Source organism: Anopheles moucheti, chromosome 2 (genome assembly GCF_943734755.1).
Source record: "Anopheles moucheti chromosome 2, idAnoMoucSN_F20_07, whole genome shotgun sequence".
In the NCBI taxonomy this organism is placed as follows: Eukaryota; Metazoa; Arthropoda; class Insecta; order Diptera; family Culicidae; genus Anopheles; species Anopheles moucheti.
Genome location: NC_069140.1, coordinates 65,687,584 through 65,759,672, shown reverse-complemented (window position 1 = coordinate 65,759,672; position 72,089 = coordinate 65,687,584). Strand labels below are relative to the sequence as shown.

At 40.7% G+C, this 72,089-nt stretch overlaps 3 protein-coding genes across 3 annotated transcripts; 2 read left to right on the top strand and 1 right to left on the bottom strand.

The window, feature by feature from the left end:
• Positions 1-22,650: 22,650 nt before the first annotated feature.
• LOC128297599 (uncharacterized) lies at positions 22,651-23,541 on the bottom strand. Its single transcript, XM_053033277.1, has one exon. It carries the CDS (start codon positions 23,539-23,541, stop codon positions 22,651-22,653), a length of 891 nt encoding a protein of 296 aa, XP_052889237.1.
• Positions 23,542-34,007: 10,466 nt separating this feature from the next.
• Positions 34,008-46,124, top strand: LOC128297590 (uncharacterized). The gene is made up of 4 exons (XM_053033265.1): positions 34,008-34,056; positions 37,825-38,474; positions 45,267-45,557; positions 46,107-46,124. The coding sequence occupies exons 1-4, from the start codon at positions 34,008-34,010 to the stop codon at positions 46,122-46,124; spliced, it is 1,008 nt and encodes a 335-aa protein (XP_052889225.1).
• Positions 46,125-52,992: 6,868 nt separating this feature from the next.
• On the top strand, positions 52,993-58,922 carry LOC128297579 (putative nuclease HARBI1). Its single transcript, XM_053033254.1, has 7 exons — positions 52,993-53,140; positions 54,993-55,175; positions 55,246-55,608; positions 57,796-57,871; positions 57,946-58,378; positions 58,440-58,584; positions 58,654-58,922. The coding sequence occupies exons 1-7, from the start codon at positions 52,993-52,995 to the stop codon at positions 58,920-58,922; spliced, it is 1,617 nt and encodes a 538-aa protein (XP_052889214.1).
• Positions 58,923-72,089: the final 13,167 nt, after the last annotated feature.

The following is a 72,089-nucleotide window of genomic DNA, read 5'->3' as shown; positions in this document are numbered from 1 at the left end:
GTGATAAGGAGACTCGCTCAAAGCGTGTCACTTTCGAGGGAACCGTACTACCGGGCTATATCGTGTATGAGGGGCTTCGCGTCCCTATTGCAAGACCCTTTGTCTCCAAGGTACCCACCTGCGAGAAATATAGCCAGATCGGTCACTCAAAAGAGTTTTGCAGCAACAGAGTCAAGTGTGTCAAGTGCCAAGGACAGCACTTGTCCTCCGAATGCACCGCAGCGCCACTCAAATGCGCTCAGTGCAATCAGCACTGGCACGAACTAAAATCGTACCCGGTGTACAAGAGGACACAAGCTGAGCTTAAAAAAGCTCAATATCAGCTGGCACGTGGCTCCTACGCTTCAGTTCTGGTGGGTGGCCCTTCAAGCGAAAACGCTTTCCGTTTCCTGGAGGAGGAGACAGTCCCCTCCAGTACGAAGACTCTGCGCCCAACTGTCTCGGAGGTGGTTGTGAGAGTGAAGAGGAAAGTGACTCGTCGTCGCAGGAAGGCCCCAAAGAAGGCTACACCTCCTACGGAGAAAAAATCTGCCTTTGCAAAAGGCAAGAAAAAATCGTATTCCTCGGCAACCCCTCGTCAACCTATCCCGGTAAAACCCCGGCAAGACGAGACACTTCCCTTCAGTCCCATCCTATCCCCAGCATCCAACTCCCGACGTAAGCTACAGCAAAAGCTGAGGCCTCGTCGTCAAGCCCTGCAAGAATCGGTCCCATTGTCAGGTCTGATCGATTCACTGATTTCAGTACTGGGTATCCCAGAACCACTGAAAAGCATTATTACCATGGCGCGTCCTCTAATATAAGGCGCCCTAAAACAGTGGCTTGGGCAATGGCCCGCACTGAGTACGTTAGTTCAATTGGACAACTAAGGTTCCAATGGCTAACATACTCCAATGGAATTGTAGAAGTTTTCTTGGAAAAATAGATCTAGAACATAGCTTGACAATATTAAGCTCTGGTGAAGCTACTAGGGTTTCAGGGCCTTCGGCGCGTAAAAGTGCAATAGACCAGTCTCTATGTTCAGTGTCGTTTGCTCTGGATACTTCGTGGAAGGTTATCCAGGACCCCAATGGCAGCGATCACTTACCGATTGAAATGGTCTTCACTGGCAGGAATCGTCAGGTTGATAATGCTCCTGTCAAATGCGACCTGACAAGGAATATCAACTGGACAAGATACAGCGAACTAATGTCAGCTTCGCTGCCATCTATAAACTCCAGTTTTGATCCACTCGTGGAATATAAAAAAACTCGTGGAATGTATAAACGAGTGTGCCCTTGCTGCCCAAACAAGGGAACCCCACCAAGCAAGGTCCTTTAGCAAACCTCCTACTCCTTGGTGGGACAGAGACTGTCAAGCTGCATTTGTAGCGAAGAGAAAGGCATTTGGCCAATATAGACGCCATGGTTCCAATGTTCTATACGAACAGTATAATGCATTGGAACGGACATGCAGGAATCTGCTAAAAGCAAAAAAAGGGACTTTTGACGGAAATACGTCGAAAGCCTCCCGTCTTCCACTTCGCTCCGTTCGTTGTGGAACATGGGTAAAAGGATGCGTAATAGCAAATTCACCAACGAGAGCGAGAAATTTTCGGGAGATTGGCTCTATCAATTTTCAGATAGAGTATGTCCAGATTTCGTTCCTGCGTAAAAATTTGAACAACATGCGCCTTGCAGCGATCCTATCATGGACTCGCCCTTCAGTATGGTCGAGCTCTCCCTAGCTCTACTTTCTTGCAAAAAATCTTCTCCAGGACTGGACAATGTTGCTAGCAAATTGCTTAAGAATATTTCAGACTTGGCGAAGAAACGATTATTGAGCATCTTCAACAAGATGTTGGAACTCAAAGTCGATACCTAGGTGTTTGGTTTGATAGTAAAAATGTGTGGAGGTCACATGTAGATCAACTGGCAATTAAGTGTGCCAAAAGAATCAACTTCCTCCGAACAGTCACAGGCTCCTGGTGGGGTGCACACCCATCAGATCTCCTGCGACTGTACAAGACAACGATCTTATCCGTCTTGGAATACGGATGCACCTGCTTCCATTGGGCAGCCAAGTCGCATATCTTAAAACTAGAACGTATTCAATATCGTTGTCTTAGAATTGCGCTAGGCAGTATGAAGTCCACTCATACAATGTCCTTAGAAGTGATGTTTGAGATTTTTGCAGCTATCGCTTCGCCTTTTACTACGTTCCACAGTATTTAATCCTCTAGTGATTGATAATTTCAAATCGCTACAAGAAGCAGGTTCTAAATGCAAAATCATGGATGTATATCGTGATTTTGTATCTTTACAGGCAAACCCTAGCGCCACAAGAGCAATTAACTGCGCCAGTTTACCGGAGTCCTACAATTCCCTTCTAGTAATCGACACCTCGATGAGGGAGGAAACGAAGAACATTCCAAATGAACTTCGCTGGAGGACAATTCCCAGCATTTTTGTGGATAAGTATGGCCAACCCTATAAGTAGGCCAACCTATAGGTATGTCCGACTCCAAGGTTTGTAGCTGTAGTGTTGGATTCCATGACATCGACCATATCCTCTGGTCATGTGGTGAATTCGACGCCGCAAGACCCGGTCTTCTAGCAGCCGTTCTGGCAACAGGAAGATCCGCTGCTGTGCCAATTTGCGACATTCTGGGTCAGAAGGACTACGAGTACGCACGGATTTTGTTTGACTTCGCCAAGAGATCGGAATCACCCTATGATCCCCTCCCCTTCCCCATCCTGTAGATAGTACGCACTATCGTTTGTTCTTATTTGTTCTTCCTTTTGTTTAGTCCTTGTTACAGATGTTTGTCCCTCGTTTCTGTTGTCAATACTGTTATATGTTCTATTGCTGTTGTCGAGGATACATTGGGGAGGTTTGGACAGTCGCACCTATATAGGTTGGGACAGACGCTACCATGACGCAGTCTGGTATACCAAAAACAAATACAAATAGTATTTGTCCAAGAAGTCAGCTCACACGGACGACAACGAATGAAAGGCTCCAAAGTTGCTGACTGGCAAGCTGGTCGCGACGCCGATCGTAAAACTCACCTCCGACCAAAGGACGCCGCAGACGGCCTGTCTGCATGTCGGAATAATCTGAAAGCCCACCGAAAAAGGAGGACAAGAGGGACTCCAAAATGATGCAGCTATTCCTACGGAGTTCACCCGGGATAAGGTGCATCGCAATGGTGAGAGAAGGAAATGTCCCACCCCGTATTGGTTAACTACTAGATATTAAGCATAGTTTATAAGATATACGGCCTGGCCGTTCTAACGATAATAAAAAAAAGAACTTACCTTTATTTTATCGATCGAACCGTGGTACCCTGTGTTTAGTGATCCAGTTTCATCTACGTTTGGCCAAGCGCATAAAATTTGCGGACTGCAACAGTGAGGTGTGTGTGTGCGTAGGAGGTGGTTCAGCTCCTTTGATATTTTTTTCAATTTTATTTCCATTTTAGTAAAAATGGATTCACATGAGGCTAAACGTCAACGCCATACCGCAGAAGTTTCATTTATTGATGATTTTGTGGATGAATTGGTCCTTTGCCACGACGATCCAGGGACGATGCAGGGCCAGCATGAGGGTGTCAACGACATGATGGCAATGTTAAAACAAATTTTGGTTAACCAAAATATTATTATTTATGAGTTGCGGCGGCAAAAGTTGGACATTATGGAAGTAAAAGAAACTCATAAATCTTTGAATGAAAATTTTAACAAACATTCAAAAAAAATATTCCAACTACAAGCGTTTGTGGAGAAGATAAGTGGGGTTGTATGTGCAGGAAAAGCTTTGAAAAAAAAATCCCCCAGAGGGATTTAGACAATTAAAATCTAAACAGGATTTGGATAATTTCCATGAAACGTTAGGTTCAAATGAGGAATTTAAAAATAATATTGTTGAGTGGTTAGATGGAAATATTACCAAAGGTGGTACAGGATGAATGAGGCACGTGATTAGAAAGGAGGTCCGGTTTATAACCCAAAGATTCCCAACGCTACTTATGCACACCTAGTGATGGGTCAAGTCGCACTTTTCACTGTGCGGTGTGTGGTACCACGCACAATTCGTTGTGTTGTGCTATTGTGGTACCACAGTAAAATGTCACATCACTTGCATGCAACACGCTCTCCGTGTGTGGCATACAATTTTTGTGGTGCCACAATCCCAGTGGGGAAACTTGTATGCGATCCCACCGTTTCCCCTGGTTTCACTCCCGCGAAAACCCACAAGCGCGTACTTCCCTCCAAGATTTGTGTACGCTGATTCATGCTGTCTTTTTCACACGTACCGCGCTGATCGTGCCTCTTCTTTCTGACACCACAGCATACCGCTTTTCTTTGCGCTTCTTTGCTTCTCACATAGCCATCCGCTATACGTGTGTGTGTGTGACGAGTTGGCACACGGCAAAGGATTCCATTAAGCAGAGTGTCATTTGCTGAAATGTTGTCATGTGATGTGTTGCATATTTATTCCCGGATCTATCACGGTGAGTGCTATTATAGTTATACACGATCAATCGTAGCTAATATATTTCAAGGTATCTTCATCTTTTAATTAAACAGCAAATCATCGGACCGTGTAAACGTCGGCGTTGGATTGATACACCAAATGTGCAGTTTTCTTTTCCATCCCAACAAACTTGAAGATTGAGACATGTTTAGTGTAAACAGGATGGTGACAACATTCATCATTCACCATCTGTGAAATGAGCAGCATTATCATCGGTTGATTATTAAAGTGTGCAGCGGTAATGAAGTTAACAAGTGCGCGGAAGGATCTGTCGTTGTCATCAAACCAAACGAGAGGATTGAAAAGTTCCTTGTGAAGCAGTATGGGAACAACATTCATCTTCAGTTTGCGACGGTCCGGTGATCAATTCACCTATGCAATATGCAGCTTAATTAAAGGTAATAATAGTTAAAAACATTAAATGCTATCATTTAAAAAATAATCAATAAAATTTGCGATTAATTATGCATTAAACCGATATTTTCTTGCGAGTCACTTTTCAATCCATCCGAAAGCACGGCTAGGGTAATGCGCATGTAGCAGTGAGAAGCACGGCAGCAGCGGCGCAACACACGCACACTATGACAGCGCTTGGACGCAAATGGGTCATTTAAAACTCTTATAATTGTCCCCAAGTAGACCCTTAATTGACCCTGTTGTTTTTGTATGGGATTGCATACAATTTTGCCCACTGGGATGTCACAAAGCGCACAGTTTTTGTGGTACCACAATTTTAGTGTTGCGCACAATTTTTGTGCTACCACACATGTATTGTGCTGCGCACAGTTTTTGTGGTACCATAATTTTTGTGGTACTACACAGTTATTGTGCTTATTTAATATTACCTACGTTAATTCTTTTACATGTTGTGTTCAGCAGATTAAATGAGGTGCTTTTATTAATTTGCTTTTATAAAACAAAAATGCAGTAGCGAAACCATGGATTTTTTTAAAATAATATCATACCGTTTTGCATATGTTTGCTTTCGTTCAATTTGTACGTTTGGATTGTAACCTTGTGCCCTAAAACCTAAACAAATCTAAAAGTAATATTAATACAACTTCGTTTTGTTTAAGCAGAAATACAGTAGGTTATAACTAGTTGGGTTTCTTTTTAATAGGCAGTTCAACAGTTGCGTTGAATGCCAAAAAACGTGGTGTATTTGACTTAAGTTAGAAAGCATGGAGTGTTGCTAAAGAATTAAAAAGTATGGTATATGATTAATTCTATGATTCAACCAAAAACTGTTTTAATAAATATAGTTCTGTTTTATTATTTTTCTTCTTATATCTTGTCTTTTCAAAAACCCAATTATTTAGTTCGCTCTCACTACCTAAAACATATTAGTATCCCAACCAATAAGGTCTGACTTAATTCACTCTTCGAATTCTAAATATTATTATTCAATTGTATTGAATTTATTGAATTATTCAATCTACATTATCAAGAAAGAAAAGATAAACCATATAAACGCCTTTACTCCTATTGGCTTGTGAGAAGTCATATCACAATCGAAAGTGATATGAACATTATTGCAAAAGTACTTGAAAAGTATTGAAAGTAGGAGTTTTTTTATTCAGTTTCAGACTAATGTAACTATTTCAGTATTACGCATTTTTTGCAACGTGCTTTAACTCTATCTCCAAGAAGCGAACAGTTTTAAATTTGACTGTTAATGGATAAGACGATAGTTAACATAATGCTTAATCACTCATTTTGCAATAATCAGATATGCAGTCAAGGTTTTGTTTTGTACATATAAAAAATTGTGTGAAGAGGGTGGCCCGGAGGTTGATGGTAGCTGCACCGATCTTCACACGAACGGACCGGACCAAATTCCCATCCATGCCATTTAAGATAGCAAAAAAATTAAAAGCTTTCTTTTGAAAAAAACAGACATAAATTAAAAACCCGTCTCTCCTTTTATAAATTTTGCATTGAAAGTTGTTACATTGTCCAGTTTTAACTTTGAACCAGGTCTATCGATTTATTAATCTCACTGCACAGTTGACGTAGAATATATACATCCTAAATTAAAATAGTAGCGTCAACTGTTCTGTCACAACTTCAAACTGGGAAAGCATTTTTCTTCGATAGGCCTGAAGCCCCAAGGTCTTCCTCGATGAGGCTGAGAGAGCAGGATGATGAGACTGAGAGAGCCGTATGCGAGGCTCAGAGAGCCGACGTGGTGAGGCTGCGAGAGCCGACTTGAACTATCCTTAGTCCTTGCGAGTTTGCTAATGACTAACTGAAAAACGCGAAGGATCCCTTTTTATACCCTTTTTTTCGGGTGCGAGCAGATCACACGCGGGCAGTATCTTACGCTCTGGTAACAAAGATGTTGCGCTTGCTACCGTAAGCCGTGCGCTAGGCGGAATTCTAAGAATTTTTGGTTTCTGATACAACAAGTACTAAATGTCTAACCATCGCTAATACAGCAACACCATGGGTGGTGTCTATCCATAGTGTTTGAATAAACCAGTTAGTCAACAGCAAGATTTAGGAGTTTATCCTTTGACAACCTAGCAGTCAGCTCTATTGCGAGTCCTGGTAACGGGTAGCGGACAATAGATACCTGGCAGTGCTCTCCGGTTTGTTAAAGATCAAGTCTGTTGTTTTTGGCCCCTATGAGAATTCATTTCTCGAAATCTCAGTTCAATCAGTGCAGGGCGCAATCCTTCACAGTATTCACACATTTTAAATTGTGCATTCAGTCGCCATTAAAAGATCGCAGTAAGTATTTCAGACCTAGATAGTTTTATTGTATTCGTCAAACTTACATCTTTATTGTATTTATATTTTATTAGGAAGATGTCTACAGAGCGCAAAAACAGTGATGTTTGGGGATATTTTGTGCAACAAAGTTCTGAAACTTCATACAAATGCCGAATATGCCAAAGAATTTTGTCAGTAAAGCAGAAATCAACATATAGCTTAAAACGACATCTCGAAACGAAACACCCGACGTGGGCATCGCCTTCATCAACTGATTCATCGCCTAACACTAACGATAAGAACGTAAGTGAGGATACAGGAGAGCATAGCAAAAGTTCTGTGACACGGAAAGTTGTACAAGGAACGCTAGCAGGTTTTGTAAACGTGCACAAACCGCTAAAAACAATCGCAAAAGCAAACATTGACAAAAAACTGCTCAAAGTATTTTGCAACCATGCATTGCCATTTCAGCTGGTTGAGGCCCCTGACTTCCAAGATTTTGTCAAAACATTATGTCCTAATTACAACCTGCCAGCACGTAAAACGTTAAGTAATGATATGCTTGACGCAAGCTTTCAGGATTTATTAGAGGAAGTGAAAACCAACCTTGTTTCTGTGAAGGCGGTTGCTTTGACATCAGATGGTTGGACGGATATAAACAATGTGAGTTTCTTGGCCGCTACTGTTCATTACGTCCATGAAGAAAGTGGACAACTCAAATCTCATCTGTTGGAATGTGGGAAATTTATAGAACGACACACCTCTCAAAACATTGCAGATTGGCTAATAACTGTCCAGGAAGCATTCAACTTAGCAAGCAAAGTAGTGTGTATAGTAACGGATAATGCTTCTAATATGAAGAACGCAGTTGCTTCATTGGGTATTGAACATATGCCGTGTTTTGCTCACTCGTTGAATCTTGCCGTTAAAGATTTTATTAAGGAATCAATATCTCAAACGGTGGATAGAGTTAAACAAATCGTTTTGTTTTACAAAAGAAGCTCGGCTGCTACTTTGAAACTATGCGAGCTACAACGAAACCTGAACTACAAAGAACTTAAACTTATTTTGGATGTTCCTACCAGATGGAATTCAACATTTTTTATGTTGGAAAGGTTTCATGCAAACAAGGAACCAATTATTTCTTCTCTTGCCTTGTTGAGAGCTTCTAACACAATAGAAGACAACGATTGGCAAATAATGAAAGAAGCAGTAAATATACTAAGAGTATTCGACACTATTACTCAAGAAATTTCAGCTGAAAAAAATATTACCTTATCAAAAATGAGTGTAATTATACGGGTACTATCTACTAAACTAGAAAGCTACGACCTTGTGAATTATACCAAAGAGATGAAAACAATGATAAAAAGTTTGTTAGAAAACATAAGAAAAAGATATATGTACTTAAGCAAAGATGTTGTAGCATATGCGTCCATTTTAGATCCAAGATTTAAGAAAAAAGGATTTGCAAACGACTGCGATTTTAACAAGAAATGTGCTAGTTTAATATTGCTCATGGATAAGTTAACAGATGAAACTGAAGATCATGTTGAAAATACGCAAAATAATGAATCGGTTAGGGAAGAGATCAAAACTTTGGATTCCAATAATTTTTGGGATGAATTTGATGTAGGTTCAACCCCTCAAGTGGTGCTTCATGCGCGTTCGTCCAGCAAAAAAGAGTTGGACAACTATTTAGCGGAACCTCTTATACATCGGAAAGACGACCCACTCGAATGGTGGAACTTAGAAAAGTACAAATATCCCAGACTGTATCAATTAATGTTACGCACCCTCTGTATACCAGCATCTTCGGTACCTTGCGAGCGTGTTTTTTCAAAAGCTGGAGATGTGGAAACAAGCAAGAGAAACCGACTAACAGCAAGCAAAATGAGCAAAATTTTGTTTATTAAACATAATCAGCAGTGAATTATGAATTATCAATGAATTATCCAACGGAATTATTTAGTTTAGTAAGATTGTTAACACTAAAAATGAACAAAGTTCAAATACATTATATTATGAAGCAACAGCTTTATTAGGTAAATAAAACTGAACTCTTTAGAAAAAATCAATTATATCGGAATGAGTGATAAAAAGACTAAACCCTTTTACGCTTTACACAACTTTACATATACTTAAAGGATAAATAAAATTAGCGATATCGGTAACGATTTATCTAAATAACCATGAATTTCTATGTCTTAACAATTATTTTATTTGCTATCATTTTCCGAAGGATATTTTTCCGGAAAATCCGAGAAAGATATTTTTGTGATAAAAGTGGTTTTAAACTGATTATTCAATTAACATTATTACACAGCTGTACAATTGGCCCGAAACAACGCGCAGCACACGAAATCTGTGCGCAGCACAATAACTGTGTGGTACCGTTGAAATTGTGCGGAACACTAAAATTGTGGTACCACAAAAACTGTGCGCAGCACAATAACTGTGTGGTACCGTTGAAATTGTGCGGAACACTAAAATTGTGGTACCACAAAAACTGTGCGCAGCACAATAACTGTGTGGTACCACAAAAATTGTGCGATACACAAAAATTGTGCGATACACAAAAATTGTGGTACCACAAAAACTGTGCGCAGCACAATACATGTGTAGTACCACAAAAATTGTGCGCAACACTAAAATTGTGGTACCACAAAAACTGTGCGCTTTGTGACATTGTGGCACCACAAAAATTGTATGCCACATACGGAGAGCGTGTTGCATGCAAGCCATGTGACATTTTACTGTGGTACCACAATTATATTTTGTGTGTAGTGTGCTCGCACACTTTACTGTGCTGTGTGTGCGTGGTACCACAGTGTCACACGACCCATCACTATGCACACCTATTACAATTAATTGGCAGTAATTCGTATAGTCAGACCACTGAAAAAGACGTGGAAGACTTTTTTAAACTAAAACTGCGTTATGGAAAAGATCAGCTAAATTTGAAAAACCCGAAAATAAATCCTGCATAGGTTTGTATCGGTAGCTGAATAGGTGAAAATAATGAGTAACAAAACGAATCATTATTCTTGTTGTGATCTGCAACGCTATGGGCTTTTTCGAATCAAATCACCTTCTTCAATCGTTCTGTTATTTCTTCATTTGTAACTTATTGCTAATTTTACTTTGACTACTGTTATCTTTAATATGTATTATCTATTATTGTGTTATTTTGTTAAAAAAATTATAAATGAATTACTAGTTAGTTTAGTATGATATTAGGTATATTTTTTGTTACATTGCTATGGTCGTTATAGATTAACATGCAGGAATTGTTTAATTATATTGAATTTCATGATAAATACATATGTTTAAAATATTGTTACAACCTATGTCCCTAATATGTTTTCCAATAAAAAGTCCGTATTGCTTACCATTTATATTATCCATTAAAACCAAAGGACCATTTATATTTATTTAAATACCATTGGATCCATTGAAAACCAAAGGCTCACATATTCATATACATATACATATCTATCTTACATGCTACGCCACAATTTATAATAACCTTATAACTAAATTGAGGCAGAGTATTTAGTTCTGCCTCTGGAATACCGACCGTATACCGGGTGTACTCAGTTGCTTACAATCTATACTTATCCTACTTAACCTATCTTTTATTCTGTTAAAGTGTGAATTAATGGAGTTGTTTGCGATCGATCCCTACGTTGTGTTTAAAAAGTTTCTTTCAACCAGTGAAGTGAGTTTAAGCCCATTAACGGGGTGGTCGTTCGGCGTGCGTGTCGTTCTATTCGCGGTTTAGTTTAAAATGGTGGAAAAATTACAAATCCGAAACTGCCCTAGCACTAAAACAGTTACAAATAACGGTAACGCTGTCCCAGTGAAAATATTCACGGTATCAGTTGAGACGCGAGCGGATATAAAAACTGTCAACAATGATTAGCCACAGGGAGTGCCAGGGAAAGTGTAAACAGGAGTAAAGTGCATTTTAGGTTCGTTCCGAGTTTTCTTAAATGCTATCATTTTACATTTTATGTCATTTATAGATATAACCCAAATGACAATTTGACAGCATGAAAAAAAGGGCAAAATTGACAGGATCGGATTTTGGTTCGGATTGAATCAAAATCCGATCTTCTACCAGTGAGACGCGAGAGCAATATCATGAGATGAGAAGAGTGAGAGCTTGAAAATGTGAGATCAAGAGCAAGTGAGAAAAATTAGGAGAATGAGAAACAATTCGAAAAAAAATTAAAAAAATCGAATAACGGTAACGAAAAACAATCGATCTTGAGAGATCTTGCCTATTGGGAGCATTGTGCATTAGTGGTGGGTCATACGATTCATTTTGTGACCCGACCCGGAGTCGGGTGCGAACTCATCGGAATCGATTCCGACCCGTGGGTGCTTCGGGTTCGGGTCGGAATCGGGCCAAGTAGGTTCAGTAGGTGCAACGATTCCGGTAGGTGCAAGCGCCCATAAGCGACTCCGACCCGTGGGTGCAGCGAGTTCGGGTCGGAATCGGATCCAAGTAGGTTCAGTAGGTGCAACGATTTCGGTAGGTGCAAGCGCCCATAAGCAACTCCGACCCGTGGGTGCAGCGAGTTCGGGTCGGAATCACCTAGAATGCTTGCACCTACCGGAATCGTTGCACCTACTTGTACCTACGGGTCGACCCGAACGGGTTCGGGTCGCTTATGGAGCGCTCCGACCCGGTAGGTTCGGGTCGACCCGCACATCACTATTGTGCATGTGTGTTATCAATTGAGTATTTTCATATCAGCGTGAGAGTTTTCAATGGTGAACGTATCGTGTTGCATTTAGAAGAAGAGCTGTAAGTAGAGAAGAAGAGAAGAATTATATTTTTGTTCAATGGGACTTACCTTTATTTTATCGATTGAACCGTGTTGCGCTGTGTTTAGTGATCCAGTATCATCTACGTTTGGCCAATTTGGAGCGTTGATAGCAGGTTGCACAGAACCGTATAAAAGCTACGATTATCAGCAAGCGCATAAAATTTGCGGACGCGTAACAGTGAGGTGTGTGTAAGTGTTTGTACGTAGGCGGTATTTCAGCAACTTTTGTTTCAATTTTAGTTAAATAATGGCTAAACGTCAATGCAAAACCGAGGAAGTTTCATCCATTGATGATTTTGTGGATGAATTCATGTTTTGTAACGACGATCTAGGAACGACCCCGGACGAGCATGAAGGTAACAACATTATGGCAATGCTAAAGAAAATTTTGACTAATCAAAACATAATCATAAATGAATTGCGGCTTCAAAAGATCGGTCATCGTTGATGAGAAGTGACAGTTGGCGAACTGTCAGTTAAGGGCGAAATGTCGCAACGCGACGAAAACGGGAGTAAAGCGAAACAGGATCAGTGGCAAAGGAGAAGCGGAGATGAGAACACTGATCGATTTTATGCCTGCGCTACGCTCAGTGTAATAAAGAAGAAAAAAGTTAGAACTAATAACTCGAGTTTATTTTCACCGAAACGAGTGGCTCGGGATCAAGATCGCAGGCGGAAACCTCCGATTTGCCACAGAAACTGTGAACAAACGTCAAAAAAAATTCTGCAACTAAAGGTGTTTGTGGAGCAAATTAGTAGTGTTGTTTGTGTAGGGAATGCGGCGAAAAAAAATCCCCCCGAGGGTTTTAGCAAATTAAGATCGAAACAGGACTTGGATGATGTAGAAACAAACTTAGGATCAAATGAAGAATTTAAAGATAGTGTAATCAAGTTGATGGATGGAAATATGACGAAAGCGGACATGGAAAATAGGATGAATGAGGCACGTGACATGATTTTCACATCAGAATTTTTTGCAGGTTGCAGTTGGAAAGGTGGTCCGTCTTGCAACCCAAAAATCCCTATAGCTAATTATTCAAACCTGTTAGAGCTATTCCGTATGATTGGAAGCAATTCGTTTTGTCTGGCCCCCTGAAAAAGACGTGAAAGACTTTTTCAATTTAAAATTACGGTATGGAAAGATCGGTTATCTTTAAAAAAATCCTAAATAGGACAGCACACGGCATAGCGCAAATAGTTAAAATAGGGTGTCCCAGAAAGTATAAGCACGATTTAAAAGTTAGATAAAAAAAACCTGTTCCCGAAACTTAATGTTTATTTGATAAACAGAATTTGTGGAGTGTTTTGTACTTTTTCTAAAAAAAAAAATTAAAAAAATGTAATCGTATGCTAATCGTATTGCACTTTTGATCTGACGCCTCCCATCAGGCTCAGCACAGACTTGTCCCGAACGATTTTCGACACTTTCTTCTAGTCTTTTTAAAAACCGTCGATGTTCTCAGCAGCTTTAAAATGCTTTCTCAATTGTGCCATGGTTTACGCCCAAAATAACTCAATCGGTCTGGCTTCAGGGCAGTTCGGGGGATTTATTTGCTTCGCCAAGTACCTTACCTCATGTTCTTCATACTATGCGATTGTGTCTTTGGCATAGTGGACAGAGGCCAAATCAGCTCAAAACAACACTAGACCAGCATGTTTTCGTATCATGAGCTGCAAACGTTGATTCAAACACTCCCGGATGTCGGGATCGGTCCTCATCGTCTCCGTTGTCACAAACGGTTCGGACATCATACCGCATTCACAAATGGTTTGCCACAACATCGCCTTTTTTCCGATTTTTTGGGGAAAAATAGATTTGTCGGCTTCTTCGATGTCCTGGCTTTCAGGCACGGTGTAATATTGACTCCCAGGAACAGTTATGTTGTCAAAATTTACGCACGACTCATCTTCCATCACGATGCATGAGGATTGGCGACACAGCAGCTTGTCGTACAGCTTCCGAGCCCGATATTTAACGCATGCGGCCTGTTTTGTACTCCGTTTCGGTTTCTTTGGTTTTTTTTACGTTTTTAAATTCAATCTTGCCTTAGCACGTTGGATGTTACTGTTCGATATTCCCAGTTTTTGAGCCACATCGCGAATGGAAATTTCCTTTCTTTGCTTAAACGCTTTTGCTATGTCCCGGTCCAACCGCTGATCAACAGGACCAGGATTCGGCCACTTTTAGGCGCATCCTAAAAGCTGGACTCCTCCCGAAACTTTTGGATAGCGGTTCGAACGGATCCGATACTCACACCTTCCGATTTCGCTAATTGACTTAGCGAAATGTTAGGTGTCGAGCACCATTTGTGCAGAATGCTTTTGCGCTTTTCGATGGTAATGCCTCGCATTTCATCAGACGCTATTGAAAAAAATAGTTTTAATGCACTAGCTTGTAGCTCTGCATGTAAACAATCAAGCATATCAACAATCATCTGTTTTACGCCCTCCGTTTACTAGATACGTCATTTAGAAATCGTGCTTATACTTTCGGGGACACCCTTTAGTAGGAAATTTTGAAATCACTAGTTAATCGGCCCGGTTATAGGGTTATGCAACAGAATTCCGTTGTATGCGTAAACTCAAAGATGTTTAAAAAGAGGATTTCATCCCAATTGGTGGACGTTGATTTTATTTTATTTAGTTTAATAATTTGTCTAAACTATTCCACAAAGCATATACCTAGTCACATAGAGCTATTGTTGTTATTTTAGGTTTCTACAGACATTGAACCTTAGCGGCTTCGTCTCTTACTCTGAGATAGCCCGTTTATTAGTCCCGAACCTTGGTCAGTTATCACGAATGCAATGTATCGTAAAAATATACAACACGTCCTGTGAGGCTCATATGCGACATATCATTTTAACATGAGTACTCCAAATTACACTTAAGCAGTTCTTAAGAATTTTGCGTCAGATTAAAACCCTATCCCTTATGCTGCTTTTCGTACGCACTGCACATAATTTCGTCGAAAGCCGACGGCTTTCACAATTGGAAAACTGCAACTGATTGGTTTTCATATGTCTAAGGTCAAGTAGGTATTCCCAACCAGGTACCACTGGTTACACCGATCTTCATATCTGTCTTCTACCGATACAGTATATATGAGTCACACCTTTCCGTTAACAGACACATGCATGTTTAGATTTCATACGGTGCCATTTTATCAGATGTGCCTGGTAATATATTTGGAAGCGGCACCAGTCTTCATTCGACAGGACTGGTACAAATTTACATCCGAACCAATCCCTCGTTGCCAGGCACAACTATCCAGGTTACGGGTAAATCAAGTTAAAGAAAGCGCTCAGCTTGTGTAATGGATTATTGAAGTACAGGCGATCTGCAATAAAAAAAATGCCCTACTAAAAATGTTCTCGTCCTACAAAAACTCCACACATGGACTGCAATCGCAAACCCGAAATATTCGGTGAAGTACAATGATCTAGAAGATGATGGCAGCCAGTTTTCTTGGCTGGTATGATTTGAACCGACGATTGTTGACTATGATTTTACCGAGCCTTTCATTCAAAAGATGTTTTCCTTAAGTTTATGGCAATATTACGTATTTTGCCTATTAGCATTTGATGGCATCGTGGCCATTGGGACTATGCTGCACAAAATTCTGCGTCTCCAGACTCATGGTTGTTTGGTTTGATAAAATTTGCTCTATATAAACAGAGAAGTAAACAATAGAGCACAACAACAACTCCTCATGAAACAGTAGTATCTGATGGTACAAGTATAAAGAATTGCAGCGAATCAAGCAGTAAAACAGCATCTTAAATACCTATGTAATATAAGATACTGTAAAACATGGTATTCTTTTCTGTGCTGCTACCTTTGTGGATTCAATGGTTATTTTGTAGTCTTCCTTGATTTGTATTAATCAGGATAATGAGTCCTGCGCTCACTTGACACTTGGAAGCTTTGGGGCGGCCCGGTGGCACATGATGGGGAAACTGTATCACCGGCCAAAATTAAAATCTTTTTGAATATCTTGTGAAGAATCCTGCTAGAAAACGCGCGACTACCCAAGGACATCAATTAAAAACATTCTCAAATTGCGCGTCTGTGGACGTCCATACTTGTAAAAAATTTCCATTTGGTAAAATCATAGTATACATGGAAAAATAAATTGTTGGCGAGGGGATCATAGAAGGCATAGCGAAAGAAAGGAGTTAAAGAAGAGATGTGCAATTAAAAATGCTTCACACCAAAAAAATTAGGCTAGAACCTGAATAACGATCCTCCCTCCCTTGAGCCCTCATTTTGTGCGGTTTGAGTGACCTAGGGAGCCTTCTCTCTGCTCAAATTTCGGGGGATAATTCACGGAGGCTGCGTACGTATTTTAGGCGGTTGCGTTTTGCTTTTTTTATTCCCCTTCGAAATGGCGGTTGCGGTCAAGCGATCGGTGCACGGTTCGGATTGCATTATTTGAATAAACCATTTCTCGCGTTGCGCATGCACCGATGCTGATGCGTGTGCGTTTTTTTTTATTAATTAATAACATTAAATACACAGTCGGGAAAGAGTTGCGCACTGTAAAAATAGCATTTTTGTTTGATTTTAAATATATTTCTGGCATGTTTGCCGTCATAAACGATGGTTTAAAAATTATTTTTCTTCCGTTATTCCGTCAACACATTCCATGCAGGTATGTTTGCATGCGTTTTAACTTGCGACACTGGTTGTTTTCTCTCTTTTATGTGTTTCCCTAATGGGTTTCATGAATTCTATCAGGTAAGTTACGTTCAAAACCGTCTTACCGTGGATTAACGTAGTGCATATAATGTTGCACAGGCATGTTTCATGAATTATTTAAAGTTTGCAGTAATTTATTGTCCGGCTTTATCACCATTTCGGTCACATGTAGGTTCATAATGGAGGATTACACATTGATTCTTCGTCTGGTGTCGCGATATGGTTTGGGAGGACGGCTGTCTCGCTTCCGATCCAACTTGGATGTTCTCTACTTGTATTGTATCATGTAGTCGAATAGTCTGTTCCTGCTGTTCTGGGGGACAAGAGTCTGGATGGGATGGTGTATCGATAGTTCGCAACCATAGCATTAGTTCGTTGGAGGTCCTGTGCGGATTTAAAAGCCCTGGGGATGCGGAAGGTTACTATGGGAGATAATGGAATACATAAAATCATTATGCAATAGAAGAGAACGCGGAGTATTTCGTGGCGTGGTTTTTCGTGGTAATTGTCTTAAAAGGTTTTGTCTTGCGCTTCAGAGTGTTCAGAGTGTTCATTCCAAAAGAATGTGTGCCCCTGAATATGCTGGTATGATACTGCTAGTTCGACGTAAAGGATTTCAGAGTATATTTTATAAAATTATTTCTTACTTGTTTGGACCATTGCTTCACCATACAGGGAGAACGAAACGGCCTCGATCTTCATCTTTGGATTCTGTTGCAATTTACGGCCACAGCTGTTGCCGGGTAACCAATGCAAGGCTTCTGTTTGACACTAGATAAAAAGAAAAAGATAATCTAGATGCCTGGTCAGCTTTTTCTGACGAATCCGAAATGTCCAACCATGTGAAGCTTCTTCATTTCGGTAAGATGCCTGTCGTTCGAGCAAAACCTTTGAGTTGGACCGCCTGTTTACGAAGGACCTGATACAATTCGACTGATGTCGTCTAATGTTGAATGTACATAATATGATAGCTATGATGGATTGTCCACTAGGCAGCAGGGAGCTCTGGGAATGGAAAATCATTAAAATGTAAAGTTCTGTGGCTAATCCATGACAATGTACATCCATAGCGTAAATTCTCCCACGTTTCGTTAGCTCGCTTAGGGGAGAAAGTCAAGATTTTGCTCAAGGCCACCCGCCACCGTTTAGTCTATCTACCGATGAATTGATCACTGCTTTCACGATGTTTTACCATCGCCTAGCAATGGCAACGTCCTTCATTGTCTACGTTGTGCTGCCTTTATGTTTAATGTCTGGATTGTCCGTACATTATTTTTAACGGTAGCTAATATTAAGATTCACAAAAATGCACGGCACTATATAGCCACGACACTATTGGTAACGTCCACTTGCTCGCGCGTTGACTTAAGGACTGTTAGGTCTATCCTCTCCTTCCTTACATCCCCTCATCATCAATGATGATAACTTGTTGATGATGATGTTTTACTCATTTGAACACATTACACAGGAGGGATATATAAAAACAGCCCATGTACGTCCAAATCCAGCTACATTATGCGCATCTCTAACTCCTCGTGGTAGCTTGTAGTACAATTTCATTTTTTTAAGTGCAACCAATTTCTTGATAATTTTGTTTAAAAGTTTTGAGTTTTGGTGCTCGTGCATGGCTGTTTCTTTCTTCGAACAAGTGTTCTAACACGTTTCAGGGTAAAGCATGTGGTTGACTTACTAGACTTAATTTTGCCACGTAAAAGGAGAGTGCTTGCTCCTTGCTACTATGTTTCCTTTGTAGGAATCATTATGGACAATTTATTAAATCAGGCTTGCAATGGTTTGGTTTAGAAAGTAAAGAATAAAACTATACCGTATTACACGAATGAAAATAACTCAGGTTTTGGCTTCGTGCTGGTGTATCCTTCTGTACACGAAGCTTTGCATAGTGAAGAGTATCTAATCGTTCATTTAAAAAATTAAAATAAAATCTCAATCATTCCTTTTCTCAAAAACACAAACACATGTGCTAAAGCTAAGGCACATAAAGCACCGAAAGCTTGATCAATAACATTGTCATTAACATTGATGCAGACTGGTAAAGGGCGAGGTTACTTCCAATTGTAAAACCAAACGATACAAGAAGCATTGATTCAAAAAAGCTTCTAATGACAGTCTACAGAAGCTACTAGGTGCAACAATACCTTATTATTAAACTTAACTTGTAGGTTTATTCTGTAGGAAGGTGTTATCGGTGATATCATAGCATGAGTTGCTGAGGTCGGCTTAAACAAATAAACCCTGAGGAATATCATTCAATGGCTGCGAATGATCAGGAAGGATGCCTGCCCCACGTGCCACACGTGGTTTGTAATGTCCAAAGGCTAGATCAAATGAAGCAGGACTTTTGGCAGCTCGGATTATAATGAGCGTGAGAAAATATAGCCAAAGATCAAATGATTTTCGTTCGATCGATCTTAACTAATACACCAATGTCGTATGGGTAGCAACCGTTACGGTTAATGAATATATACATAATAGAGTCTAATTATCTGATGGACACTGATGGACGCATACGTAGACGCTAACGAAACGCAGATTAAGACATACCGAATTCGTATCGAAGTTATAATATTTGTCAAAGACAGTGCACACTACTTATATGGGATCAGCTTGACCAAAAATAGTCCTGTAGCGAGTAGTCCGGATTATTTCCCGCTGTCTTAGCCTTAGTCGTCTAGGGCGCAAAACATTGATAGAACTAAGAAAACTTTATTGCGTCATTTTCGTTACCGATCAGACCAGCAACAAACATACACTGAGCCGTCGTACTTCCAGTGGCTGGAGTCCCAAATACAGGCATCGTGAGGCATAAGTTGGGCGTGAATCGTTGGCTCTCTAGGGAAGAAGTCTGATGGCAAATCACGTAGCCTTAAGTTGAATTGTTTCGATGCCCTGGCTTCAGATATGTGTTGAAGGGTACCAAACAATGCTTGCGTACTCTAAGATAGAAGGAAGATAAAGGATTGATCGACTAGCCAGATAGTTATGGTGTCGTATCGAAACAATCAGTCTTGTTGCTCGCAATAATTATGGATTCAATTATCAATTACTCAATAATTATAATTATTAACGATACACATGCAACAGATGTGAGTACTAGGTTCGAATAATTTATTGTAATATTTTACCGCGAGCCTGCGAGGCTGCTCTTATATATTTAACTTAAAAAACACACTTTGCAAAATTGCAACGCAATTAAATGGCACATTGCGCAGGTTTAACGGTGCTTTCATGAACGGTTTCACAAAGTGACACATCGACGAAAAGAGAGGTTCGTGAGTTCCATCATGCTATCCTCTTTATTCAGGCTGCGAACAGAATCAAAACAATATCAGCATGCAGCCTAAATCAAAGCAAATCATTTCAAACTTAACAATGTATTGTAATTTCTTGCCATTATCAAAAGTAGTTCTACAAGTAGTGAAACTATTCCAAAATCGGACCAGTGTTTCAGTGTACATCTGATCACAACTCTTCTCCATACGAGCGTTTATTCATTTATCGCGAGCCAGTGAGTAAACGTCTACAAACCCGTTGGGTACAAGGTATGTTTGTACGGACCACAACACAACAACCCGACTCGTCCTTTTATACCCGGCTGTATTTATGCTTCTTTTTAGCGTTGCAGCTTAAATCGGCAATCCTGTATCTGATCTGAAAGTGTATCTAGGGCAGCGGGCGTCACAGCTGCAATCATTGGGCCGGCAGTTTGCTTAATTTTGGACACAAACTTCAAGCAGGCATTCTTCAGCTCTGCGACGCTGTATCATTTCTTCCGTAATGTATTGGAACATTTCCAACATACCACAATGCAACTACAGTCAGCCGTACCATCGATCAGTATAGTGTATGTTTCAATATTTCGATACAGTAAAATGTACCCGACTAAAGATTGAGTTATACCTCTTGCAGATCACATGATCCAATCCCTTTTCCGGACACAAACAGGCGATCAATGAACCAGCGCCTACAGAGTGACTACAGGATTATTATTTGGCGTAGTGTTTAGTGTATCCGGTTGGCAGACGACGACGGCGCTTGGTAGGAAGCGGCTACGAGGAATCCTACACCAGGTCAAGACCGCGAAGCGCCTAAAGAAGGAAGCAAATGTTTAGTGCTCGTGCTCGTTTACGTAACGCTGCGTCGATTATTATATATAGACGATAGAAAGACTAAATTAAAATAAGGGTTTACAGTTGTTATTTCAATAAATTAATTAATATTTACGATCGAATTGCGGTCTACAAAGCTTCGTTTTCCTACCTTACAAATGCCATTTGCTATACGATTTGAATACAATTTACAGGTTATGCTAATAACCGGTAAGTATGAGCATAGGTTTTACAAGTACATTTGAAGCTGCTACACGGGTTATTTGATTTTTGCTTTAGCGGATAGGAATAGACAAAATAGCTCGAACTACATCGAACAGTCGAACAAACTGTAAGTATTAATTGTTAGTGAAAATGTTGGTAAAATTTATTTTTTCAATACCAGCACGTTATCGGCAAAGTGTTTTTCATTCAGTCTATGCATTCAGAATTCGTATTGCAAATATAGGAGTGCATATGATCGTATCAATACGGATCAGTTCGTAGTTCGTAGCCTGCTCGATCAGATCGCGTTTGAGTGTGGATTGCCAACGTGGAATGTAGTTGCTATGGTTGTGGAATGTTTCTAGAGCACAGGTTGGATTTGTTACGCATTAGAAAAATTGTTTCTATCATACACTGACAAACCGGTAGAGGCTTGCTTACCATCATAGATCCTGCTTGAAATGCTATCGGAAATCTGTTCTCCAATTCAATACACCGATTAATGGTCCATAATTTGCTTTTCACTGAGTAGATGAGAAAGCATATGTATCACAAAGTGGGACCGTGGCTATTGAAGCTATACTAAATGCATATTTGGTTTTTTTCAAACCTTTTACAGTGGGGACAACCACACCGATACCCGAGATAAGTGATGAAGGTTTACAGGGGAAGGATTGTGATGAACTCGAGATAAAATTGTTTCAACTGCTTGGCAGAAATGGTGCAGCTCAATTGCTCAATCAAGTGCCTTCGATGCGCTAGCAGGATGATCCGATGCGTTTGTGGATGAGGGAGTCTGCTTACGTAGCGGCTCAGATGTTCACCGATATAAATGCTTGTTGTGACATTGATGCAACGATGCATAAGAAAGTGTGCTTATTGTTATTGGACTTTTGTAACTGGTGGCATCTTACCTCATGTTAACACTCGTGAAGGACGGGCACGTCAACATTCAGAGCTTCAATAAAAAAATTGTTTGTTAATGAGTTGTTAACGAAATAGTGTTGTGAGTAGGTTAGTGTAATAGCAAGGGTTTTTTTTTTTACAAGGAGGGGAAACCTTCCAAAGGCTGACATGTGTAACGGATTGCGGACACGTAGTGGGGGATTACCAACTTTAAGAGTTGCGGGACCGCCCTAAAACCCAACTCCTTGAGCCATTTTGCTTAGGCAGGGCTGGCGTCAACCGACTAGCATATAATCCGTTCCTGAATAGAGACGGAAGCAATATACTTACCGTGTTATGCTAGCTATGTTGGTTTGCTGTTAGTGTGCAAACTGATTAACCGGGGGGGTTACATCAACCGATCGCGGATATGATCCGTGCCTTAATAGAAACGAAAGAAATATTAGAATTGAACTGTTGATTAATATGCTGCTACTTACCGGATGATCGTGATTGTCCTGCTGTTCGTGTGGATGCTGGTGGGTACGTGGGCAGACGTCAGCCGACTAGAATGCGATCCAATCCTGAATAATTTGTTCAACACAAAAATTAACATTTGATAAACCTCATTGGTCAGAACAATTTTGATACTTACTGGATGATCAACACGTTTCCCGTGCAATGACTGCAAGAAGGGCCCCAAATACATCGTTCTCGTGCTCTTTGCGGAACATGTACTCCGCAAAGTAGCCCTCCAACGATCCTTGTATGTTGGTGCCCTTCTGCTTTAGGAAGTGCTTCAGCCACCGCCACACATTCTCAATTCGCTGGGTGTGTACGTCACCCTGGAGCGGATCCACGAAATTGTAAGAATGGTTGACGGTGGCGTGATCGTATCCTAACCCGGTGAGTCCATCGTAACCCGCCCAGCAGTCGGACAGGATCCGCGTTCCAGGTGCCACGTGCCGTTGAATCAGCTCGTGGAGCACAGCCTGGGTCCGGGCCTCCACACGCTCCAGGAAAATCTCGCCAGTTTCCCGGCAAATACCGCCAACCAACCACTCCTTGTTGGCGCTGCTGATCCGGCCGATGTTGTATTTGCGGCGGACGACCTTCGTCTCGTCTACCTCGACGGTCATCCCTGCTCCGCCGATTTGTCGTGATGTTCGATCAAATTCGAAATCATACAAGAAATCGCGGAGCAGCCTTAACCACTCCAGGACCGCGCAGCGGCTCAGCCCGGTCTCGCTCATCGCGCGACTCACGGGCGACTTTGCCGCCCACTCGTAAAACAAACGCGTCAAAGTAGCCAAGCTACTTTTCGCGTCGTAGAATATCGATGCAGTCCGGATACTGCAGGTAGCCGCACACGCCTTACGGCGGCACAGCCACTTCACCCGGTCACCGGCGGTCACTTTCTTCAGCTTCATGGCTCCACTGCACTTCGGGCACGATTGCTCGCGCTTCAGGAGCCCCTTGCTCTGCAGCCACTCGATCCCTCGCAGTGGATACTCAAACAGCGCACTTAATTCACCACTGTTTTTTATTTCCATCGTGGAAATCGTACTGAAAACGGCCTAAAACGGCTTAAAAACGGCCAAGCAAAAATGTTCACACAGAACCACAGAACACACGCGCTGTCAATGTTTTTGCCAGTATGAACTTTTGGCGCTTTTCCGATTTACCTCAATCTAACTTACCAATACCACCAATCCACCTGTACCGATTTAGTAAACTTGCTGGTATGTGTGCCATTAGCGCACCTACACATACGCAATCGCACTAGTAGGATACTAGAACGACAGCAGCATGAAACAAAGAAACTCATTCATTCTGTGCTGCACCTAGCGCAACTAGGTCCATTTCCAAACATCACTGCCGAAACAGTAGCGAAAGCATTTGTCGACGGTTGGATCGCCAGATTTGGCGTACCAAGCAAAGTAACAACCGATTTAGGCAGACAGTTCGAATCCGAACTTTTTAGAGAACTACTCTATCTTCTTGGTATCAACCATCTGCGTACTACACCTTACCATCGTCAAGCCAACATGTGGACATGTAGAACGCATGCATCGTCACCTTAAAACCACTTTGAAATGCCACAACACCCCCAGTTGTATATTAGCATTACCGATCTTGCTACTCGGAATGCGTACTTCATGCAAATATGACATATCAGTAGCTGAACTAATCGGTACGGTACATCGCTCAGACTACCAGCGAAATTATTTGCCACCAACCAAAACTCCAGTACCAAGCCTACCACAGTTTTTGTTGAGAACCTAAATAAGACAATGGCTCCTTGTTTCAGATGTTTGTCCCTCGTTTCTGTTGTCCTTACTGTTATATGTTCTATTGCTGTTGTCGAGGATACATTGGGGAAGCTTGGACAGTCGCACCTATGTAGGTTGGGACAGACGCTACCATGACGCAGTCTGGTATGCCAAAAACGTCCGAGACGACAGCCCACACGGACGACAGCGAATCAAAGGCTCCAAAGACTGGCAAGATGGTCACGATGCCGATCATCAAACTCACCTCCGACTAAAGGACGCCGCAGACGGCCTGTCTGAATGTCGGAGTATTACGAAAGCCCACCGAAAAAGGAGGACAAGAGGGACTCCAAAATAACCGATATTCCTACCGAGTTCACCCGGGATAAGGTGCATCGCAATGGTGAGAGAAGGAAATGTCCCACCCCCTATTTGTGAACTACTAGATATTAAGTCGTAGTCTATAAGATATACGGCCTGGCCGTTCTTCCGTTAAATAAAAAAAAAAAAAAAGACAATGGCAAAGCTAGAGCTAACTTCCACCTCTCATCATTCCTCTCAGTGACCGTTTGTTCAGAAAACATTGGAATCCTGCAAACAGGTCGTTACTCGACCTGGAGTAATTGAACCACCTTTAACTCCACCCTATGTCAGACCCTACCGTGACATCCGACGAAAAAAGAAATACTACACTACTACTAATAGACATCAACGGTAAAAAATCATCCATCTCTATCGATCATCTTAAAGCAGTATTTGTACACAACGAACAACATCAAGATATTCCTGATCTATCATCACCGAAACCTCTACATCCTCAGGACGTCACGTGAGAACCCCACCCAGAATTTAAAAAAAAACATAGAGAAGAGTGCTGTGGAGAACCGATCACAAACACAACTACAACTACCAGAATCAATTGAGAAAAAACACATGTTAGTAACTTTTGTCATACACTGTTCAAATAGGACCGTTGCGTTGTATATATGTATACGTTACGCAGACACCACATCTTAGTCACAAACATGTTCGATCGCGTATGAGGCTAGCCACACGCATACACCACAATCAACGGTCGGCCACCAACCGCCATTCGAGCATGCACGTAGGTCAGACAGACACAGGACACTCATGTTTCAAGTCTAGAACCCCATAGGAGGTCTCAGCCACTGTCCCAGCGAGCGACAACACCAGCCCCGGAACCGGAAGATCACTCTCAGAAACTGATGAAGAAATCGTGGGACTACCACCACTGATGAACGAATCGTGGGAACATCGACGACGGATCGACGACAAACAACCGCGATTGGCTGCAGAGCCAATGCAGAGAAATGCAGAAGTTGCGAAAATATAGAATAAAATAGATCGAGCTAGGGAAAGTAACCTTAGTCTTAAGTTGTAAGCCATGTTGAAGGTGTTGTTATATATATATATATAGGGTGGGGGGTATATAAAGAGGGTGCCGGAGAATAAATATATATATATATATATATATATATATATATATATATATATATATATATATATATATATATATATATAACAGGTGGGTCTTTTAATACCCTTTTTTTGGCCAAATTATTAAACATAGGCCCTTTCAAGGGCGATACACCGATTTTGGCGGTCTTTAAAATTTTCGATACCCTTTTTGTAGTAGTATTTGTCCCTTGCCTCAAAAAACGTCTTCGTTTCGGCGATCACCTCTTTATCCCACGAAAATTTCTTCTCAGAGGAGAAATCTGCAAGATCGAGCTACTTTGCGAAATTTCGCACTGAGAAAAATCGCTGCATGTCTATTTGCACGGTTAGAGTGCAAGCAGAGTTGGAAGCTAAATTGCCTATCGTCAAAAGTGTTGTCGAGCCAGTGGTCGGCGCTTCTAATCCTCTGTCTGGTTTGAAACTTCCGACGATTCCCTTGCCGGAGTTTAGTGGTGATTTTATGCAGTGGCTTCCTTTCCGGAACACGTACGAAGACTTGATCCATGACAACGGTGAAGTACCCAAAATACAAAAATTCCACTATCTAAGAGCCGCGTTGAAGGGCGAAGCAGCGAAAATAATAGAATCTATAACGCTCAGTGCTGATACTTACGAGCTAGCGTGGAATTTGATAGTGCAGCGGTACTCAAACGAATACCTGTTGAAACGCCGGCATTTTGCTGCCTTGTTTGCCATCCCTTCCATTATAGAAGAAACCTGTACAACGCTTCACATAATGGTGGATGAATTTGAACGCCATAAAAAAACGCTTGGTAAGCTTGGGGAGCCAATTCAGCATTGGAGCGGATTACTAGAGCATCTTCTCACCACGAAATTGCCGATGGTAACTCTACGTGAATGGGACAATGTTGCTACCAACGCTGATAAGCACGATTACGATAGCTTAGTGGAATTTCTGCGCAGACGAATGCGCATGTTGGAAACGGTAATGATCACCCAAGAGCAGTGCGTAAAGGTAACAACGCAGCGGCAGCCATCGAAGCGTATGGCAAACTCAAGGATGGCCACCTTCTCAGCGACCAGCAGAGCAAATGGCTGTGCGATTTGCAAGCAGGACCATGGAGTGGCCATGTGCCCTCGCTTCCAGGAGATCCGGAGAAAATTGGTGCAATCGAGTAGGCTTTGCAGCAATTGTTTAAAGCAAAATCATTTTGCTAGGGAGTGCACATCCAGAGGCAGATGCCAGCATTGCGGTCAACGTCATCATTCCTTGTTACACATTGACCCCCTGAATGAGCGTTCTGATACATAAGCAATTTCATCTAGAACCACGCCGCTCCAGCCGGTGGCAGGAGTGAATGCCAGTGAGTCTACGACACCGGAAGTATCAAGAACAGAACATAGTTTCGTAGCTGCAGCAGGAGCGACTGCACACGACATAGTATTTTTGCAGACGGCATTAGCGAGCGTGATAGACGCGTTTGGGCAGCCACACCACGTCCGTGCATTATTGGACAGCGCCTCCCAGCCTAACATAATCACGACCCGACTAGCACCACGAATGCTTAACTTGCGCCGGTCTACGGTAAGCATTACGCTAGAGGGTGCCGGAGAATCGTCCATAGCAATAAATGAGCAAGTGTCCACGCTCCCGAAGCAGCGATTACGCCGTATGGATGGATTTTTTGGTTATGCACAAGATGTTGTCCAATCTGCCATGGCGTAATGTGGACATTTCTAAATGGAATATTCCAAGGGGAATAATGTTGGCGGATCCCACATTCCACACATCACAGCCAATCGATTTAATCATTAGTGCCAAGCACTACCACACGTTATTTACTTCCGCAAATCGTTTGCAAAGGGGCAACGATTATCCTGTCCTGTTGGATAGTGTGTTCGGATGGGTAGTAACTGGTGTTGCTGTTTCATGTGAAACCTCAGGACCGTCCATCACTGTTGCCGCGTGTAACAGGTTGGCTGATAAGTCCCCGGTCTAACAAAGAAAAACACATTTTTTTGTCAAAATTCGTTTTTATTATTCAACATAGTTCCCTTCAAGAGCGATACAACGATTATAACGACCTTCCAATTTTTTGATACCATTTTGGTAGTACTCCTTCGGTTTTGCCTCAAAATAGGCCTAAGTTTCGGCGACCACCTCTTCATTGCAGCCAAATTTTTTCCCTGCGAGCATCCTTTTGAGGTCTGAGAACAAGAAAAAGTCGCTGGGGGCTAGATCTGGAGAATACGGTGGGTGGAGAAGCAATTCGAAGCCCAATTCATGAATTTTTGCCATCGTTCCCAATGACTTGTGGCACGGTGCGTTGTCTTGGTGAAACAACACTTTTTTCGTCTTCATATGGGGCCGTTTTGCCGCGATTTCGACCTTCAAACGCTCCAATAACGCCATATAATAGTCACTGTTGATGGTTTTTCCCTTCTCAAGATAATCGATAAAAATTATTCCATGCGCATCCCAAAAAACAGAGGCCATTACTTTGTCAGCGGACTTTTGAGTCTTTCCACGCTTCGGAGCCGGGTCACCGGTCGCTGTCCACTGAGCCGACTGTCGATTGGACTCAGGAGTGTAGTGATGGAGCCATGTTTCATCCATTGTCACATATCGACGCAAAAACTCGGGTGTATTACGAGTTAACAGCTGCAAACACCGCTCAGAATCATCAACACGTTGGTGTTTTTGGTCAAATGTGAGCTCGCGCGGTACCCATTTTGCACAGAGCTTCCGCATATCCAAATATTGATGAATGATATGACCAACACGTTCCTTTGATATCTTTAAGGCCTCTGCTATCTCGATCAACTTCATTTTACGGTCATTCAAAATCATTTTGTGGATTTTTTTTTATGTTTTCGTCGGTAACCACCTCTTTCGGGCGTCCACTGCGTTCACCGTCCTCCGTGCTCATTTCACCACGCTTGAATTTTGCATACCAATCAATTATTGTTGATTTCCCTGGGGCAGAGTCCGGAAACTCATTATCAAGCCAAGTTTTTGCTTCCACTGTATTTTTTCCCTTCAGAAAACAGTATTTTATCAAAACACGAAATTCCTTTTTTCCATTTTTTTCACAATAACAAAAGTTGCTTGACAAAAGACGCTCTGTCTCACAAACTAATTGACATACAGACGTCAAATTTTGACACGAATCATTTGAAGGTTGGTGCTATATAATAATAATATGCATTTAATACTAGCGGCGCCATCTATGTGTCAGACCGGGGACTTATCAGCCAACCTGTTATGGTTTCCCTTGAGCAGCAGCTGGAGCGTTTCTGGAAGAGTGAAGAATTGTGTTTGAAGAATTCTTACTCCAAGGAAGAAAGTCATTGTGAGGCATACTACAAGCAAACCACTTCGCGAGACACAACCGGCAGATACACAGTTCGTCTTCCCATGAAACCCGATTTCAAATCCATGGTGGGATCATCGCGAGAGTCAGCTATGAAGCGGTTTGCGCAGTTGCAACGACGTCTGGACCGTGATGGCAATCTAAAAGAAGGATACCATCAGTTTGTGAAAGAATACATCGAGCTGAATCATATGGAGCGTATCATCGATAAAAGAAAGCAGTTAACGCATGCATATTACTTGCCGCACCATGCAGTCTTCAAGGAATCCAATTCGACGACGAAGTTACGAGTGGTTTTCGACGGATCGGCGAAAACATCAACGGATGTTCTCAACGATGCTCTCTGCACAGGACCTGTCGTGCAAGACGACCTGCTAAACATAATCCTGCGGTTCAGGACTTATCGTGTCGCGTTGGTTGGAGATATCGCCAAAATGTATAGGCAAGTAATGGTGCAGAAAGATGATCAATGTTTCCTTCGAGTATTTTTTAGATGGGATAACGAATCGCCTCTGGACACGTACGAGCTGGCAACTGTGACGTAAGGTCTGTCTCCATCATCGTTTTTGGCTACACGTACCCTACTGCAGCTTGCTGACGATGAGGACAAAGCATTCCCATTGGCCGATACAGCTATTCGGAGAAACTTTTATGTCGCCGACTTCTTTGGCGGAGGTAGTAGCGTTGATGAAACTGTAAAATTGCGTAATGAACTCGGTGAGCTTATGGCGAAAGGTGGTATCGAGTTGCGTAAGTGGACGTCTAACAGTTTAGAAGTGCTCGAAGGGCTCTCGAAAGAGCTAGTAGGAACGCGTTCGACTAGGGAATTTATGCCTCACGAAACTATCAAAGCTCTTGGGATAGCCTGGGAGCCAGATGCCGATGTGTTGTGTTTCGGTGCGTTCAAGATGTCAGATACTAACCAACCCACTAACTAAGCGTAGTATTCTATCCGACATAGCGCGATTATTCGATCCGTTAGGGATTATAGCACCAGTGGCAATCACCAGTGGCGTATTTAGGAGTGCGGAGGCCCTGAGCAACAATACATTTAGGGCCCCTAATAAAAATGCTTTTATTCTTAAATATATCTTACGTTTTATTTGAAAAAGATGGAAAATACCTGTAGTTAATTTTTTTCCTTAATTTTATTCAAATATTTCATTTTGGTTAAACTTATTGATTTTTTTTAAGTTTAAATTTGCGTTTAAAGGAAAAGAATAAAATTTTATTCTAGTCTTTTTGGAATTCATTGCCAATTGTAGTTAATTATGTTTCAAATATTATACTTTTCTATAAGTATGAGCTAAATATTTTTGCGCCTGACTTTGCTAATGGCAAATTCCTGAATAATTTTCTCTGTATTAAGTTGATTTAATAAATCTTGCTCTACATACAAAAGTGCTAAATTGTTTAGCTTTTCTGTTCCTAGTGTATTCCTCAAATATGATTTAACACGTTTTAAAATGGAGAACGATCTTTCCGCTGAAGCATTTTACATTGGGTTGGTTAAGAAAATTTTCAATAATATCTCAATATTTAGGAAAGTGGGTGACATTTGTCTTGTTATTTTATGCATTTCCTGAATGTTCAGTACTGAACCTTGAATTGTGTCCTTATCTTTCATGAAATGTAATTCATGTTCTAATTCATCACCTATCATTTGTACATCAATATCATCATTATAAGTTCTTTTAAACGATTCCAACGACTGCAATCAAATTCATATTGAAATCAAATAATGCAGCGATGGGTTCTAAAACAGATTCGTACTTTCTGGCTCGAACAATTGACTCAGCTTTTATGTGATCACAAATTACATAAAATGTGTTTATTTAAAATTTATCTCCAATTTTTGCTTAAAACGCTTCCTGAAAAAGGTAAATCCTCAACTCTCGGCCTGTCTCAGCTCGGGGCCTCCGTCAGCTCGGGCCCCCTTCAGTTCAAGGCCCCCCGCAATTGCTTAGTTTGATTACCGTTAAACTCGCCACTGGTAATCACGGGAAAAATATTCATACAAACGTTGTGGCAAATGTCGTGCGGATGGGATGAACCAGTAGCTAACAAGATGCGAGTTAGGTGGAATAAGTTTGCTAAACAGATATCGTTGGTAGAAGGATATGCGTTGGAACGGTATGCCTTTTTACCGAATTTCGTAGTAGAGCTTCACACTTTTAGCGATACCTCGGAAGCTGCGTATGGCGCATGTGTGTACGCACGATGTGAAAATGAAGAAGGAAAAGTTAGCGTATCACTATTGGCCTCCAAATCTCGTGTATCTCCACTGAAAAGATTAACGTTACCTCGTTTGGAGTTGAATGCCGCCCTGTTAGGCGCACACTTGCATGATCGAATACAAAAAGCTCTGCACATTGACATCGCTCGGTCATGGTTCTGGTCGAACTCAAGCGTCACGTTACAATGGATCGATTCACAACCGAAAAATTGGAAAACATACGTGCCTAAACGGGTAGCAGATATACAGCATTTCACTCGTGGAGGAATTTGGAAGCATATAGCGGGCTCGGAAAACCTTGCGGATCTGGTTTCGCGTGGCATGTCTGTTCCGGAGTTCTTAGAGAGTAAACTATGGCGTGATGGTCCCATTTGGTTGGTATCGCCGAAGCTCACGTGGTCAACATCAAGTTCAATTCAAGCATGTGAGGCAGAAATGGAAAAGCGACTAGTTACAGCCACTTTGACGGCATCAATATCAGTGCACCCTTGGTTCGAACGATATTCGTCCTTTAGAAAATTGATACGGGTCATCGCACAGTGCAGACTGTTTATAACTAAGCTAAAGGAGAGACCTCGAACCAACGCGTCCTATTCATTAGAGAGTATGAACGGATGTCTGTCACCAGATTTGTTACAGAAGACAGAAATCGACCTTGCGAGATTAGCTCAGCAGGATGCATTCAACACTGAGATAGCATTGCTGAAAAACGGGAAAGGTGTTAGCAAAGAACTCACCGTTAAAAAGGCTGAACCCCTTCTTAGATGAGAATGGTCTGCTACGCGTTGGAGGACGGCTAAAATTGTCTCAACTCCCATATAAAGCAAACATCCAGTATTGCTACCAAAAAATCATCTGTTTGCGCTACGAACAGGAGAGCATCTACACCTGAATCTCATACAAGGAGGAGGAAGATTGCTCCTATCGCACTTCCGTGAGATGTATTGGCCACTAAATGGGAAAGGTTTAGTGAAGAAAATAGTACGACATTGTTTCCGTTGCGCAATATTTCAACCCTCACTGGCGCAACAACAAATCGGACAACTGCCCACCTCCCGAACTACTCCTAGTCGTCCGTTTGCTGTAACCGGTGTCGACTACGCAGGACCATTGTACTTGAGGCCGGTACACAAGAGAGCAGCATCACTGATAGCATATTTGTGCGTGTTTGTGTGTTTTGCAACAACGAGCTCGTAGAGCTGTTTGAAATGTTCCAAGATGAACAGATGCAGAACAACATATCAGCAAACTGTGCCGAACGTGGCATAACATGGCATCTTACACCGCCTAAAGCACCTCATTTTGGCGGTGGTGAAAACGGCCGAGCGCCACTTGTATCGTCAACTGGGCAACGTCAAATGAGCTTCGAAGGTTATTGTACCGTGTTGCAACAAATCGAAGCAGTTATGAACTGCCGTCCGCTTCTGCCGATGTCGGGCGATCCCAACGATCTAGCAGCGTTGACAACAGCACACTTCCTCATCGGATTTGCTTTGCTATCAGTACCGGAATCGGACTACACGAAGATAAGGCCGTATGGATTAAGCGAGCTGCAAAAAATATAGATGGTAGTTCAACAGTTTTGAAAACACTGGAGGATGGAATACTTGCAGGAGTTACAAAAAGACACGAGAATAGCAACACGTAACGACGAAATATTGCCAGGCAGGATGGTGATTCTGATGGACGATCTACTACCAACTACCCGTTGGCCACTAGCACGAATCGTGAAGCAGCACACCGGAGCTGATGACATGACGCGAGTAGTAACGTTGCGTAACGTTGCGTACTGTGAAGAAATTGTAAGGCCAATTGCTAAAATGTTTTTGTTACCGATGGCATCGGTTGAGTTAATTGTGTGTATTTTGAGCTTAATTGTGTGTATTTTTACAGATCGCTGCGCCTTGTTCTTCTATACGGAAATTAATTTGTCAGGTGGATATATCAACGAGTTTTTTTTTAACAAGAACGGTTAAACATTCCAGCTCAAAGTAAATATGATATTTCACCGAATCCCTTTCTCGGGAACTACAAGATATAGTATGGACGACGTTGGAATGTAAGAACATGAGATGGCTCCCTTTGTGTTTACAGAAAGCAAACGAAGGATGAAAACATATAACGTGGCCTTAAATATTGTTCACGACCCTTCTCATGAAGTACCAACGCAAACCGATCTTATTGGGAAAGTAACCGAGCAGATTCATGTTCTCCCCCTTTTTGACACTGTTGTGACTGTTATCACAACGCGCGTTGTTTAAGGTTTGGTTTCGGATTTAATTGTAAGGTTTCGGAGTTAGGATGATGGTGGAACAGTGTCCACCATCATTATAGCAGCAAATCGCGGTGGTAAGAAGATCGAAAAAGCATAAATAAGGCCGAAGGATGTGCTTCGGTCTCTTTCACCGCGAACCGTGCTAAAATATAGACTAATTTTGTGATAGTTCAAAAACGAATATCGAACAATATTATTTATTTAGAACGGGACGCAAACATCCGCAACAGACACAGTCGCCTTTTTTCACAATTACAATAAATAACAAGTGCAATTAGTGAGCATCCCGTAAAACAAAAACTAATATACATATTATTATTCATTCACTTTCATTCGTGCAAAACCATCGCTCTATATCTTCGTGTCAGTATGTTAGTTTTGTGATTTGAAGTGTCATTGTGTTGTTGCGATAGTGTCTGGAATGTCTTCGATGCTTACACGAAAAAGAAGATATACATTGAGCTTGACCTGTTTCGCCGTGCTCACCGTGTTCGTCCAATTAATCTCTAGTTAATGAGTTCGGGGAAAAAAGATATCTGTTCCTACGGGCGTTGAAAGACAAAACGTTTCCTAAAACCCATGGATCTTTAGTGTCACAATAAAACGTGCCAATGGCAAAGTAGAAAGTGGGCACGCGATTGACTCACACGCTTACATGATCAAAACAACATCGGAAAAAAAACGTTTCAAGCTCTTCAAAAAATGAGCGCGCATGTAAAAGAATATTGATCGAACCTCACGCTACCCTCAACTCAGTGAAATTCGTTTTCTCATGCAGCTCGTTATCTGTTATGTCCACCGACGAAATTAACACTTTGTTGACAGGTGTCGGACATGTCCGTCCTCGCTCAGCCGAACACTGTTGACGGGGAATATATCCGTTCTAGCTTAACCGAACGTTTTTGTCGGGAGATGGACGTGTCCGTCTTGCGCATCGATGAAAGCACGCATACATGCGCACGATTTATTTCTGTTTGTGCAGCTGTTGTTTTCTTTTCTGGCTTATACACTCTAAGCAAAAACTACTTGAAGAACTAGTGATTTTCTTCATTGCCACCGTATTATTAGCGATGGCTCGACGTAACTACGATAACAATGGTTTGAACAAATTCGAAGCTTGCGGCTTTTTATCAATATTCAGTGATTCTTAAGATGAAAACAATATTACATCAACTAAACGAGCGATGAATTTTATATTTTGTGAAAGTGAGGTTGAAGAGTGGGTTGAACGAGATGAGCCACAAAATTTAAAACAATTCGATAATTGTGTTCTAGATCGACTCCTAGTAAATATGCTGAATTGGTGTGTCAGTTTTAATTAATTCAGTTAATTCAGCAAATAATCCAACGGCATTGGAAACGATGGAAGAAAATGTATTTGTATACTCTCTCGTATCGTATATCCTCTTTGTTGAATCTCCGAGGTGCTCTGTATTTCTTTATATACATAATTAAATGTATCCATATTTCCTAACAAATATTCAGCTTTACGAACCGATAACCCTTTATAGATGAACAATTCATTAAAGAACATTATGATGATGATCCATCAAAACATAATTTTAGAAACAGTATAATATTTTTGGTAATACAAGTGTATATATCCACTCCTAGATTGGATGTAAACAAAGATAAGGACACTGTAATATCCAGTCTATCTGAACGGCTCATGAGCGGGTTTTTGGATGAGACTGTATCTTCCGTCTTAATACCCTCAGAAGATTGGGTATCAAAGTTAATTGCTGAAACTGAAGTTATAGATGTTATACGTATGCCTCAAATCAGTTTCGTTAGTATCTTTACTCCAGACGTGATTTAAAACGAAGTTTCTATCACCATTCAAAAAATGCTAGTTTTGCATTTGTCAAGAGTCTATAATGAAGTGTTATCAAATCACGTTAGCAAAATGATCCTTCCACGGCGATAACAGTGTTGCCACGGCAGAAATGCTGTATAAAAATAAAATTTATGTTTATGGAACATTTCGGAAAATTGTGGGTTGCCAAAAATAATAAAAGATAAGTCAAAAACCTTCAGAAAGGGAAAATAGAATTTGTAATAAAAGGCCCCATTCTGCTACTAACGTGGAAAGACAAACGATTAGTGTTCGATCCCGCTTAATAGACGCATGTGCAAACGTCTGACGTGAAATTGTTAAATGGGTCATGAACGAACTAGACATTGGAAGCGTCTAATGAGATCCCAAAAACCACGTTGAAATAAAATGAGATCCTACTGGAGGATATGAAAGGAGCCAAAATTGGTGACTCGATCTCTCTTGTCTTTTTGTTCCTGCAACCTTCTTGTCGACAAAAGTGTGAACCCCATTTGTGAGCCCCATTGTCAACCCCACTGTGAACCCCATCGGCTCTCATCAGAGCTAAGAATATTTTCAAAGATAAAACCTCGACCAAAAACACAACGTATGACATCCCCCGGACGGACCATTAGTTCGCATGATATCAACTATTCATGATTCATGAATTCAGTTGCATGAACGCATGAATTGTAAAATGAACTTAAGGGACAATTGAATATACAGTAGCAAAGGGAAAGCCAAAGGAGTAACATCACTTCATACTTTAGCACAAATTAGAACCACTTTCGCCGCTAGTGTAAAATTATACATTTTTGAACCGGATTGGGTGAAAGTAACCAGCTGATTGTGATATTTTCAACTTCACTACGTGAATTGAGGGATAAGTGATTTTGGCATTGCTATAGTTGTGTGAGTTCGATGAAACGCAACGGTCGTCGCCTAGCACCACAGGCACGAAATTAGTTCAAACGTGTATCACGTACGCGTTTGCAAGAGACACTCTGTTTCTGTTCCACAATTTTGCACGTTTAGTTCACGTGTCGTGAAAATTGTGAGTTGTTGCACCGCATCAACGAGAAAGCGTCATTGGCTTAGCGTTTTGAACAGTGTAGCGTCCCGTTAACATCGCCATCGCGAAATGTGACCATCTTAACGAATAGTCGTTCCCGCCATCATTTGAACAACTTGCATGCAAGATAGTAAGTTGTAACGATCGTCGACCCTACACGCGTATCTAAGTATTAGTGAAGTGCGTTAAGATGGAAAAGAAAATTAAAGCCGCGCAATTAAAAAAGCGCCAAGCTCAAGCGCTGATTAAGAACATTGAGCAGTTCAAATTTAACTTTACCGACAGTGATGTGAATGAAATTTCCGTGTGTTTTGAACAGTTAGAGCAATATATTGCCAAAATATGGATGCAATCTCCAAACTGGAAGAGTTGGATGAGTCAGCGGAATCACTAGAGACATACCTGCAAGAAAGGTGCGAGATGGACAATGTGTATCGCAAAATAAAAGGATTCTTGCTTCAGAAGCAACCATGCGAAGCAAATCCGCTAAATGCTTCAGTGCTGTTTGCGAACACGAGTGTTGGTGCGGCAGGTCATTCGGGACCAAGTTTACGGCTCCCGAAAATCGGATTACCATCTTTCGATGGTGATTCAACGAAGTGGCCCTCCTTCCGTGATCGATTTATATCGATGATCGATTCGTCAGCAGAGATTCCGACGATCATGAAGCTGCAATACCTGTTGTCTTCATTGAAGGGGGAAGCCGCGCTGCTCTTCGAGCACACCACGCTGATAGCAGACAATTACGCTGGCACATGGGCCGCAATGTTGAAAACCTACGACAACCCGCGTATGCTGGTCCGGTAAATTCACCATCTCCCAGCGGTGAAATCGGAGTCTGCGGAAGAATTGGCGCACCTGGTCGTCGAGTTTAAGCGTCATGTAGACGGCTTAAAAAAGCTGAAGGAACCTGTCGACAGGTGGCTGGCGGCGAGCATAAAGTAGGAGCAAGGCCGAAAACTGCAGTGAATGCAGCGACAACACGGCACTCGACGCATGGCCAGTCCAACGGCATGCAGCTACCTTGCCCGATGGGTTGCGAAGAGGCGCACAATCTTCGCAGCTGTCCTGAGTTTCTGAAAGGAGATGTCCAGCATCGGCGAGAAGTGGTGGCGAAGGAGCGGCTATGCTTCAACTGCCTGAACCAAAACCACCAAGTGAGGTCATGTAAGTCACTTAATCGTTGCATTACGTGCAACGCCAGACATCATAGCCTATTACATGACAACACACGTCCGAATGTGTCGATGGCGGCAAAGGCCGAACAAGAGATGTCATTTCTTGAAACGGCATTGCTTTGGGTGGTCGATGACCATGGTATTCGGCATGAAGCACGAGCGCTCATCATAGGTATCGGTCAAGCGGTACAACAGGTTAAAGGGTCCATCGATGCTGCAGTGCAATCGAAGTCATTGCAGTTTTCAACCACTATGGAATTTCTGATTTTGAAAACACCGTCTGCTGAGATTCCAATAACACCGATCGACACAACATCATGGAAGATTCCGACTGTCTCGTTAGCAGACCCATCATTCCACATCCCAGGTAGAATAGATATCGTCATCGGTAGTGACGCATATTGGGAAATGCATACTGGCAGAAAGCGTGCACTAGGTAGAGGCAGACCATGGTTGGTAGAGACGCCCTTCGGTTGGACAGTCTCTGGGAATACTTTCCACACATCGGCTTCGAGCCAACGGTCCTGCCTCACCACCGTTAGTCAATCTTCGCTTGACACTATGCTGCAACGTTTCTGGGAAACAGAAAGCACCCTAGAAGGTCCCGCGTTATCCATAGAAGAGGACCAATGCGAGAAACATTATGCGGCCACTACAACGCGTGATAGTCAAGGTCTATACGTAGTAAGCTTGCCGCATAAGACCGATTCCAAGATTGCATTGGGACAACCTAGAGCGATTGCCGATCGCCGGCTCGTTGCCGTTGAACGACGATTGTTGAACAATCCTGAAATGGAGGTAGAATATAAAAAGTTTTTAGGAGTATGGTTCTCTCGAACCGATAGTTCGATCCTCCTTTTATTGACCCTTCCTGATTGTTGGCTTGAGTGCCACACGTTTTTTCACCAACTTATACGACTTGGGCTTTCGAACGAGGATTGGATGGAAACTTCCCGTCGGAGTGCAGAGCGATAACTAACTTTGTTCGGACATGCCACCGCTTTTATATTGTGCTGGCCATGTCTCCAACTTTCCTAACACCGCACAATTCGTGCTCGATCCTGTCTGTGTTTTCGTTTGTTCGCCTATTCCACGAAACGTATTTCGCTATCCCTTTGTTCTAGTTTGGTGATTCTCCTACAAACAAGGATCTTATTGTTCTCCCGTTGACCTGACAAACTTCCCAACTATCATATTATTAGTTCATCCAATTCTCCCTAGGTGTCGCGTTTTCGTGTCCTAGCTAACCAAGTTTTGTCGCTACACAGTTACCTATGAGACTGCCTCAGCGCCATTTTTGGCCACACGCACGTTGCAACAGATTGCGCACGACCACAAGGGCCAGCGATAGATCCAGTTTTGCACGACTTCTACGTAGATGATCTATTGACCGGTGCGGCGGACCTGGCAGAAGCCATCGAAGTGCGCAAGCAAATTTCGCAAATGCTGGATTCAGCCGGCTTTGCATTAAAAAAGTGGGCGTCAAATATTCCTGATGCACTACGAGATGTCCCACTAGAGGATCTTGGGATCCAATCGATGCACGAATGGAAGGATGGCCAAGCAGTATCAACGCTAGGGTTGGTTTGGGAACCAGCCAATGATATGTTTTGCTTCAAAGTCAATCTTCCACCTCCTGCTGAAGTGTTAACGAGAAGTCTGGTCTTGTCGTATACGGCAAGTACAATGTCGGACAAATCAATAAGACCACCCATCAATCCAAACTTTTAGTTGTTAATTTGGCTAAATTTGTGTGGTAAATTATTGCCAATTAATGATAAAATATTCTTTTTAGTCTTAACTATTTATCGAACATTTGCTTTGGATAAAGAAAAAAGTACACAAGTTTTTACAGGCAAACACTTAGCAAAAGTCTTAAATCTACGCGACATAAATATAAGACCACCTACGCACTACAAGCACAAGCGCATCGAAAATTAAGCGCTCATATATTTTTTGTCGCTCCGAGAGGGTACTCATTGCTCAGTAGTGAGTATCTACTCATGAGGGTACTTATAACGGTAACTTGTTTTGCAAAAGCGACGCTTCGTTCTTGCTCGCTAATCAGTCTTGCGTCAGCCTTCAAATCGTGAACATCACCGTATTTTTGTGCAATCGCCTTGTTTTTTTTTTGCAATGGGACGCAGTTATCATTCCACTGCTGATCAGCGTTTGTTTATCAAACAACAAGCTGCTGTTGGTAAGTCTCAGAGAGAGATAGCTGCTATGCTCGGGCGCTCGAAATCGTTTGTTTTCAATGGGCTTCACGCAAGTAAAACGAAATTAGCGTCGGGACGTCCTCGCAAGACGACCTCGAAGGACGATGCACGCATCAAAAGGTTGTGTAACATCGACCCGTTTCAATCTGCAAGGGCCATTCGTGATGAGCTGGGTTTGTGCGTAAGTGCAAGAACAGTTCAACGACGCTTGGTCGAGAAGAGCCTTCAGGGACGTTCTCCACGCAAGGTTCCTCTTTTGAAACGGGTGCATATCCAAGCCAGGATCAAATTTGGGCATGAACATTACGATTGGGCTGGAGACAATGCATCCAATGCGAAACGTTCTGTGGTCGGACGAATCAAAAAATCAATTTGATTGGTTCGGACGGCAAGCATTGGGTCAAACGACTACCAAATTGTGCTTTCCGGCCACAGTACACTGTAAAAACGGTGAAACACGGTGGCGGTAACATCATGGTGTGGGGTTGCTTTTCTTGGCACGGGGTTGGTCCAATATTTTGGATAAAGCAAAATATGGACCAACATCTGTATATCCAGATACTAGAGCAAGTGATGTTGTCGCACGCTGAGTGGGAGATGCCACTTCGATGACAGTTTATGCAGGACAATGATCCGAAGCATACTGCAAAAAAAAACGCAGAAATGGCTCGCTGACAAAAGGCTCAACGTGATGAAGTGGCCTGCACAATCTGCCGATCTCAATCCAATTGAGAACCTGTGGAAGATAGTCAAGGACAGACTCGGTACCACAAAGTCTCGAAATCGAGAGGAATTGTGGAAAAGGGTACAAGAAGCTTGGTACGACATCCCACAGTCGACATGCCAAGCTCTTGTAGAGTCCATGCCCAGAAGAGCAAGGGCAGTTCTGCAGAACCACGGTCACAGTACCAAATACTGAGTCCAGCTCAAACCGAGTCAGCCCGGGATAAGGCTTCTTAGTTTAGGGAGGAAATGCCCTTTTTAACAAAAAAATATAAATATTTGCAATTAATTCCTTAAGTGTTCTTATTTTTTTGTCGCATGGTTTTTGGCCAATTTTTGGTTTGAGGACCATACAAGCTTCTTAATTATTTACGTGGTTCTTGGGACGACTTCATCGTTTAACCAACACACTAAGCAATGTATCAAATAGTTGTTTTCAACGATGCAAAGAAAAACATAGCAGATGCAGCATTTTACGAGGGCTGACAATAAAGTAAGGTCTCCAACGCTGCAACTTCGCCGGATCACGCGCTAGGCGAAATCTGACAACACCGCCGTGTTCCTTGATTCCCCCACTACCACTTTGCTGCTGGGTGAGGCTTCCCCGACCGCTCAGCCTTGGCTGAGCAGCCGTCAACAATGGAGGTACCCATCGCGTCAGCGTCCCAGTGCGAATTGCGTTCTGTAATACGTTTTTTGAGTGCGAAAAAGGTGACACCTATTGAAATCCATCGTCAACTAGTTGAAGTTTACGGGGAAAAGTGTATGGACATAAAAAAACGTGCGTCAGTGGAGCCGCGAGTTCAATTCCGGGCGCACTAATGTTCACGACGAGGAGAGAAGTGGCCGACCGTCGGTCTCGGATGCGATTGTTCAAGCAGTGGAGGCAGAAATGCTCAAAAACCGCCGTGCGACAATTAGGGACTTGGAAGAGAAGCTTGGAGAAGTGTGTAACAGCGAAACAATCCGTCATATCCTTGTGAACAACTTGCAGTAACACAAAGTTTCTGCCCGAGGGGTGCCTAAACAGCTGACCGAAGACCACATGAAGCAGCGCGTGGAATGTGCGATTTCAAATAAATGTCATTTTCTATGAAAAAAAAATTGGAGACCTTACTTTATTGTCAGCCCTCGTATTTATAACAAAACCGGGTGGTCCTATTGTTTTGTCCGACACTGTATATTCGACCCTCTTAGGCTATTGGGTCCGACCATCATCTTGGCTAAGATGTTCTTGCAGCGACGGAACTGCGCATTGCGGAACTGAGGCTGTGCCAGCTAGCTCAACGGGATTCATTCGCGGAAGAGCTGGACGACATGCAACGAGGGAAACGTGTTGGTGAAAGATCGAAGCTGAAGTCACCGTACCTTGATGAAGGAGGTATGTCGGCTGGGAAATGCGAACATTTCCAAGGATGTTAAGCACCCCATCATCCTTGCGGCTTCATATCACCTATCTACACTGTTAGTATCAGCATATCATCTGAAGTTACTACATGCTGGTTCGCAGTTGATGTTGGCAACGATTCGACAACGCTTCTGGTTGATTGGTGGTCGAAGCATCGAAGATCTTGAAAGGAGCGTTTACCATCGATGCCACACTTGTTTTAAGAACAAGCCGGTTTTTGTGAAGCAGGCGGTAGCTGATTTGCCTGAATCACGAGTGACACCGACGAGACCATTTGCAGTTAGCGGTGTGGACTATTGCGGACCATTTCTGCTGAAATCAACGATCCGCAACCGGAGTGCAAGAAAAGCATACATCGCGATCTTTGTGTGCTTCTCAACGCGAGCAGTTCTCATCGAGTTGGTGAGCGATCTCACCACGATAGCATTTCTGGCAGCATTACGACGTTTTGTCCCACGCAGAGGCAAAGTCTCTGAGTTACACTCGGATAATGCGACTACGTTTAAGGGAGCAGCCCACGAATTGAACCGCATTTATAAAATGTTGAAAGCTGATGAAAGTGATAGGAGATTAATCTTTGATTGGTGTGTTCATTCCCCCACGGGCGCCTCATTTTGGGGGACTTTGGGAGGCAGCAGTAAAATCAGCGAAAAGGCACATTGCTAAAACGATAGGAGTTAGTAGGATTACGCAAGAAAACATGCTTACCCTTCTCGCGCAAGTGGAACAATGCCTCAATTCACGTCCGTTAGTACCATTGTCGAATGAACCGACCGATTTAGAAGTTTTAACTCCACGCCATTTCTTAGTAGGGTCCAACATGCAAGCGGTACCAGAGGTTGACTTTAGTAATCGTCAAGACAACCGATTAACAAAATACCAGCTCGTGCAGAAACATGTACCAACGATTTGGGCACGATGGTACCCAGAGTACTTACAGCAATTCCAGACTAGAGCCAAACACTCTAACGCGTCACCGGTAAAGTTAGAAGTGAACCGATTAGTGATTGTAAGGGAGGATAACGTGCCACCTAGTATGTGGCCGAAAGGGCGAATAATAGCACTACACCCAGGTAAAGACGGCGTAGTAAGAGTAGTAACCTTACGCACTGGGTCAGGAAAAGAAATCGTTAGAGCAGTGAACAGACTTGCGCTATTGCCAAATCCTATAGAGGATCAGTCTGCTCACAACCAAACCACGTGTTAGAATAGCAGTACGATCATTGTCACGATTGACAGATGCAATGTTAACACTGCCGATCAATGTAGTAAACAATAGAAATTAGTTACAGGAATTAAACGGCTACAGGAATTAAATCGTTACAAGAATTGGAATTTATAATTAGTACTAGGTTAAAAGAATTCTCTTTTGGTGGCCGGAATGTTGGAGCCGGAGGGTTTAGCTAAATTGTAAATATGTCAAGAAATTGTTTTGTTTATATCTGTTCGCACTTGACAACTCTAGGAGCTATATCCCAGATCGCAAATGTCACTGAAAAGACGTCTTTTGGCGGTCTTATCGCCCGCCGTTAGACCGCCGAAAGACGTCTTTTTAACGAGGGTTTAGACCGATTTTGACATTTGCCGCAGCCAAAAAATTGGCAACGCTGCCAAAAACAAAATTTTCAGCTTCATCCCCCCCCCCCCCCCTTCCCCTCTCACCCTTCCCTCTTGGTTCTTTTTTTCTTCTATGCATCCCTCAATCATTTTACCGTCTATATTTAGAATCGAACTCTTATTGCGTGTGTCTCAATCTTCAGTATGTTATGTATTTGTCTTTTACGTCTGTGTTGAATTGGGGGCTAATATAGGGCTATAAAAGCACCCATGATGGAGTCAAGCGAAATATGCACTGCTGTGTATGTCTTCGTCATGAATTTGCGCTAGATGCACCAAATTGATGGTGCAGTTAAAGGTCGGTATGTATTTTGGTTTCGTTGAAGCCTCGGCCTCAGCGAAAAGTGTTTCCTGAATTGAATGGAGGTATAAATAGTCTCTATTTTACATGCATTTTCGGACACTGATTCCAGTGGAACAGCATCATCATTACCGTCATCAAACCGTCATGAGTTTGTCTCGTCTTGTTTTCGTGTGATCGTAGCGTAAACTATTGTGAATACATCAGAGGGGCAAATATAATGTAACAAGAGCTCTGCTTGCAACCAAACGTGCGATAATAATTTAACTTTCACGACGAAGAATATCACATGCACATTCATAGGTCGGATGCGGTGATGAAAATTGTAACTTATTTTAACCACTGCGAGATGGCACTGGAGCTGTTGTGCGATGTAAAAGGATCATCTAAAGGTTAAGGACCCTCTTCTAGTACAAGATGGACCTGTATCATGGTAAAAAAGCACATTCATTTCTTTCATTCCTTTGGTTCTGCCGGCAGCATGATCATGACGGTGATACCGGTTGCACGAACATGACGGTGATAAAGAAGCGAATAAGGCTTTATTCGCAATGGCAGACGATGCAGAAGACTCCTCACTGTTATTTTCAACATGTAAACAACTGCATTTCATATAAATGCAGATAAAACTCGTTCGTTTCTGCAGCGGCTTCTCTCATGTTGTTTACGTGAGCTTCTTCTTCTTCTTCTTCTTGGTGAAGGTGTGACAACCAATATGCTGCCCAAGGTACCAAGATCAACAACCAAGCAATGCCCCCGAAGGTGGGCTAAAACTTGCAAAATGTTGAAAAATCGTCTGAATGTTAATAAAACGTAATTGTAAAATTAGTTAAAATCTTTTTAAAGTCATATAAGATAAAATTGCTGACCATAATGCAGTAAAAATGCCTTAAAAACACGTGCACTCTTGAACTCTGTAGCGTAAATCGACAATGTTAGTCCGTCCGGCTGTCTTTTGCATTTTGGGATATGTAAACAAGACGCAACATGTCAGGCATATGAACTATGGTAGAATTAAGTTGCATGAACGCATGAATTGTAAAATGAACTTAAGGGACAATTGAATAAACAGTAGCAAAGGGAAAACCAAACGAGTAACATCACATCACATTAGCACAAGTTAGAACCACTTTCGCCGCTAGTGCAAATTATACAGCAGTAATAGTCGTTATCGATCCTTCATTTCCTATCCTAAGGCTTGGTTCATTTAGAAATGGGGCACTTTGATTGATTTATAGTGGCGCCCCCCGTGGACAAAAATGGAAACTGTTGACAGCGTTTTGTAGACAATAGTAAACATTTCGCTTTGTGAAAACTTCACGCAATTTTGTTTTCCCTGCTCCAAGATATTCGACATGCAAGAGGAGAAGCGAAAACTGATAGTGGACAACTATCTGCAAAATCCAGCAGTGTCATCTCGGGAGCTGGCAAAACAGTTAAGTTTGCCTAAGTCGACTGTTTCGCGAGTGATTAAAAAGTACAAAGAGACACAGACGATTGTTCGTAAGGTGCAAACTAAGCGACGGAGTGAAACCGTGGATCGTCAACTGCGATTGAGAGTCATTCGGAAAATCAAGGCTAACCCAAACATCTCCGACTACGACTTGGCCAAAAATCTCAACGCCGACCGCTCTACTGTACGGCGAATCCGACTCCGAGAAGGTTTTAAGTGTTTTCGAACAAGTAAACACCCTAATCGAAACATGAAACAACAAACAATGGCAAGAAACCGAGCTCGGAAGCTGTACGATCAAGTGCTGACCAAACCGCATGGTTGCATTTTGATGGACGATGAAACCTACGTGAAAGCCGATTTTAAACAAATCCCGGGTGTTGAATTTTATAAGGCTTATGCTCGCGGCAACGTCTCCAAGAGATTCTAATTTGTTTTTGCCGATAAATTTGCTAAAAAATTTATGATTTGGCAAGGAATCTATGAATGAATGGCAAGAAGACCAACGTGTTTGTGACAAATAAGAACATGAATTCGGATTTGTATAAGAATGAGTATCTTAAGAAACGTATTTTGCCATTTATTAGGTCTCATCATGGGTCAGTAATGTTTTGGCCTGATCTAGCAAGCTGCCATTATAGCAAGGACGTGCTACAATAGTACAACGATAATGGTGTGAAATTTATACCAAAAACGCTGAATCCACCAAATTGCCCCCTGTTCCGTCCAATAGAGCGATATTGGGCAATAATGAAACAAAAACTAAAGCAAAAGGGTGCATGAACTAAGGACATAATACAAATGAAGAATTGGTGGAATTTACTGGCCAGGACAGAGACTGAAGCAGCTGTGCGGCGGTATCAACAGAAAAATCCGAAAATTTCGAAATTTTCGAAAGCGAAGTGTAATTTTTTTCATATTTTTTAAAAATATATTATATCGAAACCTATAATACGGCGAGAGCCGTCATCATGGAATAAATAAAAATAAATATATCGAAATCTATGATTCATTCATACAAAGTTTTTCAATTGGATTAACGGTATAAAAGATACCCGCTGTGCAAAATACCCCATTTCTAAATGAACCAAGCCTAATCAATTTAATTTCCTTATTACGCATCGCTTATACGGAAGAATTTTCACTACCTCATAGGGTCCAACGTACTTATCTTCCTATCCTAATTTGAGTGACGGGTATTGCTACGAGATCATTAACTCTATATTTTCGATTTGGCTTATGCCGTTAATTATAAGTTTTATGATTTTCCTTCTAATGATTGATTGAATTTTAATGATACCCTCCCGTGCGAGCTTCCTAAGCGCTAAGCGGTCGTTTTCAAATTCTGTTTGCAATTCCTGTTCCAAGATATTACACGAGACGTGCCTAACAGTTGCCGGTTCAAAACATTGAAGCAAAATAAAGTGCATTAAAACTGGAGAACTTAATACCAAACCTTAACATATTCGTTCAACTCATGGATGATATGGGTACAAATTTCTCGGACGATCAGTGAAATGGAGTTGCTAGAAACCTAAAATTAATTATATGATTAATAAAGAGTATATAATGTTTACAAATAACTTATTCTGAATATGAAAGCCAATGAGATTCATATGAATCGCCTGTAACCAAAAACCGAAGCGCTATGGCGAGCTGTTGCTTGGGAGACCCAGTCATGCAAAGGCGTTTTGAGTTTTGTGTCAAGTCGGATTCGAGCAGACCACCGACAGGAAGACGAACTTAGACCTTCACGCACACACTCTCACCGCGATGGTATATAAAGCGGCGCGTAACCACACCCGCTTCAGTCGCCCGGCGGCTTTTGCAGCGTGTGGACCTATGCCGGGTCGTAGCAAAAATATGATTTTATGCTAAAAAAGAGGGATGGGGGAACTAGCACCACTCTCTGGCTCTCTCGTGAGAGCCGTTATCAGAGAATGATACTCTTTTTCCCCATACTATTTGCGTGGCGATAGTGCTGTAATGAAAGAGAATTGGATTGGATTTAGTCGGTCGAGGAGCAGCAATATGTACATCCTTCAGGGTCGCGCGAGTAGCTTGGCTCACGTGCGTTGCTAACGGTTTATAAACAAAGCCTAACGGGAAGGATTTTTGTCATTGAAAATTTTAAAAAACATTCAAATGGCTTGGCGATTGGCTGTTTTTAAATAAAACATAAAATTTAAGGCATTTTGAAATAATTTTTGCATTGAAAAATAATGAAAAAAAAAATAATTTGTATAAGTTTTAGAACTTTTCAAACACCATAACAAGATGTATTATTTTATTCTTTACATTTTTGTAGAACATCATTTTTATCTATCTCTGCTACTTTTCTAGTTATTCTTAAAAATGTGTGAAAATTATGGAAAAAACACCACTGATGTGTATAGAAAAACTACATTTTTTATTCTTAACCACTTTGTAGAACAATGTATGTATCTAACACTTAAACTTTTCCTGCTATTTTTAAATACTTCCGTGTGTTACCGATCGCCACAAAGCAATGTCTTCGAATGTATCAAATTATACCTAGTTTTGATCATTGAATTTGTGCGCTTGTCCTTCAAATATCTTAGGAAAAAGTGTTCCAATTGTTTAGTTAAAGTGTTGCCAATACTTTACAACCGATGGTTTATAAATAAAGAATAGTTTGAAAACGATTAAATGCAGAAATCCACACACGCCGGTCAGTTGGACGCTTTGAACAAACACCGGCTCTAGTTCGGCAGTCGCGAACACAGTACATAGGCGCGTACACTGTACGAACAAACACCGACTTTAATTCAGCAGACGCGAGCACAGTACACAGGTACCTGTCGACACACGCGTTGTCGGTCGGTCGCTTTGAATGTGTTGGTGCGTTGCGATGTCCGTATACGCGCGATGGAGGGCGTGGATCGCGTACCGTGATTTTGCGTGTGTATCACGTGTGTGTTCATTTTTTTATCTCGCGTCGCATGTAGGCCAGAACGAGAGATATGAATAAAAAATGGACAGGCGGAGTCGAATTGCTCGTTGAAATGTGCAGGACTATTTGCTTACTTTCTCCGGAACGGAAGACGTGAGTGCGTGGGTTGTTGAGTTTGAAAAGAGTAGCAAACTGTTCAAATGGCGCGACCTGCACAAGCTTGTCTACGCAAAGCGCGTCCTGGTAGGCGCTGCTAAGGCTTTTGTGAAAAGCATCCCAGAAGTTTGTTCGTGGGATGAACTGAAAAGTGCGCTCGTAAACGAATTTGAAGAAAAGGTGTCCAGTGCAAGTGTTCACGAATCGTTGCGTAAACGAAAGAAAAAGGCGGAAGAAACATACGCCGAGCATATTTACGCTATGTGTGAACTAGGCGAAAAGGGACATGTTGACGAAGAATACCTATGTGAGTATGTAGTGCAGGCTTGACGATAAACCTTCAAACAAAGTGTGTTTGATCGGTACGAAAACGGTAAAAGAGCTGAAAAGCCAAATAAAAACGTATGAAAAGCTGACCGCGCTGATTCGGGAACAACGATCGAAACGACCGGGTACTGTTAAGATCCCAGACGGAAACAAACAACAGACGCCAACTGTTAGTGTGAAATGCCGTAAATGCGGGAAAACGGGGCATATCGCAAAAGAAAACATAAAAAAATCCACAAAATGATTTTGAATGACCGTAAAATGAAGTTGATCGAGATAGCAGAGGCCTTAAAGATATCAAAGGAACGTGTTGGTCATACCATTCATCAATATTTGGATATGCGAAAGCTCTGTGCAAAATGGGTGCCGCGCGAGCTCACATTTGACCAAAAACACCAACGTGTTGATGATTTTGAGCGGTGTTTGCAGCTGTTAACTCGTAATACACCCGAGTTTTTGCGTCGATATGTGACAATGGATGAAACATGGCTCCATCACTACACTCCTGAGTCCAATCGACAGTCGGCTCAGTGGACAGCGACCGGTGAACCGGCTCCGAAGCGTGGAAAGACTCAAAAGTCCGCTGGCAAAGTAATGGCCTCTGTTTTTTGGGATGCGCATGGAATAATTTTTATCGATTATCTCGAGAAGGGAAAAACCATCAACAGTGACTATTATATGGCGTTATTGGAGCGTTTGAAGGTCGAAATCGCGGCAAAACGGCCCCATATGAAGAAGAAAAAGGTGTTGTTCCACCAAGACAACGCACCGTGCCACAAGTCATTGAGAACGATGGCAAAAATTCATGAATTGGGCTTCGAATTGCTTCCCCACCCACCGTATTCTCCAGATCTGGCCCCCAGCGACTTTTTCTTGTTCTCAGACCTCAAAAGGATGCTCGCAGGGAAAAAATTTGGCTGCAATGAAGAGGTGGTCGCCGAAACTTAGGCCTATTTTGAGGCAAAACCGAAGGAGTACTACCAAAATGGTATCAAAAAATTGGAAGGTCGTTATAATCGTTGTATCGCTCTTGAAGGGAACTATGTTGAATAATAAAAACGAATTTTGACAAAAAAATGTGTTTTTCTTTGTTAGACCGGGGACTTATCAACCAACCTGTTATATCCCTTCGTAGTCCAACTTTTGTTTTTTGTTGTCTTTGTGGATAATTGTTTTATGTAGTGCCACTTTAAGCCGATGAGGAAACAGTCACCTGCAAGGACAACGCCAAAACCACTGAATGGGAGGCAGACTTATAGGTGTAAACTTGCAGTCCGTCTAATCCATTTGCTGTCTTGTTTTGTTCCAGTTCCGTTAAGGGTCAGCCAATGTCGGACATAGTAGGTTGTTCCAGTGAAGAGCGGCGCAATCGCCCATCAGCCACACCACAAACAATAGCTTCAACACAGACACCACTATGCATCACAACAACTAAAACAATAGCCCCGGATCAATACCATCACACAAAACAATAGGACAACATACATATCACATACAACAACGATGGACAAACGACAAACTACATCAAAATACGCCAACTACCAGTACAACCGAGCATGCCCGGGATAAGGCAAATCGCAAGGAGGAAATGCCTTGTGCCACTTGTTATTATTGCTCAACACAAGCGGTGTTGAAAATACGGCATTGCCGTCATAAATTTAATTTTAATTAAATTTATATTTATTTATAATTATATATATATATATATATATATATACATATATATATATATATATATATATATATATATATATATATATATATATATATATATATATATATATATATATATATATATATATATATATATATATATATATATATATATATATATATATATATTTATATATATATATATGTAAAAATATATATATGTAAAGGGTTTCGAATATTTAGTGACAACCACAACCAGACAGCGAGCGTCTTCTTTCCGCTACATGATCGCGACTAACTCTTTATTATAAAAATTCCGTGTTTTTATACCCATCGTCATATCATCGCTTCTCTTTCTCCTACTCTCTCTTATTTTTGTACAGCGGCACTAATGCGGCGGTACACCTCCCAAACATTACTTCTTACATATATATACCACGAGGACCACGAAACTTCTATAACCAATGCACGTAGTTCCTTACTTACCGGTACTGCCTCGGATTCATCCACTCTCTACGATGGATTTATGCCTGTCAAGGACATGGATGTTTGTCACACACGTTTCAAAACACATATCTGAAGTAGAAATGAGGAGCTATATCATCAGCTGACTTGGACTTGGTCTGACTGCGTGGTTAAGACAATATTAGGTCCGCAAATAAATAACGGCCGTTTTTACATCCATGGGGCCACTGTGGACTGTGGCGCGATTTTGACGTTTACAACCATCATAAATCAAATTCGGGAATGACATAATCAAACTGAGTAAACAGATTAGTGATTATTTCGTGCGAGTGAAAGTTCCTAGTTCTTGAAAATGTCTGATTTTGAGCCGGATAAGCGCCATATGCGGGAGGTGTTGCTGTTTTTGCTTCGAACGAAGAAAACGGCAGCCGAAGCGCATCGACAGCTTTTGAGTGTTTCCGGCGATGCTGCTCTAAGCGAAACAAAGTGTCGGGATTGGTTCCACGCTTTCGAAGCGGTGATTTTGCCGTGCAGGATGCTCAACGTGAAGGAAGGCCCAAAACGTTCGCCGACGAAGAATTGACCACTTTACTGGAGGAAAATCATTGCCAAACGCAAGAAGAGCTTGCAGCCGTGCGTGGTGTAACTCGTCAGGCCATATCATCACGGCTGAATGCGTTAGGCATGATACAGAAGGAGGGCAAACGGATACCACACGAGTTGAAGCCGCGGGACTCTGCATGTGTGAATTGCTGGTCCAGCGGCACAACCGAAAGGGGTTCCTGCACAGAATCGTGACGGGAGACGAGAAGTGGATTTTGTTCAGCAATCCTAAGCGCAAAAATCATGGGGATCCCCCGGTCATACCCCAACATCATCAGCTCGACCGAACATCCATAACTCGAAAGTTATGTTGAGTATTTGGTGGGACCAGCTCGGCATCATCTACTACGAACTTCTGAAACCGGGAGAAACAATCACTGGTGAACGCTACCGGAAACAATTGATGAGTTTAAGCCTAGCACTGCGTGAAAAACGGCCAGAATGCTCATCACGCCATGGCAAAGTTATTCTGCTGCATGAAAATGCTCCGATCCATGGCACATGGATTGGCTGACCAGCAGTTCTCCTCCTACGAACAGATCCAGAATTGGTTGGAGAGCTGCATTGCGTCGAAAATCGTATCATTTTTTCGAAGAGGAATCCGCAATTTACCCCAAAGGTGGAAGAAAGTAATAAATAATAATGGCCAATACTTTGATTGACCCAATTTCTTCAAATAAAAATGACTCGAGTAAAAATAAAGTTATGAAAAAACAGCCGTTATTTATTTGCGCACCTAATATTAAACGTGAACCTGGTGTAGTTATGTGAATCTATAGTTCGTATAGTATACCTCCACCAGTATAGCAATACTGTAGTATACGATTTACCATGTAAAAATAAGTCTGAGAGAGATAGATCTGTAAATTAGTGGATCATCTGGTACGAGTAATACTAATTTAGTAATCCCATATACACTTAAAATACTAATTTAGTATTTCTATGCCACGCTTATGCTAAATCAGTATACCTATACTAAATTAGTATATCCCTGTATACTAAAATAGTAAGCCGTTCACTAAAGTAGTATGTCTCCGTACACTAAAATAGTACACCGCATACTTAATAAGTATATCCCTGCATACTGAATTAGTATACCTAGTATACTAAAATAGTATGCCGTGTACCAAATTAGTATATACCAAATTAGTTTATACATTTCATTTCTGTCATTTCTGGTCTTCTTGATTGTATTAATCAGGATAGTGAGTCCTGCGCGCACTTAGGGTGGTGGCATTGCTCGGTCGTATACGACTAGTCGTATGGAAAATGTATGGGATTTGACAGATAATGTCTTACGACCATTTTGGTTGCACGACCAAATCAAAAAGTTTTGATTTTGAATTTGGTCGCATGCAACCATATCAGTCAAATTGAACTTGCGTGTATAAACTTGATTTTTCTTGAAATGACGAATTGTAATGAAAACAGTAATATGTAAACAAAAACAAATCAAATCTATTTTGCAACACCATTAGCAACACGTGTAGTACTTACAGCCATGGCGTATGTAAAAATTAATGAAGAGCGACTGATTAGCCTGGTGCAGGAATGCCGGCTAATTTGGGATTTAGGTGATCCGAAGTACAAAAACAACCGGCTAAAGAAAGCAGCGTGGGATGAAATCGGAGGACAGTTGAATGTACCCGGTAAGTATGCAACGCGGTATAGTATTCTTTCGTGGCTGTGGTGTATGGCAAACGGTGATCGTATTGGGGTCCTCTACCAGCATAGTGCAGGACTCGCACCTACAGGCTTCTACACGCAACATTCACGTTATATTGAACATTACATATGTGCAATATGATGGTTCGATGGAATACGAGGTTCGTTAGCCAGGGTACCCTGCTTTTTGGTGGACCACCACCACAATTTATGAGAAACTTCTATCGTACCTGCTAGCGTACCTAGTCCCATGGTAAATGGATGCACTGTAGATGCACGGTTAGCGATATCAATTCAATAAAATATCACAACAATAATGTTAATGTTAATGTACAATAATGTTGTTGTTAATAACAAAGCAATGACGACATCCGAACAATTACAAATTTTGTCTTATAAGAATACATATAAGTAGATGAACATGTCCTTTGTAACATGGATCAACCCATGTCGTTTTACACTTTAAGTAATCGTAATTTGTAGAGCAAATTTTATATAGTACATAGTAATATAACACAATAAATGAAAGACGTTATAAGTACTTTGTACATTTTTTTATTGAATAAATCAAAGAACTTTATAGTAACGTAAATTAAAAACAGTTTCGACTATTTCATGGTTGGAAATTAATAACAGAAAAATCGGAAAACTTTGAAAGTATTGAGAAAAACGGACAAAAAACTCATTGAAGTAAAATTGAAAATATGAGAAATATTCGGATATCGTAAAGTATTAAAACTAATTAATTATAACATATTTTTGAAAAAGGAAAAAAAAAAGAAAAAGGAAAATGTTTGCATGTGTGCTATATATCTAACAATTTTTTTATTATTCGGTTATTGCACTTGACAAATATTCCTTGAAAATATCTCGAATCTCTGTTGCCTCACGAGATGAATGGTTGTTTGCTCTGTAGCTATTGGCGTTAGAATTAAGTGTGGAACTATTGCCCGGATTAACAACAGTCTCTTTAAAATCTATGCACAAGTTGTGCAATAAACACACTGTTTGCACGATTGTTGTAACGTGATCCGGAGTTATTTGTAATTCTGTTTTTAAGCATCGCCATTTAGCAACCAGTATTCCGAAGGCGCATTCTACGCAACGTCGTGCTATGCTGAGCGATTCGTTGAAATGCAATTTTGCCGGATCTGCACTGTTATCTGGGTAGGGTCGTAGTAAAAAATTTTTCAGAGGATAACCCTGATCGCCCACGAAAACGTGTGGTACACTGCGCGTAGTGCCCGGAAGAGGTTTAGGAGGAGGAATATTGAGACGATTTGATCGCATTAGTTCGTACAATCTAGAACAGTTGAACACTCCACTATCACTGCGACTGCCGTATTCGCCCACATCTACGGTTATAAACTTGCATTTCGCATCTGCCACGGCTTGCAAATGCACTGAGAAATATTTCTTGTAGTTAAAATATTTTGTGCCAGAGTTTGCTGGAGCCTTCTGACGCACATGTTTGCCATCGATGGCACCAACACAATTAGGAAAGTTCCACTTTTCGTAGAATTCTTTTTCTACTCTCTCCAAGGCATCTGTCGATGGAAAAGGCAAGAACTCTGCGTTCAGTGTGTTCCAAATTGCTTCACACGTTTCATAAACAATGTTTCCAATCGTGTTATGAGCCATACAAAAGGTGAACGATAGTGATTTGAAGGTTATTCCAGTTGATAAAAACCTAAAAATAAAAAAAAATAATAAAACAGAAATTTTAGTCAAATTAAAATTTAGATTAAATAACACTATTATAAGGTATATAATAAGGAATTTTCTTAGCAGTAAAATGTTAGTCATGTGTGGTATAATATTTTTCGTTTGTTTCAGGTATCGTGGCCAAAAATAAATGGCGCGGCTTGCGCGAAGTTTTTTCGCGCAAGCTGGCAGAAACGCGCCAGCCATCTGGGTCTGGATACAAACACATCCGATGGAAGTTCTTCCACCAGATGAACTTCCTGAAGGATAGTTTGGCATCCAGACCCAGAAAGGATAATCTGGAAGCAGCCGTCGGTGTGTATAAAAAATACATTTAATTAACCGTTATATATCGTTAATCTATTTTTGATTTTATTATCCACAGAACAAGAAAGCGAGGAATATTTGGAGGAGTTCCTCGAAGAAGAGGATCGGATTGACCACGCTGGGGGGGAGACCAGCAACAGCGGTCTCCTACCTATCCCCAAGAATGACAAACAGCCGTCAGGGCAAACATCGGCCGGCCGGTCAAGGCGCGAAACCGACGGTGCCCTTCTCGAGGAGCTGGTGGCCCTTGAGAAGGAGAGGCATGCGATGGTAAGCAAAAAGAGTGGCAACTACCATGCCATGATGAGTTTGGTCGAGCTCATGGACATGCTCACCGTGGAGGACCAAATAGACGCGCGGGAGGAGATTCTGCGGTTTGGCCACCGCGTATTGAAAGAGAAATTGAGTAGTTATAAGCATAGTTAGTAAGTTAGGTTAGCTAGGTTTAATGAATTTTAGTTTTCATGATTTTTTTTTCTTAGGTTAATGAATTTTGTTTATAGGTTAGGGTGTTGAATTTTTTTCCATGAGTTTTTTAGTAGGTATATAGTTTTTGAATTTTTTTTTCATGAAATTTTATTCTTTATAGTTAGTTGAGCATTTTCTTTTTTTTCTTTCATTTTTTTTATTGTTATTGTTTTAGTTTTGGTTAGTCTAGTGTTTTAGTGCCAAGGGCTTCTGTAGCAGGCAAAGACCGCGAAGCGGTTAGGGTGACTGATAAGCAACTCAGGTTTGTGGCAGCGATGCCGGTCTGTAACAGACGCCATACAGAAAAATACAGACCAATATAGTATGTTCCTATAAACCTTTAAGGTTGTTAAGCAATTACATACACCTAAATTTAGAGGGCCCAACGAAAGTTTATGACCTTAGAAAGACATTTTGAAATCAAATCAACATGGTTTCAAACAAAAAACAAGCATTAATTATTGTAACTTTGGACTGCACCAAACGGCCATGCCGATCAATTTAGTATAAAAATTATTATAATGACTAGAATAATCAGCTTTAGCAACTATAGCAATAAATTTATCCAATTGAATTTATCAAGAGTAACGCCAATAGTGTTCGTGTGTGAACCTTCCCAGTTTTAACCGAGTATGCCCGGGAAAAGGTAAATTGCAAGGACGCCTTGTAAGATTGTACATCACTCAACACAACGGTGTTGATAATACGACAAATGCCGTCAAAATGGAATAATAAACACATAAATAAAAAAATGAACCTTTCCAAATTTGTTATAATTATATTCGTAAGTGATATCACCACATACCTGAGAGTTACCATCAATCTTTCCTCTGGACAAATGTATGGTTTGTGTGTAGGCAATTTTGAGATAAGATGCTCAATCTTTCCTAATATGAAATAGAATGTACGTTTCGACATCCTCATATATTGGAAAAATTTTACTCTATCCCGTAAAAGCTTCGGGAATAACACATAATATTCTCCATTTTGCTGGCTATCCTTAAATATATCGTTTTTTTTCGTCGCGTTTATTCCTCTTCCACAACAAATAGCGCAAACCCAAGCTCGTACCCGCCGCCAGTTCATCATCTGAATCCATTCTACAAATAAATCACAAAGAGAGTGAATAATTATACATTTTAATTGCAGTCTAGTATTGATGATCATAATTTAAGTGATGATACTACTAACTGGCAGGCCTACTTTTAAGACCAAATTTCATTGATCGATGTAGCGCAGGATGGTATTAAACGTTTCAACCTGCCTCCTAGCAGCCATCAATTAGTCGCAGAAGCAATTGCTCAAAAAAGATTGAGAAGGAGTACTAGTATGTTACAAACATTCGTACATATAGTCAAAATTCTTCTCAGCAGTCAGGATGCAACAGTCTCATCACAATTGCAACGGCTGGCGGTATCTCATGTTGAGTATTTACGGAAAGAATGCGCCAATATCCAAACCACCATCACACAATCCGGACGTACCGCTCCAGACGTACGGCCGTGCGCTAGATCAACCAACGATCGGTGTGTGCTCACCGGATTGTCGATGATATACGGCCAATGCTGCAACCGAAAACATGCAACTGCGCTTGTAGCAGAATGCTTCATCTCGTCTACAGTCTTGCCGGTTCCAGTAGACCGGCTTCTAAAATCTTGCCGACGTCAGCAGATAGGGTGAAAATCGTTTCATTCGTAGTTTTGATTACGAAATGAACTTGCAATCTGGGACATAATAGCATAAAATATCATTTTTAAACACATATACTCACCTTACTTTCAATTACAGTTCACAGTTCACAGCACCTTGCTTTTTTCGGGTTTGTTATTGTATAGCATTAACATAACCTAGTTTATCTTTCTATAGCCGGCATCGCGAAAGAAATCGGTTAAAATTAACCGTCGTCAAAATTTTAACAAATTTGTTAAAAACTACTCGCCATTGGCATCGCGAACGAGTGAACTCGCAGTCGTCAAAATTGACGATGACGTTTATCTCGAGCAGATTTGGAACTGTCAAATGTGTGTGTGTGTGTGTGTGTGTGAATACATTTGATGTTCTCACGTTAATTTATGGTCGTTTCGTTGTGTTGTTGTAAAAATGAACATTTTACCCTTAATTTTTGCTGCCGAAGCTACAGATACGTATGTGGATTTGGCGGCATATCGCAGACAATTGCGCAAAAACTTGGACCCTATGAGTTTATCGGATACAGCGTAAGTTATTCAGTATGAAGCCGTGTGGAGTGTGGTGGTATGGTGCGCTATCAAATCTTCTCTCTATTTTTCAGATTCCAACGTAACTTCCGCCTGAACAAAACCTTGTTCAATCACGTTTTGCAGATGATTGAATCGGAAATCACACCACATCACAACAGAGGACTTTCGGCAAAGGAGAAGTTAGCGGCAACGTTGAAGTTTTTGGCTCAAGGGTCTTACCAACAAGGTGTTGGTAATGATTTCACCGTACCGATGGCACAGTCGACCTTTTCGGAAGTCTTAGATGAGACTTTGCGAGCAATGGAGAAGGAATTGGCACGGTACATTTCGTTGGAAATGACGGAAAACGAAAAGAGCGATGCCGTAAATTACTTCTACCAGAAATCAGGTATCACTGGCGTTGTAATGTGCGTCGATGGTTCCCATGTGAGAATTCTTGCTCCTCACGACAATCCTGCGGCTTACTACAATAGGAAAGGATATTACAGTTTAAACGTGTTGATGGTAAGTTAAGCATTTTTTTTTAATGTATATAAAAGATGATCAACAAAAAATTGTTTTGCAGATATGCGACAACAGGAAACTTATTAGATTCGTCGATGCAAGATTCAGCGGCTCCAACCATGATTCTTGCATTTTTAGCATGAGTCCAGCATATGGTTTTTTTGAACAGAAGTGGAGAAACGGTGATAGAATGTTTAAATTATTGGGTATGTTTCAATGTTAATAGCACATGAATTAAACTATTACTAACATATTTAATATCTATCTCTTCTAAGGTGGTTCTGCGTATCCTGCCAAGCCTTGGCTAATAAAGCCACACAGAAATGCCACCCCCAATTCACCAGAGGCAAATTTCAATCAGCGGCTTTCGAAAGCTCGAACTGTGATTGAAAATACGTTTGGTGTCCTGAAAGGAAAATTCAGATGCATCCTTGGTGAAAGGCTGTTAAGATATGCGCCATCTAAATGTGCGCGTATTATAAACGTCTGCTGTGCCTTGCATAATCTCTGCATTATTTATAACATTCCAGAAGAGATTTTGTAGATTTAGATGAATACACCACTGTCGAATGAGCGGACTGACGAATATTATGCTTAGTATTTATTATGTATCTAGTTTTGTACGTACGCTGGTTTCATGTAAATTAAAAAATAAAAATGTTCGAATAATGGTTTATACGACTACTAATTTGTATTAAAGGTTTTAAATTTTTTATTTTACTTCATATGTACGCATATATTAATGCATTAAAGATTCATTAGAGAAATTCATTAAAGATAAATAGTTTAAATTAGCATTAAACCATGTAGTATCACCCGTAAATTTTTAATTATTAAGTATATTCATGTAAATTAAGTATGGAGAAAAAGATAAAAAAAATCAAATTAACGTTTTTAGTAAATTAATGTGGGACAGAAACATCAGGTTTTTTTAGAAAAGCCAAAATCTCTTGTTGAAATTGCAACGTGCCACTCACGTATGTTTCGTGCAACTCATTAAATCTTTGTAGGTTTTGTATGATCCGCTCGTTTTGCTGGATGACCGTTTGCGTGAAGTCCTGGTTTATATTTATTGGTTGTGGTCCTTTTTCTGTGGTTGTTTTCTGGGTTTTTTGTAGCTCTTGGTCTGGTGTGTTGTTCTGTTTTTGGTTATCTGTTGTGATGATGGGTGGATCCTGAATTGCATGTGCAGTTTTTTTTTGGTGGTGGTTCGTGACTTTCGGGAGTGCTGGATGGTCCCGGTTGCTGTTCTGTTTCTTCTATATCTATTAAAGCAGGAACTCCAATACAAATTGAATCAGGTACAGCTGCAAGACTTTTGTCCAAATTTGAAATCGCCAAAACGCGTTCGTCGAAATCATCGATGGTTTGAAATTTTGCCACTCCTCCACCTGTCATGTGCTGCTGTTTTCTATTTTCCGTTAATTTCCTTTTTGTGTTGTATTTTTTTTCAATCCAAACCTAGGACAGAAATGAAGAGAGAACGAAGGTTGTTAGAAAACACTTCTACCATAACTTTTTCACTCTTTACTCACTCTTTACCATTCTTTTCCCGATTTAGAGGGTGGTCCTAATGCATTTAATTGCACGGAAACTTCGTCCCAAAAACTGGTCTGTGAGTTTTTTGTAGTACCCCTTGCTACATCAGGATTTTGCTCCATTATCTCCAACAGCTTGTGCTGTTGGAGTTTCAAAACCCGTTGTCCATGTTGTCGCCTGCGATGCAATTGTTTTTAAACAAAAAATTATTTTAACACATTTCAATTACACACAAATGCTCGTTATCATTCAGAGCACTGGGCAGAAATCACATTCCATCAACACCCTCTTTGGTACACAGATTTCACAAAATTATTTTTAAAACATAAACACTTACACAGGCTCATCCTTTTTCCCACTCATACTGTATTCCGAGGAGCACGTCTGACCACTTGAACTGATAATCGCGGAATGATAACTGGGAAAGGATAATCGCAATAGGAATGGTATCGAAAAACGTGTGCATTATTTGCTACACTTTTTCCACAAATTTGGGTACCTGCTATTTGTTTGTACCCCAAGCCGATGCGTTTCTCTGTGTGCATAGAACAACCGCGTTGCGTGAGTAAGAAATGGTTTCCATCTCGCTTCTGCGTGCGTCGGTGTCGTATGCTGTGTTGTGGAAAGTGTCCATCGTTTTGTCCGTGTGAACTATTCGCGGAAGGTTGCAAACAAACATGATGATCATTTCCTTTGTGCAGTGCGTTGCCCGCGATGATTGTTCCGGTTTTTTTTTTCAAACCATAAACGTGGGGTGGTTGTTGTTTTTCTTTACACTCCATACTTGCTTCGACAAGCGCATTGAATTTGGAGCTAGGAAAAAAACATTCGGTGCATGTTGTGGGTAGCGCGTACTTCTTTTGCACACGAATCGGCATAAGCAGCATGAAGGATCGTGTCGTCTTTTCCTCTTATGGGGTTTTCTGCGTCGATCTGCTACAGTGCATTGTACTGATTAAAGGATGAATTTGGAGAATTTTTCTCTTCCGTTTCGATGTTGTCCTATGTTCTATGGGTTGAATTCCTTAGAAATGATGTTGTTTGCTGTATGTTGGTAGTGCGTCTTTACGCGTAAAAAATTGATTCGCACAGCTGTTTCACTAGGATTTCTTTAAAAAAAAAATAATAACAACAACAAAACGTTGGGGCGGTCAAATCCCATTCGGACCAAACCCCCGTAGCAAGGACTGACTATCCGGCTATACGTAGTAAAAATAAGTCGATACGATCAGGCCGTTCTAATTAAAAAAAAAAAAAACGTCCCTCTTTCGTTCCTACCCTGTACAACGTGCAAAAATGTAGCTGTGGTCGCATTCTACAAGCATGAAGTAAAAAAGGAATTGAACAAATGCGTGAGATATGCACATGTATCGTTTATGCTTTGGCTCATCCTGCTGTCTAGCTATCGCGTATGTAAAGATGTGAGCAAAGTATTGCAATTTTATTGCAGTTTCATAGTTAGGATACGCAGTGTACAGAAAAACGATAAATAATTATGTGCATAATTTTATTATACATTTTTGAATAATCATTACAATAAATTCTAAAAGTGCACATTCTTAAACAAAATGCACCGAAAACGTCGTCGACCGAAAATTCGATAGAAAAGCAATACATATGTTCATTTGTTAATTTTAACGACAGGCTATGAGACGTCGTAAAAATAAAGTCGTCAAAAGTGTACGCGAAACAAATTAAAACCGTTTTTTCTAACAGCTCGAATTTGTTTCCTATGTGATTTGACAGCTATCGTCAACTGATTTAACAGTCGTCAATTTTAACAAAAATGAACATGGAATGAATTCGATTTAACAAAAATGAATTTTTGACGACTGTTAAAATTTGTTAAACCGTTCGCGATGCCGGCTTATGTTTGTTTATTTTCAAACGTCAAACCGAAAAAGGTCGTATGACAGATCTGGTCTTACGACTGAGCAATGACACCCCTTCGTTTGGTTGTACGACTGATTTGGTCGTACGACCGAGCAATGCCACCACCCTTAAATGAGCGTCCAGACTGTAGACCATAACAGTTATACGTAACAAAATTTTGTTATGTTATACTTGTTACGCGTAACAAAAACAGAATTGCGAAATGTTGAATCCGTACCGTAACATATGCTCGAATTTAGCAAATTCGAGTTGTTTTGCACCGGAAACAATTTTTAAACATTGGCGGTTGATCTAAGCACTGAATTAAACTTTTTCCCATGGTCTTTGTGCGAAAATAATGTATTTCAGCAATAAAATAGATTCTTGTTACGCTACGCGGGGGATTTTGCGTCCACACTTGTTACGGCCCGTTCAGTGTTGCCAAATCATCCTAAAACGCAATTTTATGTCAATTTGGTTGCCAGAAACGCCGATTTTCTGCTCGAAAACCATTCGAGCGTATGTTACGCTTACAGTCTGGACGCTCCTTAAAGGAGCGTCCAGACTGTAGACCATAACAGTTATACGTAACAAAATTTTGTTATGTTATACTTGTTACGCGTAACAAAAACAGAATGGCCAAATGTCGAATCCGTACCGTAACATATGCTCGAATTTAGCAAATTCGAGTTGTTTTGCACCGGAAACAATTTTTAAACATTGGCGGTTGATCTAAGCACGGAATTAAACTTTTTCCCATGGTCTTTGTGCGAAAATAATGTATTTCAGCAATAAAATAGATTCTTGTTACGCTACGCGGGGGATTTTGCGTCCACACTTGTTACGGTCCGTTCAGTGTTGCCAAATCATCCTAAAACGCAATTTTATGTCAATTTGGTTGCCAGAAACGCCGATTTTCTGCTCGAAAACCATTCGAGCGTATGTTACGCTTACAGTCTGGACGCTCCTTAACACTTGCCCAAGGAAAACAGTTCGACCAAGCGCCATACAAAATTTGAGAGTACTCGCTCTAACAGCTATTCCCCTCTTGCTCGTACTCGCGCATGTTCGAAAATACACTGCCCCTTTGCCCCATTCCGCAGGCCTCTCCACCGCTCTTCTCCCACACATTTTGAGTACGACTGCATTTGGTTCGTATGTATAGGTTGTTGTGGCTGAAAATTATCAGAGAGGTTTTTATGTATGAGAGAGTTTGTTGAGTGTGGCTTCCCCTCTCGTCCCTTCTTCCTCCGTCTCACCACCGCACCGATCAGCTGAGCGTTTGGCGAGGACGAAAGCGCTCGGCGTTCAACCAAATCTGATAGGGATTCGATGTACAATTTATGTATATTTCCACTTTATAATTATTTTGTGTATTACGCATGTTACTGTGATGCGCTGAAATTGTCAAATGCTATCGATAATACACACGGACATATTTTATTTTATTCGCTACTTTTTTACTTTGACTGTTATCCGATTTTATCACCGGTAGACCAAGGTGTACGTGGCTGTTGAAGATGATCGGCAAGTTGGCCCTAGCCGAGTTATTGAATTCGAGTGCTGTTTGCTGTTTGTCGGTTTGAAATACAGTTCCTTGTTTTAGTTCCTTAAATCCAAGGCGGTACTTGAATCGTCTGGATCGGTGGATCCGTTACAAGGAAGGACTGGAAGATGTTAATAGACTATCATATAGCCATATCTGGACTCTTACGATAGCTTTTCAGACGACAGCGGCATCGAAGGGGACACTGACCGGTCTTTTGGCAATATGTCGATTGGCGATGGCATTCGCTACTGGGCGATTCATCAACATGGTTTTACAGTTTCTTATAAGGCAGGTGGAAGTGCCCGACACTGAAAACGCTTTGCTGCAAACCAAACATAGGAGGGAAACTACTGCGCTTGACCATGAGCACTACTGGCACAACGGATTGAAAACGACGTTGTTCAGTTACTTTCCCGGAAGGATTCGGAATTAGCCTTCCACAGTTCCTTGTGCCATGATATTCCTGTCACCAACGCGCACTAAGTAAAGTGGTCACTTGCGGCTGAAATGTTGGACGAATTGGTGAATACGGTTAGCAACGATCACAAGTCGGGTTTCTCTGTAATAGCAACCTGCGTTTACCGCTCAAATATGTATCGAGCATCAGCGTATTCGTACAACTATGTAATATTTGCATGCCAGTAAAAGCACGGATTCACCCATTACTGACCAGAATGTGAGATAAGTAATGATATCAGATTATCGCCCAGATTGTGATATGTTACACAAGATAATCAAGTACAAGACATTTGCTTTTTGTTCGTGTAGCCGTATGTGGTCACTTGATTGTATTACAAGACAACAGAACAGCTGATGGTGATACATCCTACTGTTGGTGGAACATCAATAAAAGCTGATGGAGCTGGTGGTGATGAGGGTGGTGGAGTAGGAGCTGAGAGAGTAGAAGAAATCTTATTAGATTGGTGAACGGGTCAACGGGTGAATAGGTGCTTTGCGTTAGCAAGCATCAAAATTCTTCCTCGTTCGTTGCTCGGCTCTCAAAAAAGGGATAAGGAGAGGCTTCGGGTGCGGATTCGACCACTGCATTCGGCAAAGTTCGGCAAGTTTTGGGTCGAACTGTTTTGAGGTTCGACCCAAAGTTCGACCGCGGTTCGGGGGTCGAACTGGGGTCGAACTTTGGGTCGAACATTCTCGGATTCGGGTGCCTGGGTTGGAAGCTTTGGGGCAGCCCGGTGGCACATGATGGGGGAACTGTTACCGACCAAAATTGAAAGCTTTTTGAATATGTTGCTGAATTTGAGGAATCCTGCTAAAAACGCTAGAAACGCTTACCTCTTATAATCTCTCTCTCTCTCTCTCTCTCTCTCTCTCTCTCTCTCTCTCTCTCTCTCTCTCTCTCTCTCTCTCTCTCTCTCTCTCTCTCTCTCTGTAATATAACTGCTTGTCCCATAGATACAACACGGTCATACGTGATCACCACGGGACAACACACCATGTATAGGTCTACATTTCTTTCAGTACGGATTGGGACAGAGTCCCCAATAAAACACTAGACTTCTTTAGTTGAGCATAACGATCAACTACGACAGTAACAGCGTGTGCACGTAGTTGCGAGTGCCTCCGAGTGACTGCCTAGTCAATTGTCAATCTTTATTTTATAACATAATTACGGGTAAACATCGTGAGTACAAATTTGATGGAATTTTCCATTAACCTAGATATCGAACTAGTTGCAATTTGATGCTTTTGTTTGTCTGAATTTTGATTGGTTGGTTTAATTGTTTTCTTGAGTTCTAGTTCTTATTTATTGGGCGGCTTAGTTCTGTTTCATATAAGCTATGTATGGACAGGTCGTTTCCTGTTGTTAACTTGAACCAAGTCAAGCAATAGGGTCTATTGCTATATTGCAAAGGTTGCAACTCTGGCGTGAAGCGCACCTGTACTGTCTTGCAATGAGGTCGCGATGGGGTTTTTTTTGACGCTGCGTATTGATCGGGTATGGATTGAGTTTGCGTAAGCTCTTTGCGCGGTCGACGCTTCTATGGTGAATGTTTTTTATGTTTTGCCTATTGGGTTTGTACCTGCAACTTGTGTGCGCTTAATGTTTGATTTAATTGCGCCTGAGGTTTATGCTATTTGCGTTAATTGTTTATTGCAGTTCTGGTTCTAATATCTTGATAGAGGAGCATGGGGTGAATTTCAACATAAGACATGGGGTGAATGTTTTTAAGACTGTATAGCAGATATGCTACACCTCCCCCCTTTTAGTAGAATAACGTAATGAATGATAATGATTGAAGTTATTCTCCTGTATATTTAATTAACCTGTTTTTATGTACTGTTGTTTCCTTTTGTGTGGTACTATTTCTAATGGTGCAATTAGTATTCTCAATTTTTGTTACTATGAATGGTCCTATGTATAATGGATCTAATTTTGTTCTGTTTTCATTTGATAGGTATACTTTATCACCTATCTTAATGTGTATGGGGTTTAATTTTTCATTGAATGCAACTTTTCTTTTTTCTTTTGCAGCTATAAGATTTCCTCTGGCTATTTCGTGTGATTTTTGAAGCTTGAATTGCATTTCATTATAGTATTGTTCGATATTATAAATTGGATCTACTTTTTGTTTGTATATTTCTTGGGGTAAATGAGCTGTTCTGCCAAAAACTAATTCAAATGGAGTATAGTTGGTGTCTGTATGGGTTGTGGTGTTGTAAACGAATTCATAAAATTTTGTCCAATTATCCCAATCATCATGGTGGTCGTTGGAAAATGATCTTAAATATTCGTTGAGACATCTATGGTTTCTTTCCAAAGATCCTATTGTTTGTGGGTGGTATGCTGTAGCAAAGGTTTGTTTTAATTCTAAAATTTCAGCGATTTTGCTAAGAATTTCGTTATTGTATTCTAATCCTTGATCTGATTTCATTTCTAAGATGTTTCCGAAAGTAAGAATAAAATTTTCGACTAAAGCCCTTGCTATTGTATTTGCTTCCTTGTTAATAATCGGTATTATTACTACATATTTAGTGAGTTCGCATTGAATTGTTACTGCGTAACGATTATTATTGTCGGTTTTGGGTAATGGTCCTACTGTGTCTATTGAAATTACGCTAAATGGTTTCGAGGGAGTTGTCGTCACAACTGTTTCCTCTTTCGTATGCCTATTTGTCTTATTAACTATGCATGCTTGACAATTTCTCACAAACTTTTTTATGTCTTCCTTCATATTTTTCCATCTGTATTTTTCTCTTAATTTCAAATATAGTCTGTATTGGCCTATATGTCCTCCCGAAGGGGTCATATGATAATCATTGATTATTCTCAGCCTTTCTTCCCTTTCTGTTATCCATCTAGTTGGAATATACAGAATGATGTTACAACCTGAAATGGATTTGTTGGCAATTTCCTTCACGGTTTCATGGGAATAATATTTGAATAAGATGTCTTCATTAGACATAGCTATTTTGTTTCTTTTATATCGTTTTGCAATTTTACACATTTTTAGAAGAGCAAACTCTAATGTTTGACTTCCATTTCCATGTGAATTTTCTTTTATGGGGATTATTATCGACCCTAGCGCTTTATTCTCTTTGTGATTATATATTTCGAGTTCTATTCCTTTCATTGTTTTTGTCGACTTTAGTTTCAATAGTTTGGATACCTCTGTGGGTTTATCTGTTTGCCACATCGCTGGTTGATCAATCCGCGATTGGTTATCTTCCTTTTTATGACACTCCTTTTTTGTTTCGTTTCGTTTCTGGTTTGTCATTGCTCTGGTTGTTACCATTAATATCGTACTTTTTATTGGTACGGTTTGAGCGGCTTCTTTGTTTTTGGGGATTGATGCATTTAATTCCTCAGAATCAAGTACTATTCTTGAGAGTGCATCTGCTGCAACATTAGCTTTTCCCGCTAAAAATTCTATTTCAAAATCAAATTCTTCTAAATCTAATCTCATTCTAGTTAACTTAGAAGTAGGGTTTTTCATACCAAATAAATATACTAGTGGTCTATGGTCTGTTCGTATTTTGAATTTTCGACCATAAACGTAAGGCTTAAAATAATTGATTGCCCAGTGTATAGCAGTAAGCTCTTTTTCGATAATTGGCTTATTTTTTTCTCCTGGTGTGAAACTTTTACTCGCAAACACGATTGGTAAATCGTTTCCATTCGTAATTTGTGATAGTACTGCACCACATGCCATATCCGATGCATCTGTGGTAATTATAAACTGTTTGGTAAAATCTGGGTATTGCAAAATTGTAGGTGAAAGTAGACATTGTTTTAATTTATCGAAAGCTTCTTGGCATTCATGGGTCCATTCGAATTTAACATCTTTCTTAATTAAGTTATTGATGGGTTTTGCAATTTTAGCAAAATTCTGTACAAATTTACGATAATAATTACAAAATGCGACAAAACGTCTTGCTTCGTCTGCATTGGTTGGAATAGGATAGCTTTTGATTGTATCAAATTTTGCGTCATCCGGATAAATTCCTTTATCTGTTATTTTATGACCTAAGTATGTTACTTCTGTTTTAAAGAATCTACACTTATTTGGATTAAGCTTTAGATTATATTTCCTAAGTCTATCAAAAACCTTAACTAAATTACTGATATGATGCTGTACACTACATCCAGTAACGATTATATCGTCTATATATACAAAAGCAAGTTCTGGTGTTAGCCCGGCCATGGCTATCGCCATCATTCTCTGAAAACTATTTGGACTAATATTCAATCCAAATGGCATTCTGGTAAACTGAAAGTGTCCAGACGGGGTTGAGAATGCTGTAAACTTGCGTGAGTCATTTTCGAGAGGGATCTGGTGAAAGCCTGACATCAAGTCTAGAGTACTAAAGTACTTGGCTCTTCCTAGTTGATCCAGTATAGTGTCAATCCGTGGTAATGGAAATTTGTCTGGTTGGATTTTCTTATTCAATTGTCGAAAATCTACGACTAATCTCCACTTTTTATTAACGTCATCCGATTTCTTTGGTACCAAAAGGATCGGTGAGTTGTAAGATGATACAGAATGTTCTATTATGTCATTTTGTAACAACTTTTGGACTTGTTTGTTTATCTCTTCAGTTTGAGAATGAATCTGTTTGTAATTGGGTATGTAGGATGGAATGTTATCTTTAAGTATTATGTCCTGACTGTAGAAATTGTTTGTAGTGATTGGATCATTTTCGGTGCAAAAAATATCTGAATATGTATTTATGATTTTTCTAAATTCTTTCTGTGCATATGTAGGAATGTTTTCAATCTTGATGGTTTCTAAAATACTGTTAAGACGGCTATTATCTTTCATTGGCTCACTACGAGTTGTATTTAGGATGTAAAAATTTCTCAGTGGTTCTATTGTAGGGAAAAAATTATTTTCATTGATGACTACATTTTCGTTAGTTGTATTTATAAATTTTACAAATGGATTAGTTTTGGAAATAATTGTATTTCCGCAAAATACACCTGCTTGGATTTGTTGAGAGAAAATTATTGAATCTTCTGTCAATGTTGGTAAATAAATCCTGCGTACTACCTCACTTCGCATTGGTAGCATAAAATTTCTTTCTCTATTGTCTTCGATTGGGTGTGAGATTGTTTCTCCTTCATGCATGAAATTTAATAACCAGTGTTCATAATCAATGTTACATCTGTGTTTTGTAAAAAAGTCTCTTCCTAGAATTCCGTCTGTATTTAATTCAATATCTTTCGTTATCAAATGGAATTTATGTTCTAATGAGTTATTTTCAAAATGTATTTTAGTCATGGTTGTGCCTAGAGTGCTGATTGTTTTGTTTGAGATTCCGGTCAGATTTATTCTTTCGTCCGTATATGCTTGTTGTTTAGGTTTGACTTTATCAACTTTAAATAGTGATACGTCAGCTCCTGTGTCCACAATGAGAGTTGAATACTCATCATTAGCCATATCAAGTTTTAGTTTGACATAGTTACATGCAGATAAATTTACTGCAAGGATTGGCAATCTGTTGTGGACTGTGTTCGGTCTCCTAAAAAATTGTTACCTCTGTTGCTAAGGTAAGTTTCTCTGCTTTGGACCATATTGGAATTCAATCTAGAATTCTGTCTCCAAAAATTTTCGGCCTCTTGTTCGTCTTGAGCAATGTAGACTCGTCTAGCATTGGTGTTATTTCCATTGTAATGGGTTATAGCTAGCCTGTCTCTTGGGTTGTTATATCCCATGTTTCGAGGATTGGAACTATATGCTCCATTCCTGTACCTGTTCTGTTGTTGATTTTGCGAAAAATTGCGTCTGTAATTGTCGCTGTTTCGCATTTTATTGTTAGGGTTTCGGGGCCTTTCGTAATTGTTTTGTGGATATCTGTTATTGTAGTTGTTATTACTACTAAATCGCGGTTGGTAGCTGTTTTGAGAGTGGAAACGGGGTGTGTATCTATTTTGCCTATTGTATAGCACTTGAGCGTGCGTGGTTGCGCTTTCATTTTCCAGCAATTTTTGTACTGCTTCTGATATTGAGGTAAAGGGTCTGGCTTTCAGTAATGTTTTTGTTTCCTGGTTTGTAGTTTTTTCTATGAGGGTGTCTACTCCTACTTTGATTACCATTTCGTTTGCAATTTTGCTTGGTATTTCTTGCTGTAAGTAGACTTCTTTCAGTTTCATTGTGAGGAGTTCTATTTCGTCACACATTGCTTTCGGTTCCCTTTTCTTAACCGCTTTTAGTTCTGCTATGATTTTGTGAGGATCTGTTTTTTCCTCGCATCTGCTTTTGACATCTTCGATTAATTCCTTAAATGTTACTATACTTTGTGGTAAACCAATTCTTGCTTTACCTGCTAATCTTGTTTTTAGGAATCTTACTAGCATTGCTTCTTGTTCAACTGGTATAGAATCTTTCACTAGATGTGCTGAATCAATAAAAGTGTTTAATTTGTCAGCCTCTCCATTGTATACCTGTACCAATGCTGTGGCTGTTTTCATATCGAGAGTAGCCATTTTTGCTTTTCTATTCCAAATTACAAGTTTTAAAATTATTAATGCAATTGTTTTAAACGATATTAATTTTGTTCCTTCTAGTTTTTGTAATATAATTGCTCTGATATTAGCAACAATTTCTCTTGCTACTTTTAGTGCAAATTTTTGTTTATCTTCCTCCAAGTCGTCTACTAATGTTATAATGTTGTTATATACTAATTTTACTTCGTGCAATCTATTGGTTAATGTTGAATGCCTGTAACGTCGATTAGGTGCTTTTTTAAAGTTGCTTAAAATGTTTTTCAACCTGTGTATATAATTGTCAATAATGTCCATTTGCACCCGTTACTGAATCGTTTACTTTTTGCATGACCTTTAACTTTTGTTTATGATTATTTCTTATTTAATTTTACTATAAAAATCGCTTATTTTATACTTTACTCAATATAGCGTGTTTGATGGTGCTCGATGTCATCCTCGTCGCTTGTAGCTGTTCCGGATAATCCTCATCCATATGTACATGTATTTCTTCTACGTTGGAGACTCCTGTCTCTTGGGATCCCGCCGGTCAAGTTTATGATCCGTGGTCTCGCCTTCCACTAGTTTTTACTTGTTTCACTGCACTATAGGTGTCTTATTCCCATTGTCCATTTACACTCGAGATGCGTTTGCCATTTGTATTGCTCTCATTGTCTGTTTTTTCATTATTGTTTTATATGCTTTCCATAGTGCATATATTAGTTGACACACACACAATATTACGATTAACCACAGTTTCCAATCATGGTTCTCGTGGGCTTGACTGTGATTTTCTAAAATGTTCATCACTTTTACTTGGGCGTCACCACTAAACGAAGGGTTATGGTCGAATTTGTCGAACATTGTGATAAATTGAAACATTGAAATGTTTTCGACACTCTGACTTCCTTCTGCATTTTACTTTCACTTCACTTTTCTAGCAGTTTGCACTATTATTAGATTAAAGTCACTGTCTTTTTTTCCACTTGCTCTGCTCTTCTTAACACTGCGTTGTTCTTCCTTCACCAGTACTATTTCATTGTTTTTAGTATCACTTTCACTGTCACTGTATCTTCTCTGTCACTATTCATTTCGGAATAACCGCACTCGAATTTTGTGTACATACTACTTGCATGTATCATCTTGCACATATCTTTCACTAAGCGAGATGAAAGTTTTTACACGTCGTTTACTCATTTTCTGCGCACCATTGTAATTATACATATTACACTGTAATAATCTGATTTCTTAAAAACGTTACACTACCGTTGTATGTCATTTTTAGTGTTTCGCTACTAGTAAACGTCTAGCTCTTTTACACACCGAATAAAGTGTTTGTCACGTTTGTCATTTATGATCCGTTCTTAATAACAAGTCTATGATTCTATGCAGAATGATTGGTTCTCTAAACTCACATCCAGCGATTTATAATTGAATTCACGCACTTTTTCATTGCAAGATTGCAGATTAAACTCATTTCATGTTGCAACCACGGCTCTCAAATTTGTCTAGCATCCGTAGAGATTTGTCGCTAAACGATTTGGTATGCACCTAGTCTGTTTCTCCGCTACTCATTTGCCATGTTTCACTTTGGATCTTCTATTTCTGAACTTGCGACGTAGCGTTCAATCCACGTAATGTTTTTTTTTCTGTTACACTCGTACTGGTCGATTCTCGCTGATCATACTAAAACTGCACATTTATCTTACACTTTACATTCTGAAGACCACAGACGAATGCCACGGGCACTGTACTTGTCAATTTTTTTTTTTCAACACTTTTCATCGCTCGTTTTGGGTCGATCACTG

What these genes read in the sequence shown, in the direction of transcription:
- LOC128297599 (XM_053033277.1), bottom strand. Translation starts at nt 23,541, where the DNA reads ATGGAAATAAAAAACAGTGGTGAATTAAGTGCGCTGTTTGAGTATCCA.
- LOC128297590 (XM_053033265.1), top strand. Translation starts at nt 34,008, where the DNA reads ATGTCTTCGATGCTTACACGAAAAAGAAGATATACATTGAGCTTGACC. An exon ending in ATATACATTGAGCTTGACCT is followed by an intron (nt 34,057 to 37,824) that starts GTTTCGCCGTGC and finishes CGCTCATCATAG; the next exon opens with GTATCGGTCAAGCGGTACAA. An exon ending in AATATAAAAAGTTTTTAGGA is followed by an intron (nt 38,475 to 45,266) that starts GTATGGTTCTCT and finishes CCCTGCTCCAAG; the next exon opens with ATATTCGACATGCAAGAGGA.
- LOC128297579 (XM_053033254.1), top strand. Translation starts at nt 52,993, where the DNA reads ATGGCGTATGTAAAAATTAATGAAGAGCGACTGATTAGCCTGGTGCAG. An exon ending in ATTGAGTAGTTATAAGCATA is followed by an intron (nt 55,609 to 57,795) that starts GTTAGTAAGTTA and finishes CCGAAGCTACAG; the next exon opens with ATACGTATGTGGATTTGGCG. An exon ending in ATGAGTTTATCGGATACAGC is followed by an intron (nt 57,872 to 57,945) that starts GTAAGTTATTCA and finishes TCTATTTTTCAG; the next exon opens with ATTCCAACGTAACTTCCGCC.